Here is a 72,089-nt window from a genome sequence, read left to right as displayed (position 1 = left end):
CAGGCACTTTGACAGTTTAAATCAATTTTTTCTGATTTAGGTTAATTCTGGTCTGTTTCGACGCATCCACTTCTGTAAAGAGACCGCAATTAAGCTAAAAGAGAAAAAATCTCTCACACATTTCCACTTTCTTCTTTTCGTTACTACTTACCCCCCCCTACCCCCCCCCCCCCTACATCCACCCCCCACCCCACCACCTACACTGTCTCCTTCACTCGTTTTCTAGCACTGTTATGTCACTGTCAGCTAAGTATCATTGTCCCGTCTTTCCAATATATCCACTGCTGAAAAGAGATCAGCATTAACTTAAATCTGAAATAAGTGGCCAAAGATGGGCGCCCAGGGCTCGAAATGCTTCGTGCATTGAAGTAAAATCACGATTGTAACTGAAGGCGGTTGTTCTTCATTTTACGAAAGTAAGACAGCTATTGGAGATATACTGCCAAGAATGGATAAAATTAAAGAATACTTTTTCCGTGATAAATTTTAAATACAGGGTGGTACATTGATCGTGACCAGGCCAAATATCTCACGAAATAAGTGTCAAATGAAGAAACTACAAAGCACGAAACTTGTCTAGCTTGAAGCGGGAAACCAGATGGCGCTATGGTTGACCCGCTAGATTTCGTTGCCACAGGTTAAACGGATATCAAAAGCGTTTTTCTGAATAGGAACCCCCCTTTGTTATTACACGCTCGTGTCGTACGTAAAGAAATATGAATGTTTTAGTTGGATCACTTTTTTCGCTTTGTGATACATCGTGCTGTAATAGTCACAAACATATGGCTCACAATTTTAGACGGAGAGTTGGTAACAGGTCAGTTTTTTAAAAATATAATACAGAACGTATGTACGTTTGAACATTTTATTTCGGATGTTCCAATGTGCTACATGTACCTTTGTGAACTTACAATTTCTGAGAACGCATGCTGTTACAGCGTGATTACCTGTAAATACGACATTAGTGCAATAAATGCTCAAAATGATGTCCGTCAACCTCAGTGCATTTGGCAATACGTGTAACGACATTCCTCTCGGCAGCGAGTAGTTAGCCTCCCGTAATGTTCGCACATGCATTGACAATGCGCTGACGCATGTTGTTAGGCGTTCTCGGTGGATCACGATAGCAAATATCCTTCAACTTTCCCCACAGAAAGAAATTCGGGGACGTCAGATCCGGTGAACGTTCGGGCCATGGTATGGTGCTTCGACGACCAATCCACATGTCATGAAGTATGCTAATCAATACGACTTCAACCGCACGCGAGCTACGTGCCGGACATCCATCATGTTGGAAGTACACCGCCATTCTGTCCTGCAGTGAAACATCTTGTAATAGGCCTAACATCGGTAGAAGATTACGTAGGAAATCAGCATACACTGCACCATTTAGACTGCCATCGATAAAATGGGGGCCAATTATCCTTCCTCCCATAATGCCGCACCATACATTAACCCGTCAAGGTCGCTGATGTTCCACTTGTAGCAGGCATCGTGGATTTTCCGTTGCCCAATAGTGTATATTATGTCGGTTTACGTTAACGCTGTTGGTGAATGACGCTTCGTCGCTAAATAGAACGCGTGCAAAAATCTGTCATCGTCCCGTAATTTCTCTTGGGCCCAGTGGCAGAACTGTACACGACGTTCGAAGTCGTCGCCATGCAATTCCTGGTGCATAGAAATATGGTACGGGTGCAATCGATGTTGATGTAGGATTCTCAACACCGACGTTTTTGAGATTCCCGATTCTCGTGCAATTTGTCTGATGTCGTCCAGATACCGAGCGGCATACGTAGGACACGCCGGTTGGGCATTTTGATCACAATAGCCATACATCAACACGATATCGACCTTTTCCGCAATTGGTAAACGGTCCATTTTAACACGGGTAATGTATGACGAAGCAAATACCGTCCGCACTGGCATAATGTTACGTGATACCACGTACTTATACGTTTGTGACTATTACAGCGCCATCTATCACAAACCGAAAAAGTGGTCCAATTAAAAAATTCATATTTCTTTACGTACTACACGAATATGTAATAAAAAATGGGGGTTCCTATTTTTAAAAAAGCAGTTGATATCCGTTTGACCTATAGCAGCGCCATATAGCGGGCTAACCATAGCTCCAGCTGGTTTCCCCCTTCAAGCTACACCAGTTTCGTCGTTTGTAGTTTTTTCGTTTGATGCTTATTTCGTGAGATATTTGGCGCGGTCACTGTCAATGGACCACCCTATATATTGTGCGACCGTAACATGCAAACGGTGCACAACATTCGAAGTAAATATTACGCGCGTTACAAATTACTCCAGAGGCCCAGACGACGCCGCCTCCGCGCCTACCTGCGCGCGCTGACTGGCGGCGGGGGCGGCCTGCCTGCAGGCGCCGGGGTTGCCCGCGTCGGCGTCGGTGTCGCCGCAGGCGGGAAGCGCCGAGTAGCCGCGCGGCTGCGTCACCTCCACCACGAACACCGGCTCGTGCTCGGGCGACGCCGACGTCGTGAACGTGGTCGTCGTCGTCTTGGTGGCGCCGTCCTGCAGCCGCACCTGCACCCGCCACAGTTCGGCTCATTTACCTGCCGGTCTTGCTGAAGCTTCTCCAATGCGGGAGGTTTTTCTCAACTGTCGATTACAAACATATTCAAAGCAGGGGAAAAATGCGAATATGTCCCTTTTCATGTATGACTCTGACTGAAAAGTGGGGTACTAGCTGCCTTTTTCTACTGTCCCGAGCACCTTTAAAAATGTTCTCTTGCGAACATATTTCCGCGTTTCTTAACTTACAACTAACCTGTCACTTCCGCAAGCTCCCTTAAGTGTATCCTGCTCACAATAACCAGTCCATCACTGTAAGTCGCTCATCTGTTGTGGGGCGGCCGGTGGAAAATAAAGAATTATTTCTATTATTTATTGCCGTTCTCAGCACAGGCTCTCTAACTACAATGTTGGCAACCAGAAAGTGATTAGTAAAAACGTGATGCCTGTAATTAGAGTTAACTGTGACCACTCTGATGGAGAAATAAATCATTGATTACTGAAATTCAGTACTCTGAGGATTTAGGATGATGTCCGGGATTCGTAGAAAATGCATTTTACTACAACAATTTTCACTATATTCTGAAAACGATGAAGTGTAAAATTCCTGACAAATGATTACTCATATAAGCTATTGTACTATCAGGGCTGTTCAGAGTGTATTGCGCAGATCCTATTATCCCTATATAACGAAACTGTTCAATAATCGTTATCGATGTAAATGTTCAAAGTGAATGCTCGCCAAAATTTGATATTAATACTCATCAAACGCCACACTAGTAATGCTAGAAAGTCCGTCCATCGGCGACACGTGAAAATACCACATACACAAACTGAGACTAAATTACTGGAGTCGTTCCATAATGAATACTTTACCCCAATGCGAACTCATTGTTAAGTGCATATCGAGTTCCGTAATACGGCATGCAAGGCATTTCCTTACAACTGCCCAAATGCGACGCGGTTTCCGACACGGAGTGTGTGTCGATACGAATCTAGAAGAATGGTTCAAATGGCTCTGAGCACTATGGGACTTAACTTCTGATGTCATCAGTCCCCTAGAACTTCGAACTACTTAAACCTAACTAACCTAAGGACATCACAAACATCCATGCCCGAGGCAGGATTCGAACCTGCGACCGTAGCGGTCTCGCGGTTCCAGACTGAAGCGCCTAGAACCGCTCGGCCACAATGGCCGGCAATCTAGAAGAGAACTGGAACTTTACTCTAGCTCGCACGCTATTATTTATATAGCCGCGGTGCAGACTGCTGAAGGAGCAGCCGACAATATTTGCACTAATGACCAACCGCTCGGTCTAGTAAAACATCACTTCAAGTTACTAAGAAATTAATTGCTTCATTCACTGAAGGCCAATGAAGCTCATGATTTAACTGTGCAATCAGCATACATTAAGTATCTGTAATAAAATTCAAATGCGGCTATGTTAAATACACTCCTGGAAATGGAAAAAAGAACACATTGACACCGGTGTGTCAGACCCACCATACTTGCTCCGGACACTGCGAGAGGGCTGTACAAGCAATGATCACACGCACGGCACAGCGGACACACCAGGAACCGCGGTGTTGGCCGTCGAATGGCGCTAGCTGCGCAGCATTTGTGCACAGCCGCCGTCAGTGTCAGCCAGTTTGCCGTGGCATACGGAGCTCCATCGCAGTCTTTAACACTGGTAGCATGCCGCGACAGCGTGGACGTGAACCGTATGTGCAGTTGACGGACTTTGAGCGAGGGCGTATAGTGGGCATGCGGGAGGCCGGGTGGACGTACCGCCGAATTGCTCAACACGTGGGGCGTGAGGTCTCCACAGTACATCGATGTTGTCGCCAGTGGTCGGCGGAAGGTGCACGTGCCCGTCGACCTGGGACCGGACCGCAGCGACGCACGGATGCACGCCAAGACCGTAGGATCCTACGCAGTGCCGTAGGGGACCGCACCGCCACTTCCCAGCAAATTAGGGACACTGTTGCTCCTGGGGTATCGGCGAGGACCATTCGCAACCGTCTCCATGAAGCTGGGCTACGGTCCCGCACACCGTTAGGCCGTCTTCCGCTCACGCCCCAACATCGTGCAGCCCGCCTCCAGTGGTGTCGCGACAGGCGTGAATGGAGGGACGAATGGAGACGTGTCGTCTTCAGCGATGAGAGTCGCTTCTGCCTTGGTGCCAATGATGGTCATATGCGTGTTTGGCGCCGTGCAGGTGAGCGCCACAATCAGGACTGCATACGACCGAGGCACACAGGGCCAACACCCGGCATCATGGTGTGGGGAGCGATCTCCTACACTGGCCGTACACCACTGGTGATCGTCGAGGGGACACTGAATAGTGCACGGTACATCCAAACCGTCATCGAACCCATCGTTCTACCATTCCTAGACCGGCAAGGGAACTTGCTGTTCCAACAGGACAATGCACGTCCGCATGTATCCCGTGCCACCCAACGTGCTCTAGAAGGTGTAAGTCAACTACCCTGGCCAGCAAGATCTCCGGATCTGTCCCCCCATTGAGCATGTTTGGGACTGGATGAAGCGTCGTCTCATGCGGTCTGCACGTCCAGCACGAACGCTGGTCCAACTGAGGCGCCAGGTGGAAATGGCATGGCAAGCCGTTCCACAGGACTACATCCAGCATCTCTACGATCGTCTCCATGGGAGAATAGCAGCCTGCATTGCTGCGAAAGGTGGATATACACTGTACTAGTGCCGACATTGTGCATGCTCTGTTGCCAGTGTCTATGTGCCTGTGGTTCTGTCAGTGTGATCATGTGATGTATCTGACCCCAGGAATGTGTCAATAAAGTTTCCCCTTCCTGGGACAATGAATTCACGGTGTTCTTATTTCAATTTCCAGGAGTGTACATTTGGCGAGAGAATTATTTTAGTGGTACTCAAGAATGGTTCTGAGCACTATGGGACTCAACTGCTGAGGTCATTAGTCCCCTAGAACTTAGAACTAGCTAAACCTAACTAGCCTAAGGACATCACACACATCCATGCCCGAGGAAGGATTCGAACCCGGCTTAATGGTACTTCATGCAATAGATGAGTTCTGAACTTGCCCTTTGGAGAGGCGCTACAGCTATAGTTTTATAGCTACCTTTTTGAAACTTCTCATATCTTGTTACTATAGCGTATCTCCATTCTACCTAAATCTTAACATCCTAGCTTTATTTAATCTCTTACTTAACCTATCTTGCTTCCGAACTTTTAGGACACAAAAACAGAAAATCTGAATTTCAACCAAAATATTACTTTGTGAGATTCAGCATGCTCTTTCCATTAAATTAAAATGAAAAAGGAATCTGAATATAAATTTTGAAGTTTCTAGCTCCTTCCCGGAGTCCAAATTTCGAAAACTGTTGAAGTTACTAAACTGAAACTTAACACATTATCATTTTAATATCATTCCTGACATTCTATCAACTTTTCAGATTATTTACTTTATTTTTTAAGGTATTGCACAACATTCGTGACGTCATAGCTAGTTACAGTGGACTGGGCTGGCACGCAATGGAAAGCATATGAATTTTATATGGCATGAGTAGGCTGCTTCCCTACAATGTATCCACTCCCACTTGCCCGTTTTCACTCACTCACTCAGCCCAGATCATTGTCATTATTTCTTTGTGTTTCTCTGTCATTGTCTTCAGTGTCACAGCCACAGTCCGCTTCCTTCTGCCTTCTACAACTGCCTCCTCTCACTGTCGCTGTCTCCTTCTTGCTCTCCCTTACTGCTGCTACCTCATTCATTCCATCCCACTGCTGTTGTCTCTTCTCGCTGTCACTTTTTCTCTCTTCCTCTTTCTCATTATCACATACAGTGTCTCACGTAATCAATGGCTCTCATCTACTTCCACTTTCTCCTTCTGTTTATTCCTCCCTCCACCCCTCCTGACACTGTCTCCTTCACTTGTTTACTACAACTGTTCGACTGCCACCACGCCCCTCTCTTCCTCTCACACCGCCACTGTCTCCTTCGACCTTTCTATAAAGTAACCACTGCCTGGTATTCCGTAAAACAACCACTGCCTACAACCTTCCAGTATTTATTCCTTTTCCATCTCTTTGCCACTGCCGTTGTCTTCTTCTCTCTCACCATAAAAAATGTGAATATCTTCGCATGTCAAAATATTTGGAAACCGTTTTAAAGATTCCAAGGAGAGGCAGCTGGTACCCCGTTTTTCTGTCAGACTCTTCTAAAAAAACGGAAGCATCTTCGAGTCTTTGGGTACCGATACGATCATATTTGCTCTGGCTCCCTCCTTTTCCCTGTTGCAGCAGTCACTCATATGAAATGCGTTTTATGGTTCAGTAAAATTTAGATTATTTATGAGAAATTGAAACGACGCAAATCTAATATTATACCCCAGAGGCGGTTTTACGCTCAAAAAATTTCACATGTGCTTCTGTACTTCAGCATGGCGTTGCCAAATGATAAAGGAGATACTTTACAGCATGTTTATCCGTGGTACGTCGCTTTATAAACTACGTTTTCGTCTCACACCGCAATCAATGTGCGTATTTTACGTTTAACTTTGAACCTCTGTATCTCAGGATAAAGACATGAAGAAAATTTTCAGGGCTCTCCGAGATCGCGATCTTAGAAATACATGGTAAAAGTTACAGCCATCTGTTGTGCAAAACCGTCTCGGAATCCGTGGCTGCGATTTGGTACCCAAAAAACAACTTTTTGAGGTGTTTCCCGACAACGGATAAACACATTGAGAACGGGGAAATGGCTCTTATACATAAATTCCTATACAGCGTATTGCTAAAATTTGAGATATTTACGGCGGTTATTTATTACATTTCGCCTCGTACCGGATTTTACTTTCAGAAGTAGGGTAACGTGGAACCTCCGTAACTTAGAAACGGATGAAGATATAAAGGAACTTTTCAATGTTTTTCCAGATGAGGATCTTAGGAATATATGTTAAAAATTTGAGCCATTTGCTTTGCATATCCATTTTGAAATCCATGGCTGGGTTTTGATATACTGGTGACAACGAAAATGTAGTGAGGCACCCTTTTTGTGGGGTTTCCCGAGGAACCGCCCACAAAGTAATGGCGCTACTGTAAGCTCCATCAGACCCACCGTAGACCACATCAAATGCAGAAAGAACGAAGCGATCTGCTGCATTTGTCTGAGCGGGCTAATCAAAACACTTGACCCTACGTTTTTAACGCCAAAAGAACCCGAGGAACGAGCACCCATGCTGTCGCATTCATACCGATTAAATGCCCCATTGCGTAAATATGTTGTTATTTCACTTGCGGTCCCGGCGGAGGTTCGAGTCCTCCCTCGGGCATGGGCATGTGTGTTTGTCCTTAGGATAATTTAGGTTCAGCAGTGTGTAAGCTTAGCAGTTAAGTCCCATAAGATTTCACACACATTTGAACATTTTCATTTACTGAATGTTCACACTTAACTTAGAGGCCACGGTTCTTTAATGCCTGAATAAATATCAAGTTATTTGTTTTTCTCAGCACCTTTTCGACTATAACAGAAGTCGCCTTTTGTTGGTGCACGACCTCGCTTGTTCAGTTAGCGCGTCCTTTGGAGGCCTGTCCGGGAAACATAGTGGTAGCGAACGCCACCAGTGTTGCCTAGGACCTACAGCTCACTACTCACCATACTATAACTGCGTATGTTTTACATTGAAGAACCGAAACATGTGAACTGGTGGTGTTTCGGGCGTGTGACGCCATTAGCAAACTACGAGGGTTGGAACTTTAATAGTGGCAACTATTTATTTACGACTCGTACAAAATAGATTCGCCTTTCAAATATTTACTGACCTTCTAAGTACTCACCAGCATTATGTATAACCTGTTGCCAGTGATGTGGAAGTCGTAGAATACTCCTAGCAGTGCCAGTTGTATTGACAGTTCGAGCGGTTCGGTCTATTGCCCGACGAATTTGTAGCAGTTCTGAAGCGAATGCCGTGAGGTGTTTCCTTCAGTTTGTATATCGAGTTAAACTCACGAGGGATTAAGTCAGGGGAGTGCAGTAGGTGGTATAGCACTTAGAAGCCCCATCTGTCAAACAAATCAGTAACAGCTTGCACTGTACGTGCTTGAGAATTGTCCTGAAAAATGATGGTCAGGTCCTGCAGGAAGTGTCATCACTGATCGTAGGCTGTGTTCCAAAAATGAACAGCATAGCCCTATTTTTCAACATTATTTGCGTTAATTGCGATGCCCTTTGCCACCTTGCTGGAGGGTCCTGTATGGCCGCATGGTACCACTCTACTGGTCGACGCCGAAGTCTACGTCTTACTGCAGAATAACCTCCCCATCATTCACGAACTGCTTCATGCGGTGTGCATCCTTCATTGGGCCAAACAGATGGAAGGTGTGAGATCCGGGCTGCAGGGTGGATGAGGAAGAAAAGGCCAATGAAGTTTTGTGAGCTCCTCTTTTTTGAGGCCAGTGGAGTGAGATATTTAATTGTAATCCTACGATCACCTCGAAAGAGTGTCCGCAGGAGTCACAGCTGCGTGCGGCATGCGGTACATCGGGCAGGTTTGTTCAAATGTCTCTAATCACTATGGGACAACATCTGAGGTCATCAGTCCCCTAGAACTTAGAACTACTTAAACCTAAGGACATCACACACTTCCATGCCAGAAGGCAGGATTCGAACCTGCTACCGTAGCACCTACAAGTGACGGTACTTACGGTGGCAAAGGTCGTGTAGCTGCCTGAGACTCTGTCTATCTGAACCGCGGTTTGTGATTCTCCGCTGCCGCTCTGGACGCCTCGCAGGACAGGAAGGGACGTGGACAGCCAAAGCTTAAAAGCTACCGTATGCTCAGGAGGACGGAGGCGATATGCAGCTGGTAAGGAGTATGTTGGACCCGAGGGACCTGGAATTTGCTGCGTCCTTTGTCAGTGCGGAACCAACTACATCTCTCTCTCTCTCTCTCTACTGGTTCAGTTTCGCAACGTTGGGCACAACACCAGGGACCATTAAGAAATCATATTATTTCTTCTCTGCGTTAGCGTTAATCTCGTCTAGCAGAGGCTTCGCTGTGCTCAGACATTTGGTATTGAAAAAAAAAAAAAAAAAAGCTAATTTTGCTGCCAGATGCCTTTCCTGTCGTCGCAGTCGTGCGCCCCTTGTCTTTGAATTGTGTGAATATAGTTCTGTATGTGACCGAATTTTAACTCTTGGAATACTGTATCGTAGTTTTTCAGGCGGAAATTGGAGATCGTTCATCAAACAGGCCGTAGAAAGGACACAGTGAGTCGACAGCTTTAACCCTGACTGCGGCTACATTCTCAGCGGAGAATGGGGACTTGCTTTGGACACCGAGCTATTTACGCTTCATTGGGCGTCACTACCGCCGCAGACCTCGACATGACCTCTCCTAACATGATGAGTGTCTGCTGTTACTGTAGATGATTAAAGATATCATCAGTAGCATGACGTTTATCCTAATTTGACTCTGTGGAAATCCGAGAGTGTTTTGGAGAAGAACACGGTTGTGAGAGACTCCGTCCCCACGATTCATCACGTGGGCAGATGCAGCCCCAAGGACTAGCGGAGCGCTACAGAGGCGTGCGAGGCGTGGAAGCGCACGGGGAGGGGGCTGCGTTCTGCCGAGACCGGCCTCCAGCGCTCAGACCTGCGGTGGACACCGTCTCCGTGTCATTCTGGCCACGAGAGTGGAGTCTGGAGTCAGAAAGAACATAGCTGTACCGCTGACGGACTGTGATGATCTGCTTGTGCGACATCACGCCACATCACATCAAGTCGCATCACATCAGTGGATGGTGGGAATATAAGTAGAGTCATTCTAACATCCACCCACACCCGCCCACACCCACACACACACACACACACACACACACACACACACGGGCGAATCCTGGCGAACGGCAGGGCTATTACTACAAATGCTGAGCGAATTATGTTACGAAACGAGGCACTACAAGAAGTAGACAAATTTTGTTATTTACTGACAAGGGCTGGAGTACAGAAAAGTTTCAGGGCGAGTTGAGGTCCCAGTCAGATTCTATAAAGAATCTACAGTTGACTAACTTATTGATCAAGAAACAGTGCCCAGTAACAGAAGGATTGGTGTCATGTGTGTGTGTGTGTGTGTGTGTGTGTGTGTGTGTGGGCATGTGTATGAGACACACACACACACACACACACACACACACACACAGAGAGAGAGAGAGAGGGAGAGAGAGAGAGAGAGGGGGAGGGAGGAAGGGAGGGAGGGAGGAATGAAGGGAGGGAGGAATGAAGGGAGGGAGGGAGAGGGAGAGGTGGGAGGAGGAGACGGGGAGAGAGAGAGAGATGGAGGGGGGGGGGGCGAAAAGGAAGCAGCTGAGAGAGCACACATGTCGGCCGCAGTACGGTACTTGCTATGATGGTGAAAAAACTGAAGACCTCCCAGGCTGTGCGCCACTAGTTGCGGAGGAGTATGAACTTCGTTGGAAGGAGGGCTATACTGACTCTACCCAAGATCAGAGCTCAGCTTTCAACACGATAACGTAAGACCTTACATTGCCCATACCGTTCTGGCCTACCACGATATGGGGACCTGAGCAACACGTTTTCCAGTTGTTGACAAGTCTGTGTACCGTTGTCATACATTAACGATGTAATGATTTGTACGTCGTTAAGCTTAAGGCTGTCGGAAGCCAGCAAGGGCACTGCAAGGTAGGAAATCAGAGACACAATTCAATGAGCTGCCAACAGTGGTTTAGTTTAGGTTGCTGGATGTCAGCAGTAACGCTAGAGCCCTGTGAATTGCAGACGGTCTGGGCAGATGTCCCAGAGGAGAAGTTCCACTTCAGGGAATTAACTGGTAACTCCTTCCACCGTCTAGTTGTGTTCTAAGGCGTCACAGCAGAAGATGGTTACAAAACAGCACTTCTTATCGGACACAGCAAGCTCAGTACTTGTCCCTAAGAACTGCAATGTCAGTGGGTTTAGGCTGGTTAGAGAGCTAAAATAGTGATACTCCCTCACGAAAGACCTCTGGGCGGGTTCAAGACGTAAAACACTGTCGTTTCTGGCCCTAAGAGGAAGGAGAGTGCGTTCAGCTGAACGCCCTTGCTACCAAGCTAGGAGTCTGTTGATGTAAAGTGCAGATAGATCCCTACATACTAAGTAGGAGAATTGCTGGAATCCGAATGTGGTTGGCCAGAGGCGCGCTGGAGGTGCAGAGCGACTCGTCAGATGGGCTGAAGGCTATAAAGTACCAGTGGATTGGTGGGCCGACTATAGGAAGGGAGAAATACTGCGCCGCCACAGTCCTTTACAAACCCAGTATTTAGTACTCAGACGGTGATGTCAGTCAGATCACTGGAACAGCAACAGGGTGTTTCTCATGCCTTAGCAAGCTGTGACATGTCTCCAGAATGAGATTTTCACTCTGTAGCGGAGTGTGCGCTGGAATTAAACTTTCTGTCAGATTAAAACTTTGTGCCCGACCGAGACTCGAACTCAGGACCTTTGCCTTTCACGGGCGAGTGATCTACAAACTGAGCTACACAAGCACGACTCACTCCCCGTCCTCACAGCTTTACTTATACCAGTACCTCGTCTCCTACCTTCCAAACTTCGCAGAAGCTCTCCTGCGAACCTTGCAGAACTAGCACTTCTGGAAGAAAGGATACTGCAGAGAGATGGCTTCGCCACAGCCTGGGGGATATTTCCAGAATGAGATTTCCACTCTGCAGGGGAGTGCGCGCTGATATGAAACTTGCCCGCGAAAGGCACAGGTGCCAAGTTCGGATCTCGGTCCGGTACACACTTTTAATCTGCCAGGTAGTTTCATATCAGCGCACACTCCGCTGCATAATGAAAATCTCATTCTGGATGCATCCCCCAGGCTGTAGTAAAGCCATATCTCCCCGATATCCTTTCTTCCAGAAGTGCTACACTACTGGCCATTAAAACTGCTACACTAAGAAGAAATGCAGATCATAAACGGGTATTCTTTGGACATGTGATCACATTTTCACGCAATTTGGGTGCATAGATCCTGAGAAATCAGTACCCAGAACAACCACCTCTGGCTGTAATAACGGCCTTGATACGCATGGGCATTGAGTCAAACAGAGCTTGGATGGCGTGTACACGTACAGCTGCCCATGCAGCTTCAACACGATACCACAGTTCTTAAAGAGTAGTGACTGGCGTATTGTGACGAGCCAGTTGCTCGGCCACCATTGACCAGACGTTTTCAATTGGTGACAGATCTGGAGAACGTGCTGACCAGGGCACCAGTCGAACATTTTCTGTATCGAGGAAGGACCATACAGGACCTGCAACATACGGTCGTGCATTATCCTGCTGAAATGTAGGGTTTCGCAGGGATCGAATGAAGCGGAGAGCCACGGGTCGTAACACGTCTGAAATGTAACGCCCACTGTTCAAAGTGCCATCAATGCGAACAAGAGGTGACCGAGACGTGTAACAAAAGGCACCCCATACCATCACTCCGGGTGATACGCCAGTATGGCGATGACGAATACGCGCTTCCAATGTGCGTTCACTGCGATGTCGCCAAACACGGATGCGACCATCACGATGCTGTAAACAGAAGCTGGATTCATCCGAAAAAATGACGTTTTGCCATTCGTGCACCCAGGTTCGTCGTTGAGTACACCATTGCAGGCGCTCCTGTCTGTGATGTAGCGTCAAGGGTAACCGCACCCATGCTCTCCGAGCTGATAGTCCATGCTGCAGCAAACGTCGTCGAACTGTTATTTCAGATCGTTGTTGTCTTGCAAACATCTCTATCTGTTGACTCAGAGATCGAGACGTGGTTGCACGATCGGTTACAGCCATCCGGATAAGATGCCTATCATCTCGACTGCTAGTGATACGAGGCCGTTGGGATTCAGCACGGCGTTCCGTATTACCCTGCTGAACCCACCGATTCCATATTCTGCTAACAGTAATTGGATCTCGACCAAGGCGAGCAGCAATGTCACGATACGACAAACCGCAATCGCGATAGGCTACAATCCGACCTTTATCAAAGTCGTAAACGTGATGGTACGCATTTCTCCTCCTTACACGAGGCATCACAACAACGTTTCACCAGGCAACGCCGGTCAACTGCAGTTTGTGTATGAGAAATCGGTTGGAAAGTTTCCTCATGTCAGTACGTTGTAGGTGTCGCCACCGGCGCCAACCTTGTGTGAATGCTCTGAAAGATAATCATTTGCATATCACAGCGTCTTCTTCCTGTCGGTTAAATTTCGCGTCTGTAGCACGTCATCTTCGTGGTGTAGCAATTTTAATGGCCAGTGGTGTAGTTCTGCAAGGTTCGCAGGAGAGCTTCTGTGAAGCTTGGAAGGTAAGTGACGAGGTGTTGGTAGAAGTAAAGCTGTGAGGAGGAAGCGTGGTTCGTGCTTGGGTAGCTCAGACGGTGGAACACTTGACCGTGAAAGGCAAAGGTTCCGAGTTCGAGTCTCGGTCCGGCATACAGCCTTAATCTGCCAGGAAGTTCCGACACGTCTGTTTTTCCCGCTTAGAGTAATGCTCTAAAAGGTTGTACTTATAATGCTGGAGGTGTTCGCTGCTTCTGTCGATGGTCAGTCCACTGACGTAGATACTGACTTTTTGTGCGCGAACAATTGCACCCTTTGCTTTTTGTGATGTTTGGGATTAGCCTTCGGTGTGTAGTAGCCAGTTGGACTCCTATCGGATCTTAATTCCACGCCTTTCGTAGGTGCCCTGCGACAGTGCTGGGCGCTACTGCCGATCTGGCTTCACTGGGAAATTGGTCTGCTGCGTTTGCTCGGAAATTGCTGACTGACCTGCAGCCCCCTGTGTCGCCTTTATCCCGTGTTAGGACACGACACAGTGCCTGCGGAGTGCAGAGTGGGACCGGCGCCCACAGACCGTGCCGCTGTTTACACGGCAGGTCGTGGTGGGCTCTGGACGCAGCTCCGGCGGGCTGGCAGTGCGCGGCTGCTGCGCGGGCCGGGCGCTCAGAGAGCGCAGAGGCGGCGGCCGGACGGCCTGACTTATTCACAGCCACTTAATTACGGCGCTCATTGGCTGGTTAGGCGGCGCGGCGCGCGCTGCATAATGCAGGCGGCCAGACGGCGACGCGTGTCGTGCGCATAATTCAGGCGCCCGCTACGCGACACCAGTTGGCTGCGGGCCACGGTCAGCCGTCGCCGGCTCTCTCACAGGCGAACGTCAGTATTCAGTTCGATGCAGGATTTAAGAGTTGGCTTACTCTACCCCGTCCAGCTGTTCAGGTTTATTTGCCTTGCAGCGTAAACAGCTGGACCACATAGCCGTACGGCAGGTGGAAGATACCGCAGGGCTCTGTTCTTGGTCCGCTATTTCCCTCGACTGCAATCAGTTCTCCGCCACTGAACAGGTCGCTTATTGCCATCGAATATATCGCATGATCTGAAGGGTGGAAGAAAACTGTGTACTGTAGTGGTTCCAAAGTGAAATCACTACCTCAGAACAATTAACCCTAGCAATACCAAAAGTGGTGGAGGGAGACGTCATGCCCATCTTTTCAAAATACTGTCATCTAGCCATGCATCTTTCACTTTAAAATTTTGAAAAAAGAAAATTGTTTTTATGGTCTCTTCTACAGTGTTATGTAACTGTTTTAAATTTTTCAGTAAAACGTATCCCAACAATCTAAGTCTCATTACTTGATGTCACTTTTCACAAGTAATGTTATATACATATTTTCAGGTCCAGGACTCTTCTTACATGTTAATGCATCTCTAACAAGTAGGTTGTGAATAAAAGTTAGCGGCAGTAAACGCAATTTATATTTTCAATTTTTTTTATAGTGAGCATAAAGTACCCGCCCTCTCTCCCCCCCCCCCCCCTCCCTCCCCGACAATACACGTTATCGAAAATGCGTTGGTATAAAAAACAAACAACATCTTTTTAGGACTTTGAGTCCCAACAATACGAAAGCGCATATAATTTTGAAATATTTCACAAAAGTAAACTTCATTATCATAGCAAGAAACGAATACAAGAAGACACTGGCAAAAAGTAAACCCTAAATTGTTTCAAGGATGAGCTTTCACTTTGGAATATAATTTTAAATTTCTTTACGAAATTAACCTTTATAACAGTAGGCAACGAATACAGGAAGAAATCGGCAAACAATAAACCATCAATTGTTCTGAGGTAGTGATTTCACTTTGGAACCACTACAGTACACAGTTTTCTTCCACCCTTCAGATGACGCGATATATTCGATGGCAAATTCGCATTGTTTGTAGACAAAATTCCATATCTCGAAACGTCAATGGACTCGTCTGTCTAAAACAAATTATAATCTTAAGTAAGAAGCTAAAATCTAAAATTTAATAATTTTTGTATCGTAACTACATACTTCCACAGTGTTTTCATTTCGAAACCACTAATAAACACAGTATTACAAACTCAAATTTACGTTATAACTTCAGATATACTTACATTAAGTATCAATTATCTCAGTACGGCCGCAGTAAATCTCCTACAATCACGTAGCACAATTTCTGCTCTGACTGTTGCCTTCAACGCTATAACTGACTGTTACAATGCACTACATTCGTAGAAGTACTACAGTATACATCTAGATGTCTCTGTATTGCAACAGCATCGGTGGTTTCATGTTAAAGACGCTGGTACTTAAGGTAAATTAATAGAATGGTAGTTTAAGGCAGAAAAAACTTATACTCAAAGGGTCATTTCCCGAAATGCTACCAAAGCCAGTCTTATGTAAAGTACACAAGTGGAAAGACACAATCAATACCTTCACTGCCCGACAGCGATGGTAATGTTCCTGATGACAGTACCAACAAAGTGGAGTTACTATGGTTTCCGAAATTCCTTCACCAAATATGACAAAGTAAATCTTCCCGAAATCGAATCAAGAATTGCAGAAAACATTACGAATATAACAATAGACACGCTCGGTGGAGCGAATCAGGTTAATTCACTTAATATAGGCAAGTCTGCTGATCCAGGTTGTATACTAATTAGGTTTCTTTCAGAGGATGCTGCTATAACTGCAACATACTTAGCAGTCAAACAACGGAGGGGTGTCTGTTGAGAGGCCAGACAAACGTGTGGTTGTTGAAGAGGGGCAGCGGCCTTTTCAGAAGTTGCAGGGGCAACAGTCTGGATGATTGACTGATCTGGCTTTGTAACACTAACCAAAACGGCCTTGCTGTGCTGGTACTGCGAACTGTTGAAAGCAAGGGGAAATTACAGCCATAATTTATCCCGTGGGCGTGCAGCTTTACTGTATGGTTAAATGACGATGGCGTCCTCTTGTCTAAAATATTACGGAGGCAAAACAGTCCCCCATTCGGATCTCCGGGCGGGGACTACCCAGGAGGACGTCGTTACCAGGAGAAACAAAACTCGAATTCTGCGGGTTTGGAGCATGGAATGTCAGATCCCTTAATCAACCGGTGGGATAGAAAATTTAAAAAGGGAAATGTATAGATTAAAGTTAGATTTAGTGGGAATTAATGAATATCGGTGGTAGGAGGAACAAGACTTCTGGTCAGGTGAATACAGAATTATAGATACAAAATCAAATAGAGGTAATGCAGGAGAAAGTTTAATAATGAATAAAAGGATAGGCGCATGGGTAAGCTAATACGTACAACATAGTGAACGCATTATTGTAGCCAGGATAGACTCGAAACCCACGACTACCACAGTAGTATAAGTAGGTATGCCAACTCGCTCCGCAGATGACGAAGAGATTCAACAAATTATGACGAGATAAAAGAAATTTTTCAGATTGTGAATGGAGACGGAAATTTAATAGTCATGGAGGACTGGAATTCTATAGTTGGAAAAGAAAGACAAGGAAAAGTAGTAGGTGAATATGGAATGTGGGTGAGGAATGAAAGAGGAAGCCGCCTGGTAGAATTTTGCACAGAGCATAATTTAATCATAGGTAACTCTTGGTGTAAGAATCATGAAAGAAGGTTGTATACGTCGAAGAGGCCTGGAGACACTAGGTTTCAGATAGATTATATAATGGTAAGACAGAGATTCAGGAACAAGGTTTTAAATTGTAGGACATTTCCAGGGGCAGATGTGGACTCTGACCACAATTTATTGGTTATGAACTGTAGATTAAAACTGAAGAAATTGTAAAAATGCAGGAATTTAAGGAGACGGGACCAGGATAAACTGAAAGAACCAGAGGTTGTAGAGAGTTTCAGAGAGAGCATTAGGGAACGATTGACAAGAAAGGGGGAAAGAAATACTGTAGAAGAAGGTAGCTTTGAGAGATGAAATAGTGAAGGTAGCAGAGGATCAAGTAGGTAAGAAGACGAGGGCTAGTAGAAATCCTTGGGTAACAGAAGAAGTGTTGAATTTAATTGATGAAAGGAGAAAATATAAAAATACAGTAAGTGAAGCACTCAAAAAGGAATATAAGGGTCTCAAAAATGAGATCGACAGGAAGTGCAAAATGGCTAATCAGGGATGACTAGAGGTCAAATGTAAGGATGTAGAGGCATATATCACTAGGGGTAAGACAGATACTTCCTACTGGAAAATTAAAGAGCTCGTTGGAGAAAAGACAACTGCTTGTATGACTATCAAGAACTCAAATGGAAAATCAGTTCTAAGCAAAGAAGAGAAGGCAGAAAGGTGGAAGGAGTATGTAGAGGGTCTATATAAGGGCGAAGTACTTGAGGACAGTATTATGGAGATGAAAGAGGGCGTAGATGAAGATGAAATGGGAGATACGATATTGCGTGAAGAGTCTGACACAGAACAAAAAGACCTAAGTCGAAACAAGGCCCCGGGAGTGGACAACATACCACCAGAACTACTGGTAGCCTTGGGAGAGACAGCTCTGACAAAACTACACCATTAGGTGAGCAAAATGTATGAGACAGGCGAAATACCCTCAGACTTCAAGAAGAATATAATAATTCCAATCCCAAAGAAAGCAGGTGCTAACAGGTTTGAAAATTACAGAACTATCACTTCAATAAGTCACCGCTGCAAAATACTAAAACGAATTCTTTACAGATGAATGAAAAAACTGGTTGAAGCCGACCTCGAGGAAGATCAGTGTGGGTTCCGTAGAAATGTTGGAAGACGTGAGGCAATACTGACCATACTACTTACCTTAGAAGATAGATTAAGGAAAGGCAAACCTACGTTTCTAGCATTTGTAGACTTAGAGAAAGCTTTTGACAATGTTGCCTGGAATACACTCTTTCAAATTCTGAAAGTGACAGGGGTAAAATACAGGGAGCGAAAGGCTATTTACAATTTGTACAGAAACCAGATGGCAGTTATAAGAGTCGAGGGGCATGAAAGGGAAGTAGTGGTTGCGAAGGGAGTGAGACAGGGTAGTAGCCTATACCGGATTTTATTCAATCTATATATTGAGCAAGTAGTAAAGGAAACAGAAGAAAAATTTTGAGTAGGAATTAAAATCCATGGAGAAGAAATAAAAACTTAAAGGTTTGCCGATGACAATGTGATTCTGTCAGAGACAGCAAAGGACGTGGAAGGGCAGTTGAACGGAATGGGCAGTGTCTTGAAAGGAGGATATAAGATGAACATCAACAAAAGCAAAATTAGGACGACGGAATGTAGTCGAATTAAATAAGATGATGCTGAGGGAATTAGGTTAGGAAATGAGACACTTAAAGTAGTAGATGAGTTTTGCTGTTTGGGGAGCAAAATAACTGATGATGGTCGAAGTAGAGAGGATATAAAACGTAGACCGGATATGGCAAGAAAAGCGTTTCTGAAGAAGAGAAGTTTGTTAGCATCGAGTATATATTTAAGTGTCAGGAACTCTTTTCTTAAAGTATTTGTATGGAGTCTAGCCGTGTATGAAAGTGAAACATGGACGATAAATAGTTTGGTCAAGAAGAGAATAGAAGCTTTCAAAATGTGGTGCTACAGAAGAATGCTGTGGATTGGATGGGTAGATGACGTAAGTAATGAGGAGGTACTGAATAGCACTGGGGAGAAGAGCAATTTGTGGCAAAACTTGACTAGAAAAAGTGATCGGTTGGTAGGACAGGTTCTGAGGCATCAAGGGACAACCAAGTTAGTGCTAGAGGGCAGCGTGGAGTGTAAAAATCATAGAGGGAGACCAAGAGATGAATACACTAAGCAGGTTCAGAAGGATGTAGGTTGCAGTAGGTACTTGGAGATGAAGAAGCTTGCACAGGATAGAGTAGCATGGAGAGCTGCATCAAACCAATCTCTGGACTGAAGACCACAACAACACCAACATCGCGAATTACAACCCATGTCAATGGCGTCGATTTCTTACAGGATTTTGAAGAATATACCGTGGCCGAACTTAAAGAATTATTTAGAAGAAAACGGTCTGCTTACAAATAGCACAGACTCAAAAATATTATTCTTGTGAAACACAACTAACTCTTTATTTACACGAAGTAATGAATGCCATGGGCAGGGGATCTCAAACTAACCCCGAATTTCTAGACTTGCAGATGACTTTTAACAAGGTGCTTCACAAACGACTTCCAATAAAATGGGGTGCATATGATGTTTCCTCTCAGTTGTGCGACTGGATTCAGGATTTCATGTGAGAAACGTCACAGATCGTAGTAACCAGCGGAAAGTCATCGAGTAAAACAAAACTGATATTTAGCATTCCCCATGGAAGTGTTTAGGCCCTGTTACCGTCATAGTTAAATGATTATGAAGACAGTCTGAGCACCCCTCGTACACTATTTGGAGATGATGCTGACATTTATCATTTATTATAGTCATCAGATGATCAGAACCAATTTCAAAATGATTTGGGTAAGATATCCGTATGGCGCGTAAAATGATAATTGACATAAACCATGAAAAACGTGAAGTTATCGATATGAGAACTAAAATGAATTCGCTAAACTTCCGTTACACAATAAATCACATAAATCTAAAGGCTATCAGTTCAAATAAATATCTGGTGGTTACAATTACGAACAACATAAATCGCAGTGATCACAAAGAAAACGTTGTTTGGAAAGCAAACCAAAGTCTGCGTATTATTGCGCAATATTTAGGAGATGGAACAAATACGCAGATGAGACTGCCTACACTAGGCTCGTCCATCTTCTTCTGCAGTACTGCTGCGCAGAATGGGATCCTTACGAAATAGGTTGACGGAGGACGTCGACAACATTCAAGAACATGTGCTCGTTTTCTGTTACCGGGAAACAAATGAGGGAGTATCACAGATGTGATACGTGAGTTGGAGAGGCGGTCATTAAAACAAAGGCATATTACTTTGCGGCGAGACCTCTTTTTTTTCACGAAATTTCCGTTATCAACTTCCTCTCCACAACACGAAAATATTTCGTGGGCGTCAGGCTACTATAGGGAGAGATGATCATCGCAAAGACAGAGAAATTAGATCTCGCATGAAAAAAATTAAGTGTTCGTTTTCTTCTCGCGTTATTCGGGTTGGAACGGTAGTGAAATAGTCTGAAGTGGTTCCATGAACCCTCTGCCAGGCACTTAAGTGTGAACTGCAGAGCAGACATGTGGATGTAGATGGACAAGTCTGTCACTTGCGTTATCGACTAATCAGCCCTTACGAAATTACATCTCATATCTCCATAAATTCTTACAACTTTGCCAGCCGATGTGGCCGAGCGGTTCTAGGCGCTTCAGTCCGGAACTACACTGCTGCTACGGTCGCAGGTTCGAATCCTGCCTCGGGCACGGATGTGTGTGATGTCCTTAGGTTAGTTAGGTTTAAGTAGTTCTAAGTCTAGGGGACTGATGACCTCAGGTGTTAAGTCCCATAGTGCTTAGAGCCATTTCAACCATTTGAACTTACAACTTTGTGTTTGTGTGAGTTGCCTGACTCCAAATGTAACATTGTAGTGTTAAGACATTTCGTGTTGGCGTTTTCTGAAGTACACAGTTTTACATTTCTTATCCGTGAAATCAACTGTTAAATCATTGCACAACGTTGAAATCTAATCAGTATCTTAGTGGAACTTTGTGCTTCGTTTTCAGACACTACTAGTACTTCATTATATATAACAGCTTTATCGGCATAAAGGCTGAGGTTCCTATTAATACTGTCTGCCATGTCATTAACATACAACATACATGAACGGAAATGGTTCCAACACAATTCCCTGGGGCACGCATGAGGTTACTTGTACCTCTGTCAGTCATTCTCCATCCAAGATAACGTGATGCGCCCACCCTACCAACAGATCCTCCGTCTATTTGCAAAGTTTGTTTGGAAATGAAGTCCCACGCTTCTTGACAGAGCGTAGGAGAACGGTGCGGGAGATCCGCACCGCCGTACTAGGCAAGTTACTAATAGTGGTGGTTTGCCGTTGCCTTCGTCCTACCGTAATGGTGATGAATGATGATGATGAAGACGACACAACAACATCCAGTCATCTCGGGGCAGGTGAAAATCCCTGACCCCGCCAGGAATCTAACCCGAGACTCCGTGCTCGGGAAGCAAGAACGCTACCGCGAGACCACGAGCGGCGGACCAAAATTCGTTTGATAGCTGAAATGGCCAAATATGGTTAATAAGTGTTGACTTGGTAGTGAGTGAGAAATTTTTCTGAAAATACAGAAATACTGCATTCACCTAATTGCATTACGATGTAATAAGGGAAATTAAGTAGTCTGGTATCACAAGACTCGTGCTTTCGGAATCCATTCTGTATGACATGTATTGTCTCATACTGTCAGAGATAGCTAATTAGACTCGAGTTCGGAATACGTTATTAGATTCTACAACGCAACAGATGTGTGGTAATGATGTGATGGTTCTGTGGTTGACTTGTGCTACTCTGTTGGTAAACGAGTGTGACCTGCCCTTTCTTCCTGCCACTAGGTTCAGTTTCTGGTTCCCCATTGGAGCGGTAGCTTAGTCGGTGCGGTACCTTTGTATCTTCTACTGTAAAGAAACTTTTCAAACAGGAGCTCATCATAATTATTTCTGCTTTGATATCGGCAGTTTCAGTTCCTTTGTCATTAAAAACTGTCCGTATTCTGACGTTGGTGCCACTAATACCATTTACATACGACTATAATTTCTATGGGTATTTTAAAAAGTTATCAGATAAGATTCTGGTACGGCAGCCTAGGTTTTGAAGGTTTTTCGCAAAGTCCTTTTGACATGCAAACACGTCTCATTCAGCATCGTTATACAGATAGTTCTATCATTTGTAAGTAAACTCCTAAAGAAATAGCGACTACTGCAGAATAAATGTAAGACAGAGGCTGTAAACCATCGAAGTTCTGTCCCATCACGATTTCTTCTGCTCGGTCCGGACACAGGTGGGCCAGAACGTTGTCCATCCCTCGAGCGAACGCCGCCACCTAGAACTGTGAGCCTGTGACGTCATAAGGAAAGTGTACATACGAGCTGTTTACAGACGAATCGGGAATTTATATAAACACAGAAAGCTGCAACCAGTGACTTTTTTAAAATTTCACCCCCTTTCAACAGTGGTAAGTTGATTTTTGATCCACCTCCGTCTCTCTTGATTTATGACCCCTCTCTCTTCTTCCCCTCCGACACTCCTCTAGAGCAGCTGCTTTACATACAAATGATGTGCTGTTATCTAATTGGTTAGGAAGGTTGTTTGTCTATGGTTTGTTACCCAATTAGAATGTCATATGGCTCAATATGGTGTCCAAGATGGCGGTTAATCAAAAGATGGTCAACCTCTAACATCACAGTCAAACATGGGGACCCAAGATGATGGAACTAACCCACTTACCTTTGATTGAATTTCTTGTTAAACTAGTAACGACTCCATTTTTAAAGAAACAGGGTGACACTGATTTATTTTAAAAAATCATGGCCTTACATTTCTATGTAATTTCTGTGCAAGATACAGAAATGCATTTGTAATTTTCAAAGATTTTAATCGTCTATTAAAAAACGCTAAAGTTTTGGAACCAAGATTTTACTGTCAAAATCTATGAGATTTACAGAATTGTCGGACAGGTAGTGGCAACTGTCATTGTGGCTGTTGAATCGTAGTAAGTGTTAGAGTTTCCAAATAGGTTACATGAAAATAAATAAAGCTGTAGGCAAAGAGAACACACATTTATTGGGTCATGTTAACAACTCCTCCCCATCATATTCTTGAGTACACAACTAAAGCTTCTACCACTGTAGCAAAAAAAAAAAAAAAAAAAAAAAAAGAAATGGCTCTGAGCACTATGGGACTCAACTGCTGAGGTCATTAGTCCCCTAGAACTTAGAACTAGTTAAACCTAACTAACCTAAGGACATCACAAACATCGATGCCCGAGGCAGGATTCGAACCTGCGACCGTAGCGGTCTTGCGGTTCCAGACTGCATCGCCTTTAACCGCACGGCCACTTCGGCCGGCCCTGTAGCAAACGAGTAGTTGTTATATGTACTACACTGCAGAAAACTGTTCAGCACTTTGCACCGCAACAGAGGCACTGGTACGGTGTACACTGTCAGAATGCCGTTTGTTAGTGTGAAAAATGCCTAACGCCACCACAGAGGTATAAAAAGCATCTTGGTACCATTATTTAATCAGGAAGATGTATGTCAGGGCATTTTATAAGATCAGTAGGACAGGCAACGTGCGTATGTTCCTTTTATACCAATGTTACCCTTCACACCTAGAGAAGAAATTTAGCTGTGTGAGACTCAGTGTCCTTTTTTATGTGAGATATCACGACCAAGTGAACATTATGTCCCACCCAGGCAACTCTATGGAAAAACGGGAGTAAAAAGAAAGTAGTGCCAACTTATTGTTAGCTTCAGAATTTGCCCTAGCATGGGTGATCACTGTACTATTTGGGCACCTTTAATATCAGTTTTAACAGATTTAAAGCGATTTTGACAAAATGTTTAGTTGTGGAAGGTGCGTTTTTTACTTTGGTACAAATATCAAATGAATTTTCCATTACGATCAATGGTCGGGGGGGGGGGGGGGGGAGGAATGAGGGTATCACAGAATTACATTTGCTAAAAGAACGCAGAAATAATTTGGTGACCCTTTCCTAGATAGGGAAAAATGATCAACGTAATAGGATAAGATAAATCAAAGCTCACATGGAGAGAGTTAGGTTAAAAAAAAAATGGTTCAAATGGCTCTGAGCACTATGGGACTCAACTGCTGAGGTCATTAGTCCCCTAGAACTTAGAACTAGTTAAACCTAACTAACCTAAGGACATCACAAATATCCACGCCCGAGGCAGGATTCGAACCTGCGACCGTAGCGGTCTTGCGGTTCCAGACTGCAGCGCCTTTAACCGCACGGCCACTTCGGCCGGCAGAGAGTTAGGTGTTCTTTTTTCCGCTGGAGGAGGAAGCTTTAATGTCAAATATTTGTTCAAGTAGGCATATGTGGTGTCATACCTTGATCTGTTGTAGCAAAATGGTATTTGGTAGCTGGTGTTCACATTATATATCCAGTGAATGCAGTCTGTAACTTGATTTTAATTTATTGTTTGGTCATTCCACTATTAAAGTATAGTTATGTTGTGTTATATCCCTCTTACATCGTAGCATTGTCTTATCTGACAGTTAATGCTTATATCTTCCTTCAACCCAAAAATTATGTAATTACATGTACTACTTCGAATGCTTTGCCTTTCCTCTATTGAAGTATACATATATGTTGTCGTTTCCACCTTATATCTAGTGTTTACATTAAAGTTCTATAGTATCCGTTGCAATTTCAGATCACTTTCTCTGAACTCCTCTTTCTAAGTGTATCTGTAAATCATAGAGGTTTTACTAAAGTAGTGATCATAAAGAATTGTGACATATGGGTGTAAGCAACGAATTATATTTGTTACGTTACAGAGAATTTCTGTGGTAACGGCATCGAATAATTTCTGTGGTATACATCCTGCTGATGCCTTGAGTTGTATCTAAAGACTGACTACATCAATAAACAAAGTTACTGTGCAAACGTTTGTTTAACAATACTACACTTTGGCACTAAAATCGTCGTAGCTTAACGTTGGTCAGTTTTTTTGAAGAAAGTGTTAAGATCTCAATGTAATCACAGTATCATGTTAAGAGCAGACCTATCTAGGAATTATCTGCCTCAATATGAAATGTTAATGTGTGTTGTCTCGCTTTAAGGAAACAACTACATCCTTTGGACATACGTGATTGTACAGCACGTTGTTAGTTAAACAGTAGGATTATGCCTGTGTAGCTCTACTGTAATGTAAATTATGCAGAATATTCAGAGCATCTATCCATCTTCAGTGTCTCTCTTGTCTGAAGTATCACGTAAGCTAATGTGTATTTCTATGTGTCACAGTAGCACAACATTTTTTTTACCAGAACATTTAGATGATGTAGCAAATAAACCAACGAGAATACATACACTACAGGTGTCAGTAACTGGGAACATTTGAGGATTTTAATATGACCTTTTACTTCCTGAATTTTTCAGCCAAATTTAAATGAGAATGGGGGATTTTACACAGATTTTTTTGCATATCCTCTCTAGTAGTAAACGCCATTGGATCCATAATTTTCGGCAAGCATGTGACCACTGACCATTAGTAGTTACAGTAAATGCAGATAGCTTGTATTCCCATTTGCATCTACATTTTTCCCATATACTGTGTTTAACGTAATTTGTAAGATTTGCTTGTACATAGACAATGGCCTGTTATTTACCGAGTAGCAGTTACTAGTTTCCCTTCATGGCAATTGTTTTCACCAAACACACCAGTTTTCATTTTTTTGACATAATCTATTCTATTTCCAGTGTTCAACATTAATTACACTTAAAGCAGTAATTTCTTTAATAGGGGCTGATTTAAGTTCATGCGATACATTGATTCTTCTTATTAAGACCAGTGCAGCAATATTGTTTATAGGAATGGTAGCAGTTTATGATAGTTTCTTCTTAATACCTGTGGAGTAACAAGATGCACAATATCCAGTCCACCACATGCTGATACAATAAAATCACCCTTTTTTAAGCAGATTCAAATGGGAATGGATGTTTATAAAAATATCTTTCCTGTCACTCCCAACCTAGTAATGACCCTTGAATCCGTCATTTGCTGTAAGGGAGCCAATGTATGCCAACTTCCCAATAGTGTTTACAGCCACCCCCATTCATACATAGATTTTTTCCATATTCTTTATGTAAATGTATATGCAATAATTAATAAAGAGTTTGTAGTATAATATTTATTTTCTGGAACCGCGCGACCGCTACGGTCGCAGGTTCTAATTCTGCCTCGGGCATGGATGTGTGTGATGTCCTTAGGTTGGTTAGGTTTAAGTAGTTCTAAGTTCTAGGTGACAGATGACCACAGCCGGCCGCGGTGGTCTAGCGGTTGAGGCGCTCAGTCCGGAACCGCGCGACCGCTACGGTCGCAGGTTCTAATCCTGTCTCGGGCATGGATGTGTGTGAAGTCCTTCGGTTGGTTAGGTTTAAGTAGTTCTAAGTTCTAGGTGACTGATGACCACAGCCGGCCGCGGTGGTCTAGCGGTTCAGGCGCTCAGTCCGGAACCGCGCGACCGCTACGGTCGCAGGTTCTAATCCTGTCTCGGGCATGGATGTGTGTGAAGTCCTTCGGTTGGTTAGGTTTAAGTAGTTCTAAGTTCTAGGTGACTGATGACCACAGCCGGCCGCGGTGGTCTAGCGGTTGAGGCGCTCAGTCCGGAACCGCGCGACCGCTACGGTCGCAGGTTCTAATCCTGTCTCGGGCATGGATGTGTGTGAAGTCCTTCGGTTGGTTAGGTTTAAGTAGTTCTAAGTTCTAGGTGACTGATGACCACAGCCGGCCGCGGTGGTCTAGCGGTTGAGGCGCTCAGTCCGGAACCGCGCGACCGCTACGGTCGCAGGTTCTAATCCTGTCTCGGGCATGGATGTGTGTGAAGTCCTTCGGTTGGTTAGGTTTAAGTAGTTCTAAGTTCTAGGTGACTGATGACCACAGCCGGCCGCGGTGGTCTAGCGGTTGAGGCGCTCAGTCCGGAACCGCGCGACCGCTACGGTCGCAGGTTCTAATCCTGTCTCGGGCATGGATGTGTGTGAAGTCCTTCGGTTGGTTAGGTTTAAGTAGTTCTAAGTTCTAGGTGACAGATGACCACAGCCGGCCGCGGTGGTCTAGCGGTTGAGGCGCTCAGTCCGGAACCGCGCGACCGCTACGGTCGCAGGTTCTAATCCTGTCTCGGGCATGGATGTGTGTGAAGTCCTTCGGTTGGTTAGGTTTAAGTAGTTCTAAGTTCTAGGTGACTGATGACCACAGCCGGCCGCGGTGGTCTAGCGGTTCAGGCGCTCAGTCCGGAACCGCGCGACCGCTACGGTCGCAGGTTCTAATCCTGTCTCGGGCATGGATGTGTGTGAAGTCCTTCGGTTGGTTAGGTTTAAGTAGTTCTAAGTTCTAGGTGACAGATGACCACAGCCGGCCGCGGTGGTCTAGCGGTTGAGGCGCTCAGTCCGGAACCGCGCGACCGCTACGGTCGCAGGTTCTAATCCTGTCTCGGGCATGGATGTGTGTGAAGTCCTTCGGTTGGTTAGGTTTAAGTAGTTCTAAGTTCTAGGTGACTGATGACCACAGCCGGCCGCGGTGGTCTAGCGGTTGAGGCGCTCAGTCCGGAACCGCGCGACCGCTACGGTCGCAGGTTCTAATCCTGTCTCGGGCATGGATGTGTGTGAAGTCCTTCGGTTGGTTAGGTTTAAGTAGTTCTAAGTTCTAGGTGACTGATGACCACAGCCGGCCGCGGTGGTCTAGCGGTTGAGGCGCTCAGTCCGGAACCGCGCGACCGCTACGGTCGCAGGTTCTAATCCTGTCTCGGGCATGGATGTGTGTGAAGTCCTTCGGTTGGTTAGGTTTAAGTAGTTCTAAGTTCTAGGTGACTGATGACCACAGCCGGCCGCGGTGGTCTAGCGGTTCAGGCGCTCAGTCCGGAACCGCGCGACCGCTACGGTCGCAGGTTCTAATCCTGTCTCGGGCATGGATGTGTGTGAAGTCCTTCGGTTGGTTAGGTTTAAGTAGTTCTAAGTTCTAGGTGACTGATGACCACAGCCGGCCGCGGTGGTCTAGCGGTTCAGGCGCTCAGTCCGGAACCGCGCGACCGCTACGGTCGCAGGTTCTAATCCTGTCTCGGGCATGGATGTGTGTGAAGTCCTTCGGTTGGTTAGGTTTAAGTAGTTCTAAGTTCTAGGTGACTGATGACCACAGCCGGCCGCGGTGGTCTAGCGGTTGAGGCGCTCAGTCCGGAACCGCGCGACCGCTACGGTCGCAGGTTCTAATCCTGTCTCGGGCATGGATGTGTGTGATGTCCTTAGGTTGGTTAGGTTTAAGTAGTTCTAAGTTCTAGGTGACAGATGACCACAGCCGGCCGCGGTGGTCTAGCGGTTGAGGCGCTCAGTCCGGAACCGCGCGACCGCTACGGTCGCAGGTTCTAATCCTGTCTCGGGCATGGATGTGTGTGAAGTCCTTCGGTTGGTTAGGTTTAAGTAGTTCTAAGTTCTAGGTGACTGATGACCACAGCCGGCCGCGGTGGTCTAGCGGTTCAGGCGCTCAGTCCGGAACCGCGCGACCTCTACGGTCGCAGGTTCTAATCCTGTCTCGGGCATGGATGTGTGTGAAGTCCTTCGGTTGGTTAGGTTTAAGTAGTTCTAAGTTCTAGGTGACAGATGACCACAGCCGGCCGCGGTGGTCTAGCGGTTGAGGCGCTCAGTCCGGAACCGCGCGACCGCTACGGTCGCAGGTTCTAATCCTGTCTCGGGCATGGATGTGTGTGAAGTCCTTCGGTTGGTTAGGTTTAAGTAGTTCTAAGTTCTAGGTGACTGATGACCACAGCCGGCCGCGGTGGTCTAGCGGTTGAGGCGCTCAGTCCGGAACCGCGCGACCGCTACGGTCGCAGGTTCTAATCCTGTCTCAGGCATGGATGTGTGTGAAGTCCTTCGGTTGGTTAGGTTTAAGTAGTTCTAAGTTCTAGGTGACTGATGACCACAGCCGGCCGCGGTGGTCTAGCGGTTCAGGCGCTCAGTCCGGAACCGCGCGACTGCTACGGTCGCAGGTTAGAATCCTGCCTCGGGCATGGATGTGTGTGATGTCCTTAGGTTAGTTAGGTTTAAGTAGTTCTAAGTTCTAGGGGCTGATGACTACAGATGTTAAGTCCCATAGTGCTCAGAGCCATTTGAACCATTTTTGAACTGATGACCACAGATGTTAAGTCCCATAGTGCTCAGTGATGCAAGATGTATTTAGCAGATAGAAAAATAATATAGACACTGTCTTCCCAATTTCACCACTATTTTGTGGGCCTATGTGTGTGTTTGTGCACACATGTGTGCATGTGACCGCGCTCGCGCGCGCGCGCGTGCGTGTGTGTGTGTGTATCATGGACACCCCAGAATCCTGTCTCAAATCTCAAACATAATACAAATGTATACATCTCTGAAACCTACTGCAGAAGTAATGAATGTGGATGCATCCTTAGACCCCACCCTAGACTTGAGACAGAGTGTCCATCACTGGACCCTAGCAAGTTAGTTAAATCAACAGATTCACCTATGGAGCACACTGTAATGCACTCCACCTCCAGCAAAACCTGTGTGTTTTAGCATTTTTACAGTAACTGCAGATAGCTTGTATTCCCGTTTGCATTAGCATTTTCCCCATATACTGTGTTTAACGTAATTTGTAAGACAAACAATACTGTTGCCCTGGTCTTAATAAGAAGAACCAATGTATCACATAAACTTAAATCAGCCCCTATTAAAGAAATTACTTTGACACCTGGCATTATGCTGAAGCAAGTTTTTCTGCATAGACAATTAGAAGAAGTAGAAGTTTTCTTGCAGATACTTTCCAGATACTTTGGATAGTTGGGGGAATTGAAATCACTCTCGTATACTAAAGAAACCAAGCCATACCTGGTAGGGTAGCGCATAGGAAAAAAATTGTTGTTCAAACACTTCACGAATTACTGCATTTATATTTACACACAAAGTACAGAAAATATTCAGTTATGAATAGGAGACACCTGATATCTGTTATTAGTACAAATAGTGATCAAAAGTGACTACGTATTGGTGTACTTGCAGAAAATGGTGCATTTGAGGATGTCCACTATATTAGGGGGTATATGAAAGATCTGCTTACAAACCTCCAGTCCCATTTGGATATACTTAAAAGATGGATGGTTATGATCTATCAGCATGTGGTGTACTGGACATTGCGCATCTTGTTATTCTACAGTTCTCAAGAAAAAATATTGTAAACTTTTATCGTCCCCACAAACGTTGTTATTTTGCAGGTCTTAAGAAAAAGAACCAATTTTTCAAACTATCTGACAATTACATTTCTCATAGATCAACGCAAAAACTTTTGTTCACACACATTAGGGTTTTGTAATAGACTATTGAAGTCTTTGAAAATTACAAATGCATCGTTGCACAGAAACTACATGACAGTGGTAAAACCATGACTTTATAAAATAATTCAGTGTTCCACTCTTTCTTCAAAAATGGAGTCACTACTTATTTAATAAGCAAAGGAATAAAAGGCAGAGTGACAGTGCTCTATGCTGTTTAAGTAATAAAGTGGTTATGCTTTACTTCGATCCTTGTAATTACTATGGAACAAACATTCTACAGTAGACATTTTAAATGCACTACATTGTCCAGAACACAAATCTTTGATCCAGAAATCCACACTCCATTCATTTTGTAATGGGACCATCGATGTGCCACTCAGACAAAGGTTCCTGTATAGGAGTGACACACCTTGTAAGCCACTGTGATTAGACTTTGCTTTTGTTAAGCCTTGTCCTTCGTTCTCGAAGCATTGATATTTGTTTTCTGGTAGCTTTTCCTCCTTTGTTTATCGGTTCCCTGTTGACTTGTGCATGTGCATTGTGATAGGAAATCTCGTGTGGTAGCGGCTTTTTTTACACAGTGATAGTAGCTTCATAGTGACCTACATAAGCGGAGACAGCTTTCTATCTAACTGAATGGTATTGTTGCATCGTGATAGGAACTGAGTGGCATACATCCTATCTGTTTGTCGTAGCTATTTAAAAAATTTTCACTTGCGATCATATATGAAGAGAGATTGTATAGCATAATTCTTTACTTTTGAGAACCATGTGGTGTGTCTGTGTACAATCCATTATTGAAAACTTGTTGTGCCGCTAAATATGTGGGATCGATATTATTGCAACCGTAATTTATACAGATCTCCCACTATTGTCTATCGTAAACAGTAGAAGGATCAGCCGTGTCCTCTTCTCTAAGGAACCATCAAGCCTATCTGGTAAGGATTCAATGCCATGCTGCAGTGCTACAGAAGTGGACTGACAAGCATAGTGTGGCAGTCTCTTTAGTAGATTTGCCTAATCTTCTAAGTGCTCTTTCTATAATACGCGATCTCTGGCTCACCTCTCGGTAGGACCTAATCACATTATTTCGTTTCATTTCTGTGTAAGTAGAGATGTTATTCAAAACATGATAGACATAAAGCAATGCACAATTATTAGTCTACTATCTTAAACTAGGGGAAGTGGAAGAAATATGTGTTACATATCCGATCAAATTTGCTATCTTGCCGCTTGAGATGGTCAGTAAATACAATAAAAATTATAATATTTCTATAGCTGAAAGACCAGCTGCATCTGTGCATGAAAAATGAGGCGAGATGAATACCATACGTCCAGTAGTTTTAATACATAAGCTTGTGTGGCGACTGCTATAGATCGTTCAGTGTTTAAATAAAGTGTAAACATAACACCATCCTCTTTAAGCCCGTATGAACTATAACAAGGCAAGACAGCAAGCAGAACAGTACAGTTCAAGATTCTGGGTGGTCAGTCCACTTTCAGACTGATAGTGCAATGACTCGCAATCACTATCTGATCCTGCGTGTCATTCCGGAACCGCGCTGCTTTTATGGTCGCAGGTTCGAATCCTGCCTCGGGTATGGATGTGTGTGATGTCCATAGGTTAGTTAGCTTTAAGTAGTTCTAAGTCTAGGGGACTGATGACCTCAGATGTTAAGTCCCATAGTGTTTACAGCCATTTGAACCATTTTGATTCTGCGTGTTTGCCACATTACACATGGACCATTGTATGAGAAAAAAACGCATCAAATGAGTAATTAGATCGCTCCCAGATTTAATGACGAATCAGAATATTAAAATTTTAGAAACTTTTCTTCACATTTAGAAGCAAAAGACGCTGCCCTGGTATGGGGGTGTGTGATGAGATGGGGTCGGGGGCTGATGGCAAGGTGATGTGGTGGGAGCTGAGACATGCTCGTACCGCAGAATTGTATGGAAACTCGTAGCGTCCACACCGCGGAGGAGGATGGCGCAGCCTGCTTTTGGACTCGCTGGTCACTGCGAGCGTTTATAACAGAGACGTAACTATTTTGTTGCTCCCTGTTGCACTGGGTGGTACAGTGTAACTGAAAAGAGAAATTCCTTTCATAATTGTGAAACACGGACCAAGCCGCGTAAGTGTAATTTGTTTTGCATCTCCACAGTGTATCACTTCCATGGAAGAGTGCACTTTACTTAAAAAAGTCTCTCACACTCTCGAGTGGACTTGATGTATCATATTCATAATCCTTGTTCAAATAAATCGTCATTGATTCCCCCTACTGTATCATGTAATACTTATAAATCACAGAGTCAAGTTAAGTGTACATGAGGACCTGTAGCTCCTTAACCTTGGCCTTGGGCAGGAAATCTTCTAGAACTGTGAAGTAGGCTAGTCACGTTTTATTGCGACATCGTAGTTGCGCAATCTTTTGAGTGGCCGGCATTAAGAACACCTTTTCGGTTCATAAATTACATTATTGGGTAACTAATAGGATCCTACATGAAAATCGTTCCCAACCAATAGGATAACAACCCACTATAATTCGCAAATAAATAGTGGTGATAAGGAAAATAAATTGGGTAATGAATTATAGCAATAAGAAAAGGGTTATGATGCAAGGGTAATAAACTGTAGCAACAAGGAAAAGTGTGACCTAAATGAGAAATTAATTTTAGGGATGAAGATAATATTCACAAATAAACCCCCTCCATGCAGGTTGCTGAACGAACAGGATAACAGTCTACCATTTATATGTAAGTCAATTAGCTTAGAGAGATGTGGGAGGGAGAGGGGGGAGGCAGTCATAAATCTAGAGGGAGGGGGTTCATAAGTCGACGTTAATATATTAGCTTCGACAGGTTGTCATAAATAATGTAGTGTGGGCTGCCTATCCTTACATCACCTGCACTTGTAAATGCTTAGGCCCCATACTATGGCATTTTCTTGCCTTTCTCATAGTATCAATCCATATTCATAGGACCTTAGAATAATCACTGGGATTTAGTTTTAGACAAAGTGTGCTATACTCTACTCAGATTCACTGAAAAGGTGACCCAACGACAGTGCCAGGATGTGAATTTTTTTCCGACTCCGCGATTATTACCGAGTATTGTTGTGTTAGACAGAGAAGCTAGAACAATTTCTGATGGCAAAAATGGAAAGTATTTGGAATTATTCAACCTAACATTTTGCAAAATTTCCTCTTATATGAGCATTTTTTCCACTGGTTTCCTTTTTTACTCTGCTACAGGAGGGCATGTCACTCATATGGAAAAAACCATATGGGTAAGTAAAATTACTTATACGTAATTGAAATAACGCAAAATTTATTGTGCTTAAGTACTAAAAAATAGGATTCTCAAAACCATTCTGATGATAATGAAGACACATTACAGCTTATTTCTCCATGATACTTCCCTTTATAAACTACATTTTCGCCTCACAACGGATTTTACATATGCGTTTTACGTTTACAAGTACAATAACTCTGAAACTCTGTATCTCGAAAACAGATAAAGATATCAACAAAATTTGGAAGGTTGTTTGAGATCGGAACCTTAGAAATACATAGTCAAAATTATACCCACTTTCTTTGCATAGCCGTCTAGGACTCTGCGGCTCTGTTTTGGTACCGAAAAACGTGTTTTTGCGTTGTTTTTCTATAACGGATAAAGATTTTTGAAAACTGAAGATCGAACTTCTAGATAAATTCCTACGGAATATGGAGTTAAAATTTAAGCAATTCGCAGCAATTATTTATTATTTAAATTTTGCCACACCGGATTTTACGTGTACGAGTAAGGTAATTTTGAACTCTGTATTTCGGAAGCGTATAAAGATATCAACAAAATTTTGTAGGTTGTTTGTGATCGGAATCTGAGGAATATACCGCAAAAATTTCAGTCAATTGCCGTGTACAGCCATCTTCGAATCCGCATCTCGGTTTTGGTACGAAAAAAAGGGTAGACACATGTTTCCTAGATCAAGGACTATCCAGGATAGTTGACCCTAACATTTTATCACCAACAGAACTCGTGGTATGAGCCACTGAAGAATCGAATTTTTTTTTTCGGAGAGTTCTGGAACATATTAGGTAGGGCGTGCCGTTGTATGCGTACCGATTTATAGTGTAGATTTTAGTGCTGTGAATCTCCGAAGATATATTATGTTCGCCTTTGATGCACCTCTTTTGATTTAAGCAGGGAGGTTATATCTTTAAGAGTATTTGAATCTGTCAGGAAAGAATGGAATTCATAAGGTATTAGCTGCGGCGTACAGTAAGGGACCATCGCCGGCATTCGCCTAAATTGAAAACGGGAAACCGCAGAAACCGATTTTCAAGATTGCCGGCGGATGGATTCGAATCACCCAGCCTCCAGAATCCAGGGACTGCTAGCTCAGTGCCTCAAGGTGCAGAGGTACCCCAGTCGGTGGAGAATTTGGAAAAACTAGTTGTTATATATTGTTTTCAAATAAAAAAATGCATCGCCACAAAAGATGTTTCCTTTAGTTGTGCATGTTTAGGCATTTGGCATGAATGCAAGTATATTTTAAGATTTATTATAATGGAATTCCTAGCTTCAATTATCATAGCATTACAAGAGCTTAAATATATTTTGAACGGAAGAGGTGGGGGAAGATGCAGTGCGCAGTCGGCTCGGACGAATTCAAGCAGTCCGCTGAAAAAATGTTTTGGAAACAAACGAACTGGAGAACGCGGTATCATCATATACTCGTTCCGCTCCACAGACGCCTCCATATAGTTCCGTATCGGAACTAGTTGGAACAGAATAGCCGAATTTTGCCATTTTGGCTACTAATGATAGAATTGTGAGTAAATTTTTTAAAGAAGTGCAACCATCGACGTTCGGTCCATATCTTTGTTGATTAACGCGATATTTGGACGACTGAGGCAAATTCAAGTTTATTTTTATACACTGATTTTATTATAATGTTATTTGAAATGATATTCACCTTACCGCTGCCGTGCAAAATACTGAAATATTCCAACACCAAATTTCTACCAGTCTCCAAATAACGACTTCAGTGTTGATATTAAACGTCTGCAGGTAGGTAATTAGGTTGTGCATATATGTTTTTAACTTATCATAAAGCTCGTGGACGATTAAAAAAAAATCGGTTTTCTTCTTCTTTCTTGTTACAAACCTACCCAATATTAGAAACTATCATAACAGAACACAGTACAAAAACAATAAACTGCAGCACTTACATTAAATTCAACTGCAGATAAGAACTGAACTGACTAACAAAACAACAAGTGAGCTCATCTACGAACAGCAGTGTGCAGTAGTTGGTCTTCGCTAAAGCAGGGATGGCCGATAACCGACAGCGCTGAATTTATATATAAAATTTAAACCTTGTTAACTATCGGTAGTGCGTGTCCCTTTTTCGTGCTATGACTTGAAATATCTTAGAATTACACTACACGGCAACTAAATCGTGACGAACCTTCATTTAGGTCTTTTTCTTGGGGAGGGGGTGGGAGGGGAGGGTGACGACTCACCGGACCTCCCCTTTCGCTACGTGCTTGGGCAACACCCTTCTCAAAAAGAATTACCACATGAAAATGAATGTCCTACATGGGTAAGATATCTCACGCTTATTACAAGCTGGGTCTCCTCCTGCTATTAATTAGAGTCCTGTTGAAAGGGTAAAAGCACAACTAATGCAGTAACTGTTAGGAACATTAAAATTCACTGCCATTGAAATGATCAAAACCATTTTTCAAAACATTATTCTTTACTCCTGAACAAAAAAATTCGAGAAACGTCCGTAGCTGAGTAAAATATATTTCCAATAAACAGTTATTAGAATACGAATAACATGCATATACACTTGAAAAATATTTAGATGACAGACATAGAAAGAAGGAAACGAATAATAAATGTTATAACAACACATTAACAACAACAATAGCTTATAAGAAATTCAAGGCACTAAAGAGTACAGTATTGTCGTCCGTACGACAAAGTGCGCACTCCTTAGGAGAGGTCCTGTGGACACTGAGAAAGGAAAGTGGAAGACATCTGCGCAGAGTTCTGGAAGTCCTTCCGCTGCCCGCAAGCATGCACCACGCACTGCCAAAAACAAAACAAGCGGTATCGAAAACATCCACAACAGCAAACATTCTCAGACAGAACAAGGCCAGTTGCAGACACGCAAGCACAGCCACAGCCCAAAAGCAGTTTGCTTCCCGTCTCCGGTCCGATCAGTTGTACCGTCTTCTCTGTTGACTTGCCCAGACTACATATCTCTGCTCTTTGCAGTTGGCATGCCAACTCAACTCGTTAAAATGTGTGTTATGTAAAGCATCGGTCTGTTTTTCTATCCAGTTTTCCACAAGTGTATCATTCACGGAAATTTACTGATACGAATATCAAATAGAGTAGTGATCGTGACGTTCTCTCGGTGGCTAAGCCAGAACACGGATCGGTTCCAGACAAGCGACTTCAGCGGGTCGAGCTCCTGTCACCTGAGTTGAACCGTGACATCCTCCCCTGGCCTCTTCCAGTAGCTTCGTCGCTCCTGGCCTCGGTGTTTTCCGCTGCGGCATTCGAGCGTACACTATTTTCGGTGTTCATGCTTCTGAAGGTGCTCTCACCCTCTTCATCATCAGAAGGTTACTAACTGCCGCTATCGATGGGTGTCTTTTACACAATACTGTTGTGGTTTACCATTGGAAGAGCGACGGCACCTGGGACGCAGTTAGGGTGCGTAAATGCGGGAAATTGTCACCAAAATTAGTGAACAACCACAATCCCAATTCACTCCCATGTCCCCGGTCGAACAAAATGGGATGCATGCTAGCCATATACGCTGTTAGGTTCTAGTTTCGTATAGCTGGATGTCTGTGGTAGAAGAAGTTGTACGAGGGTAATCCCAAAGTAAGGTCTCCTATTTTTTTATAAGTACATAGACCTGTTTATTTCTACAAAGGCTTGCATCAGTTTCCAGCTTGAACATTTAGTTATTTTTCGTCATAATCACCATTTCTGTCGATGCATTTTTGTATATGATGTGGCAGTTTTGTATGCCCATGCCATACCAGCTCGCCGCCATGCTGTTCAGAAAGTTATGAACCTCTTCTCTCACCTCGTCGTCGGAGCTGAATCGCTTTCAGGCCAAATGTTCCATTAACCTAGGGAACAGGTGATAGTCATTGGGCGCCAAGTCAGGACTATAGAGTGGGTGGGTGATTGTGTTCCACTGAATCTGTTGCGGGAGAGCAGCGGTTTGCCGAGCGATGTGAGGGCGAGCGTTGTCATGGATAATGTGTACGCCCTTGCTCAACATTCCGCTTCTCCGGTTCTGAATTGCCCATTTGAGTTTTTTCAGAGTCTCACAGTACCTGACAGCGTTAATTGTGGTCCCAGTGTTTCAGCTCCGACGACGAGTTGAAAAAAGAGGTTCATAACTTTCTGAACAGCACGGCAGCGAGCTGGTATGACATGGGAACACAAAAACTGTCACAGCGTCTGCAAGAAATGAATCCACAGAAATGGTGATTATGTCGAAAAATAACTAAACGTTCAAGCTGTAAACTGATGTGTACCATTGTAGAACTAAAGAGCTCTATGTACATATAAAAAAATAGGAGACCTTACTTTCGGGATTACTCTCGTAGAAATTTCAATGGTTAGCAGCAAAATTCAACAAAGACATTAGCTAAACTCTTAGCGGAGACTGGGACCACATTCCGGCCGATGGGACCGTGATTGGGAGGGGGGTGAGGGTCTTCAATGTCCTCACTTTCATTTACCACATTCACGCAGCAAATATATCGTAACCCAGGTGACGTCACTCCGTAATTCATAACTAGGCCACAGCAGTACGAGACGCCAGTGAGTGCCTCAGAATGAAGATGGTGGAAAGCTCTGAAAGTTCGAATTTTGATTCAAAATTCGTACTTAGTTCTCTCCTTTACTTCCAAACGCTCACTTGACTGTCACCCCCGAGGGGACGGATACAGTGGCTCGTGGCTCACACACATGCTGTGGGTTGTTTCCTCAGGCTTGCTGCAAAGTGGAAGGTGATGACAGACTACGACTGTGAGACTCGGAACTCGAAGGCAAAGCTTTGCTGTCGCGGGTAATGCTTTATCCTGATGCGTTATCTTATGTCTTTCACGCCACGACTGAGAGCTTCTAACATAACTTCGACACGCAGCTGGAGTCTTTATAGGATTAGGAGTCTTCACAGGGTGCACCCCACTAAGTAATAAAAGATTCACTTTGAAAATGGGAAAGCAGCAACATTTCTTTCGCGTTGTTGGTAGCATCTCTTCCCGTTGCACGGCTAAAATGATTTTATCTTTATTTGAGCGCTCTCGAATTGCAATGAATGAATCTTAGTGTTACTAGGTAAAGATATGTTGCCAGTGAGTGGCAAGCTGGAGTCATCACCGCTGTCAGTACTGTGGCCTGTCCAGCGGAGGTAAGTGACGTCAGTGACGTATAAGTAAAACATCCTCACTTAGGGACAGCGCTTTACTCAAACGGGGTACGCTTTGCATTCATCTATTTCCTACTACACTGTACAGTATTTTGAAAGAGGTCATTTACTTGCACCAGACCTTTTGTTTTTTGCAAACAAAGCACTTCATATCATTGGCGGTAACGAACTTCGACTCTTTGGCTTTGTCTAGCAACCTGCTGGTAAAACTGACGACATAAGTTCTGGGCGTCGCCTAACAAATTTGGGAAATGTGCTGCTACTTCATAGTCTTCACTGTGACAGAGTTGCTACCACTACCAGAATCCTCGTAACCGCAGCCAGAGTGCTCATTCTTACAGATTGCTCCGTCCTGTAGTAATGCTAGTATTTCACGACTTGCAAATATACCATTTTCCTATAAACAATTCTACAGCCAACTTGTACCTTTCCTCGATTAAAATCAGATCGTTTCCAGATGATTTTCAATGAATTTGTTGACTTTCTTTCACACTATGGGGTGTAGACTGAAAGGTCAATAACTTCGTGTCTGCTGTCTGTCTCATTTATTGTGTAGGAAATAAATGCAGCATTAGTCCCATTTTAGGGACTGCAGGCATTCTGTAAACATCTTGCACTTGGCTTTTGTTAACTTTCCCTCCAGTTTTAATCATTTCTGTTGAAACGCCATCCTCTCCCGACATCTACTCCTTGTTAATATCTCCAGCGCCTTTACAAATCTTGTATGGCATTGCTATAGAAATGTTTTTATTACTATCTAACTGTCTTTCTTATTCATGTTCTGTAATATACAAACAATGAACCTATTAACGAATTTTTGCATATTTTCATGTTTGTTGTTAGATGCTGTGCCATCTTAACTGATTAAATGTGAACTGTACCCATCGTACTTTCCTTTTATGTTTACTTCATACTCTTATTATTTTTATTACTTCTTTTACCAAAATTTCATTCTTTCATTACACATCATCTTGAAGAAATTGTATATTTTCTTTTATTCAACAGGTAGTATTGTGTCCCTGTTGCCGAAACTCTCCCATCCCTTGTAGAGGCTGCCTCATTCCAAGTTATTTTGTTTTAACTTCTTCATACCTATAACGCCTTTTACTGTTTTCCTGAGAAACTTGTTCGTCTATTCCAGCCTCTATTAGTTTTATCGTCCTTATTACTCATAAATCTTTGTCTGCCTCTACACCTTTTGTCCCACACTTCCCTCCGTTACCAAACTAACTATTCATTGTGTCTTAGAATGTGTCTCATGAACTTAACTTTTCTTCTACTCGAGATGCACATAAGGCTTTCTACTCCATAAATACATATTCAGTGGTCATCTGACCATCCAATCCAAACCATTCTTCTCGGACACCACATTTATGGGCTTCTTTTCTCCACTCCGTACTGCCTGTCATACACATTTCACTTTTTTATGCTTCACAGAAATAATTTCAGAAAACTACGTAGGCTTCCACCATCGGCGTCAAGATGATTCAAATTCTTCCGGGTGTTGTACTTGGTCATTCTACAAAATACGTTAAGATACAAACACGGTACAACATCCATAAGAATTTTAATAAACTTTCGGAAAAGATTTCCTAACACTTAATCTGATATTTCGTGTTAAAATGTCTTCTCTTCGAAAAGGCATTTCTTGCTATTGGCAGTTTACATCCGCCGTCATCAGTTATTTTTCCGTCCAAATAGCGACACACGCCAACTCGATTTAAGCCTCTCATTTCCTAACACAATTCCTCTAGAACAACCTGATTTAATTCGACTGCATTCCACTTTGTTTTACTGTTAATGATGTTCTAAAGAAACAGTTACTTTCGTATGTATGTAAATGTTGACCTCTCAATACCATATTGTGCAATAAAAGATGGTCATTTAGATTTACTTAGGAAGAGTGTATTTTAAGACATCCTTATATTTAAGCACAGTATATGTATTGCTAGGCTAGAGTACTACGTGCCTATATCGTTACTCTGCAATTCAGACTTAAGACTTTGGCAGAGGATGAACAACCATTCGCAAACTGTTACTCTACCGTTCATCTCTTGAATACCCCATGGAAAATATTAACACCTAAATCTTGCCAAGCGAACTTCGACATTTCTTATTTTGTCAAGATAGCCATTCCGCAATAATGCGCAGGTGGGAGTCTACAAAATATTTTGGATTCAGAGTAGGAAGTTTGCTGCTTCGCAAAAACATCTAGACGCCACGAAAAATGTCGTTGTTTTAATGATTGCCAATCGAGCTCGCTTATCATGTCCGTCACACGCGCTCCCCTGTTTTGCAATAATACCGGAAGAGTTACCATTCTTTGAATATTTTCGATGTCCTCTGTCGCTATTATCCCGTAAAGATCTGATACTGCGCCGCAGCACGCCATCTTTTGGTACAAGCTCCATGTTGTACACAGGACGCTACAGATGTATGTTGGTCGTGGAGGCGTCGTGTTTCTGCTGAAAGCCAATACGCTAGCAATTTGGCTGCTTTCGAGTTGGAGCCATTATGTTTTAACACCAAAGCCTTGAGTGGTGTCACCACGGGCCACGATTTTGTCAATGTGTGTTGCTATATGTGTATTCTGGTGGAACAGAAAAACAAAGCAGCGAAGAACAAAACAACATGCACCCATAAAGTAACATCCAGATACGTAAACTACATACAGAAGGCTGAAAGAAACAGAAACTGAATGACGTTACGTAATGAAAGAGAGATTCGAGGAGGAAGATCTCTAGGGAATATTCTATGTGGGTCATGCAGCACTAATGCACAGTCACACAGAAAAACAAGTAGGTGGACGATTGATAAGTCAGTCGCTACTTTGAATCATCAAACGTCGGGTGTCATGGCAACTATTCCTGGGATATTCGTACTCTCGTGCCGCTTGGGGTACACTGTGCTATACAACTAAAGGCTCACTTTTTTGAAGACTCGTAACTGTCTGCCACTGCGACGCAGGAATTTGAAATTTGCCTGAAAGATGTCTACAACATTGCTGTGTAATGGTGCAGAAGCGTAGCACCCTACTACGTAACCCTGGGCCCCACCGACGCTTGAAACAGCAACGTGTCGACGCAAGTAAATAAAAGGCCAGAGCTCAGAGCTTCATGTGGGCTGTAAGGCGGGTTAATAATGTTACACTGGCAAGAAATTTCCCCAAACTTTTGCCACCGCCGCCTCTTCTCAGACGATTCAACTCTTGTGTAATGACACTTCGGGGCTGTAGCTCCACTGAACTTGATCTCACCCTTGTGGGGTGTAGCGTGGCAGCAGTTTTGCTTTGCTGTACAGTGCAGAAGCACTAGGGGGCGTCCAAACCCATTCGACGAAATTCTAACATCGTCCGAAGCATCTCTCTTTTTTTTATCGCCGTCGTGGGGCATGATCACAAAGGGTTGCGAAATCGACAGACTCACGAATGAGACGGCAAAGGATCCCTTTTGTGTGGCAATACCCTTGTTGCAACTCGAGCATCTTTGCTGTGCACTTTAGAGATGTCTCTGTAGAGAGGTATTCATTCAGCGGTCATTACTCGCACGCGGGACAAGCAGCTCGCTCCATGGTAGCGCCTGCTGGTCGCGTACGAAATCAGAGGGGTGTCGAAAGGGTAGTCCATCTGGCCTCTGGACAGAGGTCAACACATGGATGTCTCTGTACACAGAAATGTGTGAAAATGCACGCCTCTATGGAAGAGCTGGTTTCGTGAACGCGCTTTTCGCCACCTTGCCACGATTTTGATCGTCGGTGTGTTCGAAATGTTTTCCTCGGACGTCCACAAAAAAACCCGCTTGAAATCAACGCAGGGCGCAAAGGTGTCAGCCGAAACAGTGAAATGTTGGTAAGAGGGGCTGTGACAACCTACTCATCGTGTGACACGTCCGCGGTGGCGTTGGGCAGAATTTTGGTGAAATCTAGTGCCAATGCGACCTCATTAAACCGCTCTACACTCCACATGAACTTCTGAGCTCTGACCTTTATCGTGCATGTGTCGATACCCTTCTGTTTGAAACGTCGGCGAGCCCGAGAGTAACATCGCAGGGTGCCAAGCTTTTGCGTAATTACAGAGGAATGGTTGAGCCACCTCTGAGCCAAATTTCAAACGTCTGCGTTGACATGGAAAATAATTTGCGGGTTTAATTGTGTTGCGCAGGGTAACCAGTCACCAGCTTGCAGAGAAATAACTTTATTATCTTCAAAAAAAATGGTTCAAATGGCTCTGAGCACTATGGGACTTAACAGCTATGGTCATCAGTCCCCTAGAACTTAGAACTACTTAAACCTAACTAACCCAAGGACGTCACGCAACACCCAGTCATCACGAGGCAGAGAAAATCCCTGACACCGCCGGGAATCGAACCCGGGAACCCGGGCGTGGGAAGCGAGAACGCTACCGCACGACGACTAGCTGCGGACCTTTATTATCTCACCAGTTTAATTAATTTGCCGGTAAAGTGGCGCTGTAATGACTCGGGCGCCTTGCATTTTGAAGGACGACAGTTCAAATTCCCGACCCCCTTCCACATTTAGGTGCCCTGTGTTTACCTTCAATCGCCTAAGGTGAATGCCAGTACGCCCGCTCTGAAGTGGCATGGCTGACCTTCTTCCTTTTTCCATTCTAGTTTTTAGTCAATTTCCAATGTCCTTGACGTTTAGCAGCACGTAAACATTAAACTTCCTTCAGTTCTCCAACGCTATTTGTAGCATTTTTATATAAATTCACATATTGGCACGTATTAAACGCTTATGTTCTCTTCTTTTCAAGTTTACAGATTTTCCTCATTAAATGGCAAAGTACAAGTAGTTCTGCCTTGAATTTCTGTTTACCTCACATTATCTTCCTGTCTTATTTAAGACTTTCAGGCACATATTTTCCAGGACTTACGCCTATCAATGTAAATTTTCTTGCAGGGACACATTTTCTTAATTTGTAAAGAAAATGTAGTCACAAGTGTTAAAAGCCCGACGATATCATGGTTTCAGAAGCATTCCTAAACACAGTCTGACTGCTTAGATTGTACTAATGGGTACGTGAGAATCTAGAGGAAGAGAATTGTTTCCCATGTGAAATTGGATGACTCGTTCATCAGTACCCTGTGAAATTAATTTTACACAACACATAAACCGAACATGGTTATGTGATCGATGCTGGCTGTGTGAAAATGACATTCGAAGTTGACGTAACGGCTTTAACAATCTCTGGAATGCGTCTGTAAAGTGTCTTGGTCCCAGGATGGAAGGAGTGAGCTCCAGTATTGGCTGCGCCTCAGAACTCATTTGTTCTGTGGTTGACCACAAAACAATCCCGCTAGTGAAATGATCGCCCATGTCTTTCTGTACTATTCTAATTGCGATAGTGAGCGAGGGAAAGATGACTCTGTATGCGTCTGTACTCACGTGGTGTCTACGCATACAGTGGTGGTAGTAGAAATGTCCCACATTTCTCCAAACTGTTTTATAAATTTAAACGCCTTTACCATGCTGCAGTCTCTATTTTAGACCTATTTCGCGTTTTTCAATAAGGTATATTCAGCAGTTTTAGGCTGGAGTAATACCGTTTCCTTTTTTGTATACTATACTTACAGATTAGAAGACAGTACACGTCTTAATTTTTACAGTAATTAATTTTCCTGCCGAAATCTGTATTTTCTCCCGTCAGGTAATAGGTTAGAGGGCGCACTGTCAACTCATTTGCGAAAAATGAAGAACTTTCCACTTCACGATTTTTTTGTTTTTTATTTTTCATATTTTGTCATCTAACTGCTGTGGAATAACACGGCTGGTCTGGCACTAATAGCACTTTTTTTTTATTTTGCTACAAATCTGCGTAATATCTGCCGTCAGTGAGTATTCACTTGGCGTCTCTCTTCTTATTTGTTGTTTTTTTTTTTCGCGCGGGGTAGCCGTGTGGTCAAAGGCGCCTTGCTACGATTCACGCGGCTATCCCCGTCGGAGGTTCGAGTCCTCCCTCGAGCACGGGTGTGCGTGTTGTCCTTAGCGTTAGTTAGTTTAAGTAAGATTAAGTAGTGTGTAAGCCTAGGGACCGATGAGCTTAGCAGTTTGATCCCATAGGAACTTACCACAAATTTCCAAATTTTCTTATTTGTTTATGTTAAAGGTTGCCAACGTAAGGAAGTATATGATCCAAATATAACGACTCGCGCGACTGGTACGGTCGCAGGTTCGAATCCTGCCTCGGGCATGGATGTGTGTGATGTCCTTAGGTTAGTTAGGTTGGGTAGTTCTAAGTTCTAGGGGACTGATGACCACAGATGTTAAGTCCCATAGTGCTCAGAGCCATTTTTTTTTTTTTTTTAACGACGGTTCATTTCTGTTCTCTCTCTCTCTCTCTCTATCTGTACATGTGTGTGTGTGTGTGTGTGTGTGTGTGTGTGTGTGTGTGTGGGTTTGCGTGTTTTTTGTCTTACATCAGAGATGTTGTCATTTTGTTAAGATATTTTGGGGAGTGGGATTGTGGCTAGTCGGGGAGGAAATCAGAAATTTGAATGCGGATCTAATAGCTGTCTCGGAGTGGACAGAGATCTCTAGATGTTACGATGGTTAGATTTTTCATTTAGAGTTTATTCGTGGGGATTCACTCAAGAGTGAGCCGAAAGCAGTGCGTCGCTATCCTGGTTATCTCCTGTTGGGGTGGTAAACCAATATTTTATCCGTTAATGTGAATGTCGAATGCGAATAACGAATAACTGTAAGCAGGAATTTATTAATGTAAGACTTATGACTTGAACTGTTCGTAATATATTAGTATCATATATTTAAAAAACAGTATTATCCCAAAGGAACTCCAATGAAGGTGCATTAATGTAAAAGGCGAAAAGCATCTGGAACGTACATTTGTACAGATTGCATTAAAAAAGGGCGTTTCAGTTTATGAAAGGAATATTCGCCTTCTTGCTGCGTATAGTGACCATACTAACAAACTTACCCAACAATTTTTTGCAGGAAAAGTTACCTCTTCCTTTCAGAGACCCCCCTTATCGTCTTTGAACATCTCTGTCCCCTTTTTCAGTGGGCTGTACCGACCTGTTGCGGTCATAGGAGTACATGCAAATTCCTTTTTTGTCTGTTGTCTTGCCTCCTTCATAAGGACTTTATAATTGGTCACACCATAGTCTTTATGCAGTATTCGCAGTCCTCATAAGTAGGGCTGAGAATTCTGATACCAACCACATACACTGACAAAAAGTCTGATTGTACGTGGAACTGTTGACAGCTTAAGAATCCGAAAGAGACGCTCAAGGCTATATGTCACAAAGTCGAAAGTCTCAATCTTAACACAACTTACATAAAACTCATTTCTCCTTCAACTACTCCAAAACTTGTATTGACAATTTCTGATGTCTGGCAATCGCATTTTATGTCCATTTTAAACCTTCAGTGAAGCTGGTTCTACATTTACGGAAATGGAAATCGCAACACCAAGAAGGAGCTTTGCGACGTAATAAAATATGATAGGCGTGTTTCTGTCTATGAAAGATGATGTCTATTCAGATTTCGCGCCAGTCGCATAACTCTAGGAGCGCCACTATAAGAATGCAAAACAGGTTTGCTTTCATTACACGCTGCAACGGTCGTGAGCATTATTTGCTTTGAAATTGGACATTGTGAGTCGATGTCAGTCAAGAATGTCTTTAAAGCGTCAAAGACGCCATTTTCAACACCTCACTGAGTTTGAACGAGAAGCTGGGCGTTCCTTCCGTGGTACTGCTGGAAGACACGACGGGAGCATAGCCACTGTACACGAGTCCTGGCAACTGTGGTCACGAGAGAGTACAGTCGCAAGAAGACTGGGCTCCAGACGGCCACGTGACGCTACTGACAGGTAAGACCATCGTGTTCGGCCTATGGCTCTGTCGCATTTTACCGCATCTGCAGTAACAATATGACCAGTAATTGGAACCACTGTTAATACGAACTGTTAATAAGCGGTTACTTGAAAGAGAGATCTGAGACAGATGCCCTGTAGCATGCATTCCACAGACCCCAAACCACCGCCAGTTGCGGCTTCAGTGCTGTCAAGCGAGAGCTCATTGGAGGGCAGGGTGGAGATCTGCTATGTTTTCCATCTTGGTGGTACTGATGGCCGTGTGTTGGTTAGAAGAGGGCGTGCAACCAACCTGTCTGTGTGCTAGACACACTGGACTTATGCCTGGAGTTATAGTATGGGGTGCGATTTCGAATGACTATACGAGAACTCTTGTGGTTATCCCAAGCACCCTGACTGCAAATTTGTAAGTCAGTCAGGTGATTCGGGGTGTGTTTGCCAACAGGATAACGCTCGTCCACATACTGCTGTTGTAACCCAACATGCTTTACAGAGTATCGACATGCTGCCTTGGCCTGCTCGATCACAAGATCCGTTTCCCATTGAGCACGTATGGGACATCATCGGACAATAACTCCAGTGTCGTCCACAAACAGCATTAACCGTTGCTGTGTGCACCGTCCAAACGCAGCAGGCATGGAATGCAGTTCCAGAAACTGACATCCAGCACCTGTACAACCACAATGCGTACACATTTGATGCTTTCTAACAACATTCTGGTGGTTACACCGGTTGTTCATGTGCCAGCATTTCACATTTGCGGTGGATGATCTTTCGCTTACATTAACCTGTGATCTCACAGTATTAATCACTAACTATGTTATCTAGGCAAATGTGATAACGAAATTCATTGCTCTACATCAATTACACTACTGGTCATTAAAATTGCTACACCAAGAATAAATGCAGATGATAAACTGGTATTTATTGGACAAATATATTATACTAGAACTGACATGTGATTACATTTTCACGCAGTTTGGGTGCAGAGATCCTGAGAAATCAGTACCCAGAACAACCACCTCTGGCCGTAATAACGGCCTTCATACGCCTGGCCATTGAGTCAAACAGAGCTTGGTTGGCGTTTACAGGTGCAGCTGCCCATGCAGCTTCAACACGATACCACAGTTCATCAAGAGCAGTGACTGGCGTATTGTGACGAGCCAGTTGCTCGGCCACCATTGACCAGACGTTTTCAATTGGTGAGAGATCTGGAGAATGTGCTGGCCAGGGCACCAGTCGAACATTTTCTGTATCCAGAAAGGCCGTACAGGACCTGCAACATGCGGTCGTACATTATCCTGCTAAAATGTAGAGTTTCGCAGGAATCGAATGAAGGGTAGAGCCACGGATAGTAACACATCTGAAATGTAACGTCCACAGTTCAAAGTGCTGTCAATGTGAACAAGAGGTGACCGAGACGTGTAACCAATGGCACCCCATACCATCACGCTGGGTGATACGCCAGTATGGCGATGACGAATACACGCTTCCAATGTGCGTTCACCGCGATGTCGCCAAACAGGGATGCGACCATCATGATGCTGTAAACAGAACCTGGATTCATTCGAAAAAATGATGTTTTGCCATTCGTGCACCCAGGTTCGTCGTTGAGTACACCATCGCAGGCGCTCCTGTTGTGATGCAGCGTCAAGGGTAACCGCAGCCATAGTCTCCGGGCTGATAGTCCATGCTGCTGCAAACGTTGTCGAACTGTCCGTGTAGATGGTTGTTGTCTTGCAAACGGCCGCATTTGTTGACTCCGGGATCGAGACGTGGCTGCACGATCCGTTACACCCATGGGGATAAGATGCGTGTCATCTCGACTGCTAGTGATACGAGTCCGTTGGGATCCAGCACAGCGTTGCGTATTGCCCTCCTGAACCCACCGACTCCATATTCTGCTAACATTCATTGGATCTCGGCCTACGCGAGCAGCATTGTCGCGATACGATAAACCGCAATCGCGATAGGCTACAATCCGACCATTATCAAAGTCGTAAACGTGATGGTACGCATTTCTCCTCCTTACACGAGGCATCACAACAACGTTTCACCAGGCAATGCCGGTCAACTGCTGTTTGTGTATGAGAAGTCAGTTGGAAACGTTCCTCATGTCAACACCTTGTAGGTGTCGCCACCGGCGTCAACCTTGTGTGAATGCTCTGAAAAGCTAATCATTTGCATATCACAGCATCTTCTTCCTGTCGGTTAAATTTCGCGTCTGTAGCATGTCATTTTCATGGTGTAGCAATTTTAATGGCCAGTAGTGTATTTTTTAATGTTGCGAATTTTTTCCGTCGGTATATAATCACACCTGCCAATAGTGACTGTTCTTCCTGATCTTACACTTAGGTCTACCTGATTTCATGCAATGCGAAAATATGTAAATCTTGAATCTGACACTCTTAGCGTTCGATTAGTATCGGATTTCAGCTGGTTGTCACTCAGTACTGGGCATAACATTTCGTTTGCCCAGCCACGTGGAGTTGACTGGCAGGTGCCCAGTTGACATAAATGACTGCCTGCTGTAATGAAGGAACTTCATCGAGTTGTGAGAGCCAGTTAAAAAAGTGTCTGACGTTGTGGCTAGAAATCAAACATGCAGTATCATGCTACAGTCAGTGACTTATCAATCGCCTGTCCTACAATGTAGAAAATCGATATGGTGATTGTAGCAGCAGGCGACAACGAAAGGATGCCAAAAAAAAACAAAAGAAAATGACAGAAATGAGTAAGGAAGGAAGGTGCAAAAATTAGCAAATATTTAGCGACACATATAGAAACACACATAGATCAAGGAAGTCTGCCCTCCCAGAGGGTAGCTGGTACCCACCGCTCGGTCCTGCGTCTCGACAATGAGGTGATTGTTTTTCAGAGTCATGGTGATAACGCTACCGTTGGCGTGGCTGCGCACGCTGCCGGCAGAGGCGCTGCCGGCGAGCAGCGGCGACTGCGAGCTGACGTCATCGATGGTGGCGCAGTCCATGACGTTGTGTGCGGAGCAGTGGGCGGCGGCCGCCTTCAGCTGCGGACACACACAGCACACCGGGGCTCCGCCCTCACCTCACTGGAACTCGCCTCTCTGCGCTCCCGTCTCTCTCTGCGACGGGGGCAAGCAGGTGGCGGCGTGCGCACAGTACTCGTACGGCGAGGGAGCTACTGCTGTCTAAATCTGCTGAACAGGGACGCAGTTCCGTCCACGCTGGGGACTGTGCTATCACAGGGCAAGAAATTTTCGGCAGTTAAGCAAAAGTTGTTGTCCCTCTGCATTTGCTATATATGGAATCAACTTGTACCACCCCCACTCAACACACAAACATATCCAAAATGAGATTTTCACTCTGCAGCGGAATGTGCGCTGGTATGAATCTTCCTGGCAGATTAAAACTGTGTGCCACACCGAGACTCGAAATCAGGACCTTTGCCTTTCGCGAGCAAGTGCTCTACCTACTGAATTGCCCAAACACGACTGGCCACCCCATTTGTTCCAGGAGTGCTACTTCTGCAAGGTTCACAGAAGAGCTTCTGTGGAGTTTGGAAGGTAGGAGACGAGGTACTGGCAGAACTGAAGGTTTCAGGAGAGGTCGCGAGTCGTGCGAGGGTAGCTCAGTCGGTAGAGCACTTGCTCACGATAGGCAGAGGTCCCGAGTTCGGGGGTCGGTCTGGCACACAGAAGGTTTCACACAAACGTATGTTTTCCCTCTAAGTGATATGGAGACAGCAAGAGAGCTAAACCCTACGAGCTACTTTGGTTATATTTCCTATTCCAACCAATATAGTATGAACATTAATACAGAGTGACGTCCATAAATGGTGTTGAACGGAAATAGATGAGAACAACCAGAAACTGTGAGAACTTGTGCACACGCTTTGTGTCACTCTATAGCTGAGTGCACGAGACCCGCGAACTGGAGATTGCTCCGTACGAGAGCAGCTGATGGGTCTAACAGTGAGACGTACTGCATCATTGCAGGCTGCCTGTAGCAGACGCTGGACTCTCTAACTAATTGACAAGCCTGATATTTGATAAACAGTAGTTGAAACAACAGGTAGTTCAAGCTAATTCTTTGATTAGTTTACAGAAAACTCGTTCATGACTGATGTCAAGACAAAGTTTCTTTAAGACAAGTGAGGCACTTACAGAAGGTCCATTGTAAACGAGACTACAAGTCTATGTTTTTCAACCTAGTGTTTTGAAATGTGGATGACAGGAGTCATGCACTGTAATGGAGTACCTGGAAGCCACTCAGTGAGTATATAATACGTAGACATTGAGTACCAGTGTAGGAGTCGCTGTTTCGTGACTGTGCAGCTGGGCTGACCTCAGATGACTTATTGCAGTGTCAGCTATGCCCACCATGGAGGACTCTGCCAAACCTTTCATCGCTGTACTAGAATTGGCCAAGCCCTGGTCTGCAGTTGTCTAAGTTTCACGAAGATTATATTTCGTCTCTATTTGAGTTATTTGTGCTGCACTACGTTTGCTTCTGTAATAAGTAAGCGGACTATGTCTGACATTCCCCAAAAGGCTGCCTACGATTACTCGAAACCGTGGTAGGTGACATTGCAAGTTACTCACTGTGACTGCTGATGAGATATTTTGATCGCCACTGGCCCACTTATAAGCATCAGCAGATGTTTATGTGGGCCAATGATTTTAGACATAGCATGCGAGTAACAGCAGCGTCTTGCGTTAATAAAGTACTGCACCTAACACGCCAACGCACTACTTGGCGGCTGGTTTCAGTTATACGAGGGTATTCGGAAAGTAAGGTCCGACTGGGCGTGATTTGGTAACAGCAGTGAAAATTCGACGAAGCTTTGCTCAGTTGTTGAGCAGTGCTTCCAGTATGCTCGTTGATTGCGCCGCGTCACTCTTCTCAGTTCTGAGCGCACCTGCTATGGGTGCCTGCAATGAGATTTTTGCCCGATTTCATGCAAGCCCCTCATAACTTACCTGTCATGCAGTTCCTTCTTCGTGACGGTTCTCGGCAGCACACTGCATTGGCAACGGAGACGCTCCTGGAGCGTTTTCAATGGGCAGTGTATGATAACCTCCGGACAGCCTCAACTTGGCTCCCCCTGAGCTTCATCTCTGCTCATATGAAACGGTGGCTATGAAGACAACATTCTGGCATAGACAACTAGCTGCAGACCAGAGTAGAAAAGTGGCGGAAACACAGATGACTGCCTTATATGACGAGGGTATTGGATAGTTGGTGCAACGCTACGACGTATGTCTAAATGAGAGCGGCGACGTTGTCGAGAAGTAGCTGCCAGGTGTAGGTAACTGTTGCAAATAAACGCTTTTAATTTCGCAGTGGTCTCCATTTCGCGACCGTTCGAACCTTACTCTTTCCAATAGCCTTCCTATAACAATCCACGTAAAAAAAAAAAAAAAAAAAATAAAAAAAAACACTGTGGATAAGTGTCAGGATACCAATGTGTGGATTTGCATACTCATCGAAACCTAGTTTCACTTCCTCTCTTTCATGTGCAACCTGTAACTCCTGCACTATCAGTTCACTGTTCAATTTTTTTTCTTTCTAGCCGCGAGGTCTTAGGCGCCTTGCCACGGCTCGCGAGGCTCCTCCTTAGCATAAGATAGTTTAAATTAGATTAAGTAGTGTGTAAGCCTAGGGACCTATGTCCTCAGCAGTTTTGTCCCGTAAGAACTTACCACAAATTTCCAAATTTTCTTTTTTTCTACCTCAAAGTTCAAACAAAGTGCCCCACGTCAAATTCTCACACCCAGTGAAAATTACACCTCGACAGGTTCAGTTTACTGTCCCTCCGTGGCCAAGTTGTTGGGTTGGTTCAATCCTAGGTTTTCTTTTCTTCAGGCAGTAGCTTCTTTGATTTCTGACATTGTGACTGAATACACTGCATTCGTAGCGCTCCGGGGTAACAGGTTCGGTAAGTCGGCTCAAATGTCAATAAGCAGAGGTAAACCGTGCCTAGAAAAGCTCTGCGGTTGACGACAACTTTAATTTACTTACGTGCCGAGCCATTCTACCAAGGAGGAACTCAGTTCCATGAATGAAATCGCACTCAGCAAATAGTTACTCGTGTAAGTCAACTCTCTAGAAGCGTACGGGCAGCGCGTGAGAGCAGATGAAGCGCAGCGTGGGGTGGTGGTGGTGGTGGTGGTGGTGGGGTGTTCTGTCAAGATACGTCTGCGGCAAGCGAGGCGGTGCGCAAACAACAGTTACGATTCGACCGGCTCTTGCGGGCGGAGGGGCGGGAGAGGGGGATATAGGAGAGGTGAGGAGAGGGAAGCTCCCGATGAAGCTGCGGTAGGCGGTGCTCAGAGTTGCCACTGACCTCGGAGGAAACCGGCGGAAGAGTTAGAAGGAGGTTTCGGAAGCACTGTGCGCCGAGAGGAGGTCTACCTCGTTCTGAAACAAGGACAACAAAACACTGTGACAGCGCAGGGCAGGAGAACGTGCACTCTGCGACAGTAGCAACAAGTGGCTGTCTGACGTAGCGCGTAGAATTGTCACCAACAATGGGGCGTCCAGGGAGGGTCGCGAGTTCCACTCACAGATTCAGCAGATCTCGTTCTAGTCGTACAGGAAATGTTGCAAACGTTCTGTCTCATTAGATTCCAGGAAACTGTTACACGCTGAACCAAATACAACGCACAATCGTGTGAAGTTTCGCCACATGTGTAATAGTGATTGAATGAATATTTTACTAAGAGAGCTCACTACTTTATAATATACTGTGAATGTGCCACAAAAACGGAAGCAACACCCGGTGTGCCCCAAGGAAACTCAATGTTTTCAATATGCATAAACAGTCAGAAAGAATCAGCGCCGGCCGTAGTGGCCGTGCGGTTCTGGGCGCTACAGTCTGGAGCCGAGCGACCGCTACGGTCGCACGTTCGAATCCTGCCTCGGGCATGGATGTGTGTGATGTCCTTAGGTTAGTTAGGTTTAAATAGTTCTAAGTTCTAGGGGACTGATGACCTCAGAAGTTAAGTCCCATAGTGCTCAGAGCATTTAGAAAGAATCAGCAGCAACATCAAAGTGTTCGCTGACGGTACTGTTGTCTGCATAGCGGCAGTGTTCCCGGACAGTCGTATGGAAATCCAGAAAAACTTGGACAATATTTTCATTTCATTCACGAATGGCAGTTGTACTTGAGCGTCGACAAATCCAAATCGATGCCTATAACAAAGAGGAAGAACGAGACTGCACCAAATTTCAAGGTTACTGGCGAACGTGGGCGATATTACAACGGCTTCCTCGGGATGTATGAGAAAATTTTTCTCGTATTACAAATGGAACACCTGGCGAGGAAAATTGGACTGATTATTACGAAATCGTAACAAACATATCGATAGTCTTAAGTGAAACTTGATATGGCCGAGTGATTTATATGAACTTCGTAGACGCCGCTGGAAGAGGGCGGAAGGAGGTTCTGTTCCAAGAAACACACCATTCTGCCGTTGTGACAGACGACACCCATTCTCGTGGGACGGACAGTAACTCTAATACAAGAGGTGACAGAAAGCACTATAAGCTACGAGCTAAACGACAGGAGCAAATTTCTTGACTCTAAACAGAATAGATTCTAAGCGAATTATTGCCTAGAAAAAGAACACTGATAGAGAGTGGCAGAAATAGAGAGAGACAGAAAGAGAGAGAGAGAGAGGGATAGGACACACACACACACACACACACACACACACACACAAGCGCGCGCGCGAGCGCTGAAAGAGAGAGAGAGAAAGAGACAAAGAGAAGGTGGTGTGGTGAAATCTTTGTAAGAACTTTTCGGAGGCGTCCTTAGTAAAGTAATCACCTTTGAAAAACCTTAAAGAGTGACATGGGTTAATACGGTATCCATAAACGCACAGTCACCAAAAACAAGCATTCTCAAAAATGGCTCTGAGCACTATGGGACTCAACTGCTGAGGTCATTAGTCCCCTAGAACTAGTTAAACCTAAATAACCTAACGACATCACAAACATCCATGCCCGAGGCAGGATTCGAACCTGCGACCGTAGCGGTCTTGCGGTTCCAGACTGCAGCGCCTTTAACCGCACGGCCACTTCGGCCGGCCAAGCATTCTCACCCTACACTCAGTGGATGAGGTCTCACTCAGTCCCGAAAGAAAGAGAGCCACACCATGTTTTAAATAGAAACGTCCCCCTGTCGGTAATGAACAGAAAGACAGTCCACAGCAAATCCATGGCTCCCGGTGTGAAGCACATCAAATAAGTAGTTCCACAACACTTGCGGGGGAAACAAAGAATCAATTTTTTGAACATCCGAAATAAATTTTGGTCTAATCAACCTTACATCCCACAGTTACAGACAGCTTGTGTTGCGCCTAAACAGAAACTTGGAAAACTGGTACATTGAGCTCTATCGTACAGACCTATTTGGCTGGCTCTGAGCACTATGAGACTTAACATCTATGGTCATCAGTCCCCTAGAACTTAGGACTACTTAAACCTAACTAACTTAAGTACATCACACAACACCCAGTCATCACGAGGCGTACAGACCTATTTATCACACTTCTGTCATGTACGTACAAAGCACTGGAGCACTTAGTCAAACACAAACTACAGTCACAATCTCAGTGAATTACAGCATCATTACGGCTGCGAAAACTGGGTTCAGAGAGAGTAAACGAATAAACGAATCACGAAACTACAAAATCAAGACATTCTAAGTATGGTTATCAAAAAGTTTGTGGCGTAGCAATATGTGATTCAGTCTTGGAGTCAGCTTTGCGCCTCTGCAGATGCTGTACGGACAGCGACCCAGGTTTCTGGTAGTTGGTGTCGACACTACGCAGAGCCTGAATCAAACGTGCAGGCCAGTCACAGGCTGTTTAACACCAACAACTACAAAGACATTGTATTCACCTGCAGGCGCAGGGGCGAAATCTGTGTAGCGCCTCGGCCCACACCCTTCTGCTGCAGCAGCAGCGGCTATCTGCTCGTGTGAAGTTCAGGGAAAGTTTCTTGTAGCATCTTGTTCCACTTCAGTCACATCCAAGAAAAGCCACAAACTATGGAAACAGAAATACCTGACCATCAGCTTCTTACAGGAATTAAAGAAGAACTGCCACCATCCATGACGAGAGACGGCGCACGTGGAAGTAACTAAACAGAGTGGGTACAGGCGGTTTAAGGTCGACGAGAAACCTTACGAAACGGGACATCGTGAAGACGGAGACTACTGTGAAGAGAAAAACTTGTGGTCAACTCTTAAGTACCGCCTTTGTCCGGATTCGTGCGCTGACATAGGATAAAATCAATATCATTAACGTAGCCCAATACAGGTTAAAACTTTGTAAATACTGTATACAGTGTAATTATTTATGTCCATTTATGTCTTGTGTGGTGCTATAATCATGCTATGAATTCTCAGTTAATTAATGTGTCCATGCATGTTTCATATTCTTCACACACAGAACCTGTATCGTTTGGTATTTCTGACACGAAGAGATACAGAGAGTTCCTTAAAACATAAAATTTTCGGTTGTTAAATAAATAACAGCCTATATATTATGTCCTACAGGAATCTGTGAGAAGTGACTGAGAAGCTTACAGGGAGAACAAATCGTGAAATAACGAGCAATTAAGACTGTCGGAGGTGTGAAATAAAGATGCGTAATTGTGGAGTGAGCCACAGGGAAAATATGACAATAGCTGGTATTTATGTCGAAAAAACTATATCTTTATGTCGGTCTGTAATGACAGCAAAGATACGGAATTTTAAAATGACTTCACATTTGGGAACTCATAATTTGGGAAGTAACGTAAATTCCGTTTAGGTTTTACGGTTTGTCAGATAGGAAACTTTCATAGTTTTTTGATAACAATAAAAGAATCTTAGTTGACAATCAGAGAAGCGCGTTCACGCGTTTTGGATCTGAGTGATGTACTGCATTAGAGAGCCAACTGTATCGCCCCCAGCACATAAGGCTGTTTATGCAATGATTTTTATTTGCGAAAGTGTATTTGGATGAGAAAAATAAATTGTTCTAGATTTGTGGTCTTCAGGCCAGAGACTGGTTTGACGCAGCTCTCCATGCTACTATATCCTGTGTAACCCTCTTCACTCCCAACCTACTGCATCCTACATCCCCCTGAATCTGCTTACTGTGTTCATCCCCTGGTCTCCCTCTACGATCCCCCCCCCCCCCCCCCCCCCACGCTTCCCACCAGTACTAAACTGTTGATCCCTTGATCCTAGTCAAGTTGTGCCACAAATCTGTCTGCTCTTCAATTACATTCAATACCTCCTCATTAGTTATGTGATCTACCCATCTAATCTTCAGCATTCCTCTGCAGCACCACATTTCAAAGTCTTCTATTCTCTTCTTGTCTAAACTATTTACCGTCCATGTTTCACTTTCATACATGGCTCCACTCCATACAAATACTTTCAGAAAAGACTTTCTGACTTTCAAATCTGTACTCGGTGTTAACAAATTTCTCTTTTTCAGAAACGTTTTTCTTGGCATTGCCAATTTACATTTTATTTCCTCCCTACTTCGACTACCATAATTTATTAGCAGAACTCATTTACTACTTTACGTGTCTCATTTCCTAATCTAATTCCCTCGGCATCACCTGATTTAATTCGACAATATTCCATTATCCACGTTTTGCTATATACCCTCCTTTCGAGAGACTGTCCATTCCTTTCAACTGCTCTTCCACTCTTCCAATATGGATAGTCAAATATGGACATCGATATAAAAGTTTTCTGGGTATGGTACCGCGCCACAATGTAAAAGAAAAACTGCTGCTGCTGGAGAAAAACCAACGTTTAGGCCACGGTTGCAGCGGTCTTCTTCTGGGTCTAATGGGTCGGCAACCGTGGCCGAAACGTTGGCTTTTCTCCAGCAGCAGCAGTTCTTCTTCCTTTTTTTTTTCGTTAGGACGCGGTACCATACCCAGAAAACTTTTATGTCTACTGACTCTGGCCGCGGAAGTCCACGCAATTATAAATATGGACATGTTTGTGGTATGCTACTGTAGCGGAACTTTTGTCATATTGTTTCGATGAAGTGAAACAGGCCTTTCTTGTTACATGTAGAAACCCTGCGAGGTATGTTACGCAGAAGTTGCTTAGAAACTGAGTAACAGATTGTGTGTTACTTGTGACAAGCTTAACAGCCTAGTGAACACTGAATGAAATGTGGACTATCAGCTGACTATACTGCGATGTAATAAAAGAATGCCGCGAGTCTGATGTAACTGTTCCTTGTTAGTGTGAATCTAGCATGTGAAATTACAGTTCAGCTTTAAATAGATGTTCTTGAGCGTTGGAATTATAATTGGGACTCAGAAGCAGTTCTGTGATCTTTCTAACCTAATGATATACATAATTTATTCATTAAAGCATTTAATGTACTTCAAATATCCGACAAAATATTCCCGTAAAATACTGAAGCATGTGCCACTTTCAGGAACTTGCTCATTTACTTGTCTGATGTATTCCAGCTCAGTGCTCCCTTTCAGTTTTCAGCCTCTACGGCTCCCTCAAGTGCCATGAAAGTTATTTATTGATATATAACACACTTACTGTCATCGTCTCCATGTTGTCCACAGGTTCTTCCCCTCGCTGATTCTGGGGAAAATCTTCTCATATTGTACCTTATATGCTGACAAGCGTTGAGGGCCCATAAGCTCCTCCTTCCTTATCTTATAAGTCAAACCTCATTTCCTTCTACAGCGCCTTGTCTCAATGACCTTCTCTCCCGGTTCTTGCACTGTCCGTGATCCACTGCTATACAATGTTGTGCACCAAAAGCATATTCTCAGGATTTCTTCGTCAAATTAGGGTCAATGTTTAATATAGCAGACTTTTTTGGCCATAAATACACTTTTTGTTTTTGCTAGTCTGCTTTGTATGCCCCACTTGCTTTGTACATCAGGCTTTATTTTGCTTCCAACGTACCAGAACTGCTCAACTTCATCTATTTCGCGATCAACAATTTTGATTTTTAGCTTCTTGCTTATCTCATTCCTGCTACTTCTCATTACGTTCGTCTGTCTTCGGTTTATGCTCAGTTCATGTTCTGTACTCAACAGATCCCGTAATTCTTCTTTACCTTCACTGAGAGTAGAAACTTCATCAGCGAATCTTGTTCGCATTGGTATCATTTTACCCTGTATTTTGATAAGACACTTGAACCTCACTTTTATTTTCTTCATTACTTCTTCGATGCGTAGATCGAACAGTGGAGGCGAGAGGCTGGGTGTCTGTATTACAGCCTTCTTAATCTGAGAACTTTTAAAATGTTAGCGATAGTGACAATTTAAGAATCGACTAAGAGAGCATAGACACGCGAGTCATGTCGGGACTGTGTACGGCGAGAAATCTTCACACGTCAGGAGTTCCCTCCATAAACACTGATAAACCTGCTACAAATTCGCACGTGAGTCTAAAATCGTCCTCTTAAGCTAGTTACAAATACATGTTACCATTACAATAAGAATCGCAGCAACACAACAAACTTCAGTGGGTCGAATATTCAGTGTTCCCGCTATTCTGACTGTCATCATTAACTGCTAGTAGGTTGGTTAGTTGGTTTGGGGTATAAAGGGACCAAGCTACAGGGTCATGAGTCCCTTTTTCCTGACGCAAACAAGGCGCAAGTAAGGCAACACCCAAATTTCGTTTGAGAAAATAAAAGGGGTTAAAAGGAATGGGGAACCACACCGAAAGAGAAAACAAAAGAAACGAACAAGAAAAGGGGAAAACGTACACCACAAGGAAAAGTGGAAGAAGGTATTAAAACCAGTGAGCAAATGGTCTGGGCTGGCTGATCGCAAGAATAAAAGAGGATGAGCCAGCCACTCTGCAACACACGAAAATGTCCAGCCCAAAAAGACAAGGCGAGTTGAACACACATAGGGAAAAGTCGAACACCAAGCCAAACAATGCAAAGAAAGGGTGACAGAGAGAATGGAGGGAGGTTGGAGGCCTCGCAAAGAAGGCCAAAGCTCACCCTTAGATGGTACGATAAAAAAACCCCGTCACGAATAAAACATAAATCTAAACCTGCTATTGAGGCATTGTCACCAAACCCCGTAGGTAGGGTGCTGGGAAGGCTAAAAGTGGGCAGTTCAACAAAATGTGGTCGACAGTTGACGTGTTTAGCGTCAGTATACGGTCTGCTTCAAGACTGCTTGTGTCGCAGCTATAGTCCTATGCTATTGGACACTTTCTTCGAGTTGTCAAGGCTGTACGCCTGGTTGGTTAGGAAGCAATTGAAATTTGTGGTATGTAACTCATATGACCCGATCTCATTTTCTGTAACGTTGAGACGTGTTGAGTGTTCTGTTCACTTATGTTTTGTACTTTTTTGTAACAGATGTCTGAAGTGGGTGTAATCCCGAAACACGTAACATGTTCTAATAAAAGTCAAGTGAACATCTCATGAGTTTATTGCGATTGTACAGCATTGGTTGCCAATTATTTACACTCATAGGGGAGCCACAGCGACACTGAGGTGGGTCCAAAGCCTTGCAGACAAACAAAAATTACGCGAAGCGAAATGTAGTGTGAGGAGGGCTATGCGAGAGGCGTTCAATGAATTCGAAAGTAAAGTTCTATGTACTGACTTGGAAGAAAATCCTAAGAAATTTTGGTCTTATGTCAAAGTGGTAGGTGGATCAAAACAAAATGTCCATTCACTCTGTGACCAAAATGGTACTGAAACAGAGGATGACAGACTAAAAGCCGAAATACTAAATGTCTTTTCCCAAAGCTTTTTCACAGAGGAAGACTGCACTGTAGTTCCTTCTGTAGATTGTCGCACAGATGACAAAATGGTAGATATCGAAATAGATGACAGAGGGATAGAGAAACAATTAAAATCGCTCAAAAGAGGAAAGGTCGCTGGACCTGATGGGATACCAGTTCGATTTTACACAGAGTACCCGAAGGAACTTGCCCCCCTTCTTGCAGCGGTGTACCGTAGGTCTCTAGAAGAGCGTAGCGTTCCAAAGGATTGGAAGAGGGCATAGGTCATCCCCGTTTTCAAGAAGGGACGTCGAACAGATGTGCAGAACTATAGACCTATATCCCTAACGTCGATTAGTTGTAGAATTTTGGAACACGTATTATGTTCGAATTTAATGACTTTTCTGGAGACTAGAAATCTACTCTGTAGGAATCAGCATGGGTTTAGAAAAAGACGGCCGTGTGAAACCCAGCTCGCGCTATTGGTCCACGAGACTCAGAGGGCCATAGACACGGGTTCACAGGTAGAAGCCGTGTTTCTTGACTTCCGCAAGGCGTTCGATACGGTTCCCCACAGTCGTTTAATGAACAAAGTAAGAGCATATGGACTATCAGACCAATTGTGTGATTGGATTGAAGAGTTCCTAGATAACAGAACGCAGCATGTCATTCTCAATGGAGAGAAGTCTTCGGAAGTAGGAGTGATTTCAAGTGTGTTGCAGGGGAGTGTCATAGGACCGTTGCTATTCACAGTATACATAAATGACCTTGTGGATGACATCGGAAGTTCACTGAGGATTTTTGCAGATGATCCATGGTGTATCGAGAGGTTGTAACAATGGAAAATTGTACTGAAATGCAGGAGGATCTGCAGCGAATTGACGCATGGTGCTGGGAATGGCAATTGAATCTCAATGTAGACAAGTGTAATGTGCTGCGAATACAGAGAAAGATAGATCCCTTATCATTTAGCTACAAAATAGCAGGTCAGCAACTGGAAGCAGTCAATTCCATAAATTATCTGGGAGTACGCATTAGGAGTGATTTAAAATGTAATGATCATATGAAGTTGATCGTCGGTAAAGCAGATGCCAAACTGAGATTCATTGGAAGAATCCTAAGGAAATGCAATCCAAAAACAAAGGAAGTAGGTTACAGTACGCTTGTTCTCCCACTGCTTGAATACTGCTCAGCAGTGTGGGATGCGTACAAGATAGGGTTGATAGAAGAGATAGAGAAGATCCAACGGAGAGCAGCGCGCTTCGTTACAGGATCATTTAGTAATCACGAAAGCGTTACGGAGATGACAGATAAACTCCAGTGGAAGACTCTGCAAGAGAGACGCTCAGTAGCTCGGTACGGGCTTTTGTTAAAGTTTCGAGAACATACCTTCACCGAAGAGTCAAGCAGTATATTGCTCCCTCCTACGTATATCTCGCGAAGAGACCATGAGGATAAAATCAGAGAGATTAGAGCCCACACGGAAGTATAACGACAATCCTTCTTTCCACGAACAATACGAGACTGGAATAGAAGGGAGAACCGATGGAGGTACTCAAAGTACCTCCCGCCACACACCGTCAGGTGGCTTGCGGAGTGTGGATGTAGATGTAGATGTAGATTCTCTGCGAGTGGTTCACATGGATGACTGCCACACATATGTTGTCTCCTTGATAACACTGAGTTTATTTGGTGTACTCAGGGTGCGCCATTCGGTATCCCAGATCGCAAAAACTTTGCGGCGGAGGACGAATCGCAAATCGGTCTCTGGCAGGCCAATCTCCAGGAATGGTTTACTGGTAGCCTATTTTGCTATGTGGTCAGCAAGTTCATTGCCCAGTATCGCGACATGTCCTGGGGTCCAAATGAAGGTCACGGAATGTACACTGTTGCAGAGGGCATAAAGAGACTCCTGGACAGTCATTACCAAAGGATGTCTAAGGAAGCACTAGTCGAGAGCTTGTAGGCTGCTTAGGGAGTCACTACAGATAACAAAGGACTAGTCGAGAGCTTGTAGGCTGCTTAGGGAGTCACTACAGATAACAAAGGACTCACTCGAGCAGTAGCAGATATGCTCAAGAGCCCCATATATGCCAACCAACTCTGCAGTGAAAACGCTGCAGCCATCCGGCAAGGAGCACTGTTCAGTATGGCCAACATGAGCATAAGCGAAGACTGTCGACCATTGAGTCATCTGTGTCGATTATTTCTGAGCCTTCAAACACACTGACAACAGAGAGAAGCCGGAGGAGGGCCTCAGGAAGAACTGAGCCATGGCCAAGGTATGGATCATTGGGGGTGCACGGAAGTGGACCTGCAGGAAAGGCGGTAAGGGGAAAGTGTCGAGTTCAGTAAGAAGGGACTGGACATGGACAGTGAAGGGGCCGCCATTGCGGGAGAGGATCACCGTGTTAGGGAAAAGGTAATTTGGATGGCGAGGTGAACTACGAATGTGGGCGGTATAATTTGCAAACAATAGTTGCCACTGGAGCCAGAATGGTGGAACGCCAGCTTCCACAAGGAGGCTGTTCGTGGGGATCTTTTGGAAGGCACGTGACGTGAGGCAAACTCTAGACTGGTGGATAGGATCCAGCAGACACAGTGCAGAGGGCGATGCAGAACCACACACGACGCCCTCACAATCGATACGGGACTGTACAAGGGCTTTGTCCAGCTGCAGCAGTGTATGACGAGTGGCACCCCAGTTGGTGTGGCTCAGGCATCGAATAATATTAAGGTGCAGCAGCATTTGTCCTTAAGCTGAAGAAGATGAGGAAGCCAAGTTAAGCAGATGTCGAAGACCAGTCCCAAAAATCGGTAAGTCTCCAATATAGCTAGTAGTTGGTCATTGAGGTAAAGTTCTGGATGGGGATGGACGGTACGACGAAGGGTATGTATAAAACACGTTTTGACAGCTGAAAACTGAAATCTGTGAATGAGGGCCCAAGACTGCGCCTTCCATATAGTTCCCTGCAGCTGGCATTCAGCCGCAGCAATAGAGGAGGAGCAGAAAGAAATACAAAAATCATCAGTATATAGGAGCGGAGATACCGACGGTCCTATTTCTAATGCGAGACGATTGACGGCAATTAAAAAGAGTGAGACAGTCAGGACAGAGCCCTGTGGGACCCCAGTCTCTTGTATACGGGATGAACTGTGGGAAGCACCAGCACGAACTCTGAAACTGTGGAGTGATAAAAAGTTCCGTAAAAAAATCAGGAGTGGACCCTGGAGACCCCACTCACGCAGATTAGCGAGGATGTGGTGTCGCCAAGTGGTGTCATACACCTTCGTCAGGTCGAAAAAGATGGCAATAGGCCGATCGAATGGCAGACTCCATGTGCACCAAGTTGTCGATGCGAGAGCGTCCTTGGCGAAAGCCGCCCTAGGACAGAGCCGGAAGGCCCCGAGACTCAAGGAGCCAACACAACCATTGGCTCACCATATGTTCGAGCAGCTTGCACAAAAAGTTGGTGACGCTGATAGGACGATAGGGGGTTCTTCCCAGATTTTAGCACTGGAACGATGATACTTTACCGCCACTGCGACGGGAATTCGCTATCGTTCCAGATGCAGTTGAAGACAGCAAGGAGGCTACGTTGGGAATCCGCTGACAGGTGTTTCAGCATTTGCGAATGGATGCGGTCAGCACAGTCGACAAGGGCACAGAGAAATTCCCACTCACTGAAGGGAACATTATAAGACTCAGGGTGGCATGGAGCAAAAGATGGGTGTTGTCGTTCCACGCTCTGTATGAGGAGGCGAAAGGTGGAGTGGTAATACTCAGATGCAGAGATGCGAGCATAATGCTCAACAAGACACACTGCAATTACGTCTGGATCGTCAGATAAAGTTCCATTTGCGGAAATTCGAGGTACACCTGCAGGGTTCTGATAGTTTTAAAGTCGGTGGAGCTTGGACCAAACCTAGGAGGGGAGGTTTGTGTTCCAATGGTGGAGACATAGCATTCCCAACACTCCTGCTTCCCTCGTTTGATGAGGAGGCGAACCTGGGTACCGAGCCATTTGATTGCAATAAGGTTCTCCAGGGAGGGGTGGCGCTTCTGACATTGGAGTGCCCCCCCCCCCCTCCTATGGTCTCTAATGGCCGCTGCGACTTCCAGCGACCACCAAGGCACTGACTTCTGCCAGAGACAACCGCAGGTACAAGGGATTGCCGATTCAGCTGTGGCAACAATGAAATTAGTGACAGCATGGATCACTTCATCGATGGTCGCATGCAATGGATACTCAACGTTGGTAGTGGATGTGAAAGTGTCCCTGTCAACTTTGGGAACAGCCTACCTGGGCAAGCAGCGAGATGAGGGATGCTGGGTTAGGGAGAGGAAGAGTGGAAAATGGTCACTCCACACAAGTCGTCATGTGCTTTCCAGTGGATATTTGGGAGAAGGCCAAGACTGCAAACCGCTAGATCAATTGACAAACAGGTGCCATGTGCTAGACTGAAATGCATGGGGGCACCTATATTTAGGAGCCAAAGGTCAAGTTGAGTTAGTAGGTCCTCAACATCTTTGCATGGCCTGTAACCTTGGTCCCACTGCACAAAGGGAGGAAAAAAAGTGGGGGGGGGGGGGGAGCTGAGAAATGAGTGCAACCAATACATGGGATGGTGCATCACCATCTGGAGGGAGGTAGATGTTACAAACGTTATGTTCCTGTGTTGTTCTCAGCCTGACAGACATAGATTTTAAAGTTATCGGAAGGGACACAGATTCACTACAGACATAGGTAAGTACGATGATGCAAACTGCATCTGATAATCTGTCACTGGTAGGACGTTCTTTTGTAGTACCCCCAACAGCCACAAAGGACAGGGATCCACAACGCAGGAAGCCTGGTTTCCTGAAGCACAATGTAAAAAGCCGTTGTGACGCTCAAAAATTGATGTGACACAGCCCGGTGGGAGAAGAAACTGCTGCAGTTCCATGGGATGATAACACTTTCTGAAATTGGGGAGGGCAGGTTATGTCTCAGCATCAGCTGCTGCCACCAGTTGAGTATCTGTATCCATTGCCATTGCAGATGAGACATCAGTGAGATCCAGATCCTCAGGGGACACTAAGATCTCCAGCTCATTCTCAGATACAGAACCGGTAGGGAGTGGTGGTGCTGGGGCCACTGGAGGGTCATGTTTCATAGCAGTCTTCTTCTTGGTTTGCTTGCCCTGTTGCTTCTTCTTAGGGAATTTGTGGGAGGACTTCTCCAAAGTAGCTTCTGGCATGGAGGAAGACTGTGAAGCTCTTCAACCCGTAGATTTTGGCTCCTTTAGCCACTGGCGAGGTTCCACTATGGCATTAGTGGAGACCTTGGAAGAGAGAGTCCCAAGGGACCCCTTCTGCATGAGAGGAGCCAAAGGAGGTTATTGTTTCTGCAGTTGGGGAGAAGGGACCAATGTCCTCTGCATTTGGGGGGTATTACTCCCCAGGTAGGTGCTTTGGGAGCAACGTAAAAAGATGTGTCCCCTATCACCAGGGGGGCAGATGTACTCTGGTGGCCCAGAGGGCCTGCTCATAGTGGCACAGGGAGTGGAACTACCGTCACTTGTGATGGCAATGTTAAAGTAGCTGTAGCATATGTGGATGTCAACCGAATGCAGTATAATCTTTAAAATTTACGTTTAGCCTCTTGGTAAGTCAGCTGGTCCAGGGCCTTGTACTCCATGAGTTTCCACTCCTTTTGGAGTACTGTGCAGTCTGGTGAGCAGAGGAAGTGGTGCACTCCACAGTTGATACAAGTGGGAGCGGGTGCACATGGAGTATTTGGATGCAGTGGACATCCAAAGTCTTGACATGTGGCGCTGGAATTGCAGTGGGAAGACATGTGCCCAAATTACCAGCACCTAAAGCACTGCATAGGGAGGTTCTTGATGATGTTTGGTTTATGGGGTGTTCAACAGCACAGCATATTCATCAGCACCCGCACACATTCCCAAACTGTACACAGTTCAATCTAGCCACTTTCATGAATGATGATGGAATGATGAGGACAACACAAACACCCAATCCCCAGGCAGAGCAGAGAAAATCCCCAAACCAGCCAAGAATCGAACTCGGTACCGCGAGACTCAGAGGTAGCAACGCTAGCCACTAGACCTTGAGCTGTGGACTGCATAGGGGGCGAGGCATATTATTTAACGTCACAGTGGTAAACCATCACCTTGAGCTTTTCAGGCAATGAATCACTCTCAAGGGCCAAGAAGAAGGCACCGGTAGCAATCCTATTGTCTTTGGGTCCCCTGTAAAAGCGCTGGATGAAGTGAACACACCACCATTCTAAACTGGCCCGGAGCTCTTCATCAGAGTACAAGAGGAGCTCGTGGTGGAAAATAATCCCCTGGACAATGGTCAGGCTTTTATGGGGAGTGACCGAAACAGGAATATCACTCAGCAGGTCACAGGCGAGTAATGCCCAGACTGGGCTGGGGATGCTGTCTGAATAAAGGCTGAACCGTTTCTCATCTTTGACAGCGCTGTCACTTCCCCAAACTTATCCTCGAAATGTTCAACAAAAAACTCAAACTTCGAAGGTAAAAAGGAGTCCCCATCCATTCTGCTACAGACTAAATACTGAGGTGCATATGGCTCTCTTCTTTCTGTAGCCCTACGTTTATTTGTTTATTTATTGTTCCGTGGGACCAAATTAAGGAGAAGTCTCCATGATCATGGAACGAGTCAATACATGAAATTATAACACGATATTATAAACAGAAAAAATGAAATATAAAAAAAAACATATTCAGGTGACAAGTCGTAAGTTTAAATAAAGAAAATCAACAATGTAACACTGGAATTTGCTTAATTTTTTAGCTCTTCCAGTAGCTCCTCGACAGAATAAAAGGAGTGAGCCATGAGGAAACTCTTCAGTTTAGACTTAAAAGAGTTTGGGCTACTGCTAAGATTTTTGAGTTCTTGTGGTAGCTTATTGAAAATGGATGCAGCAGAATACTGTACTCCTTTCTGCACAAGAGTCAAGGAAGTGCATTCCACATGCAGATTTGATTTCTGCCTAGTATTAACTGAGTGAAAGCTGCTAACTCTTGGGAATAGGCTAATATTGCTACCAACAAACGACATTAAAGAAAATATATACTGTGAGGGCAAAGTCAGAATTCCCAGACTATTGAATAGGGGTCGACAAGAGGTTCTCGAACTTACACCACATATAGCTCGAACAGCCCGTTTTTGAGCCAAAAATACCCTTTTTCAATCAGAAGAATTACCCCAAAAAATAATACCGTACGACATAAGCATACGAAAATATGCGAAGTAGACTACTTTTCGTGTTGAAGTGTCACTTATTTCAGATACTGTTCTAATGGTAAATAAAGCAGCATTTAGTTTCTGAACAAGATCCTGGACATGGGCTTTCCACAACAGCTTACTATCTATCTGAACGCCTAGGAACTTGAACTGTTCCGTCTCGCTTATAATATGCTCATTCTGTCTGATCAAAATATCGGTTCTTGTTGAACTGTGAGTTAGAAACTGTAAAAACTGAGTCTTACTGTGATTTAGCATCAAATTATTTTCCACAAGCCATGTACTTATTTCATGAACTACATTATTTGATACTGTTTCAATATTACACACAAGATCCTTCACTACCGAGCTGGCGTCAGAAATATTTTTGAATCACCTGTAATACTAGAAGGCATATCATTTATATAAATAAGAAACAGCAGTGGCCCCAGCACCGACCCTTGGGGAACGCCCCACTTAACAGTGCCCCATTGGGACTGAACATCACTACCACTCTCAAAATTGCGGAGAATTTCCTTCTGCTTTCTGTTCTTAAAGTTAGAGGCGAACCAATTGTAAGCTACTCCCTTTACTCCATAATGGTCGAACTTCTGCAGTAATATTTAGTGGTCAACACAGTCAAAAGCCTTCGTTAAATCAAAGAAAACACCTAGAGTTCGCAACCTTTTATTTAATCCGTCCGAAACCTCACAGAGAAAAGAGAATATAGCATTTTCAGTTGTTAAACCATTTCTAAAACCAAACTGAACATTTGACTGCAAATTATGTGAATTTAAATGCTCCAGTAACCTTGTACGTACAACCTTCTCGATAACTTTAGCAAACACCGATGGCATAGAAATAGGTCTAAAATTGTCAACATTATCAATGTCTCCCTTTTTATAAAGTGGCTTCACTACTGGGTACTTTAATCGGTCAGGAAACCGACCACTCCTAAAGGAAAAGTTACAGAGTTACAGATATGGCTAAGCACTGGGCTAACATACATAGAACAATACTTCAGTATTCTGCTAGATACCCTGTCATATCCATGAGAGTTCTTGGTCTTTAGTGATTTAATTATTAACTCAATCTCCCTCTTGTCAGTATCATGGAGGAGCATTTCAGGTAACAGTCTCGGAACACTTTTTTCTAAGCGCGCTATATGATTCCCTGTTGGGACTGGGTTTCTATTTAGTTCACCTGCTATATAGAAAGTGATTATTAAATACTGTACATATATGCGACTTATCAGTAACACGGACATTCCCACTACACATTGATTCTATATCCTCAACCTGTCTCTGCAGACCAGCCACTTCCTTTACGACTGACCATATGGTTCTAATTTTATCCTGAGACTTAGCTATTCTATCTGCATACCACATACTTTTTGCCTTGCTAATAACATTTTTAAGCACCTTACAATACTATTTGTAATGGGCTGCTGCATTTAGATTTTGACTGTTTCTAACGTTTTGATATAATTGCCACTTTGTTCTACAAGATATTCTTGTATTCTGTTTTGAACGTTCTTACGGAAAGCAACTTTCAAAGAGCACGAGAAAAGTCTTGAGAGAAGCATTATATTTGTCGTCTACTGTATCAGCGCTATAAACATCTTGCCACTCTTGTTCCTTGATAAGGTTTACAAAGGCCTCTACAGCAACTGGATCAGCTTTCCTAAACAGCTGATGACTATATTTAACACGTGTTGCAGCACAAAAATCTTTTAGAGTTAAAATTTGTGCATCATGATCTGAAAGGCCATTCACCTTTTTGCTAACATAATGCCCTTCTAGTAATGAGGAATGAACAAAAATGTTGTCTATGGTTGTTCTACTGTTCCCTTGCACTCTCGTTGGAAAGAATACGGTTTGCATAAGATTATATGAATTAAGGAGGTCTACCAGCATCCTCTTACTTGCACAATCACTTATACAATTAATATTGAAGTCACCACATATAACTAACTTTTTGTATTTCCTATAAAGTGAACCAAGAACCTCCTCTAGCTTTAGCAAAAATGTTGTGAAATCGGAGTCTGGGGATATATAGATAACAACAGTTAGAAGTTTAGCTCCATTAAATTTAACCACACCTGCACAACATTCAAACACCTTTTCAGTGCAGCACTTTGAAACATCAATTGACTCAAATGAGATGCCGTTTTTCACATACATGGCTACTCCCCCACACCGCAAAGAGCTCCTCGAAAAGCTGCCAGCCAACGTGTATCGTGGTAAAGGAAGCCTCTGAATTATCTACTTATTTAAGAAGTGTTCAGATATACCAATAATTTCAGAGTCAACATCTATAAGCAGTTCACTAACTTTATCTCTAATACCTTGTATATTTTGATGAAATATACTAATTCCCTCATTACTCGGATACCTAAGCTTTGTCAACAGTGATTGCTTTGTTAGAGAGACTTCCCTTAAGCAGGAATACGTATCAGCTGACTTCAATCTAAAAAAGGTGCAGCTCTAACACCCACTACTGCAGGAATTTTCCCATGAGTGATCCCACCAACCCCACCTATGCTGTCAACTATAAGCTTTGCCAACCTCCCTTCCCATACCTGTTGAGGTGCAGGCCATGTCTAGTGAAACCCGTCCTGCTGATAGACTCCACCGACACCACTGAAATGTGACCCATGCTTTCTGTCATCAGCGCACCCCCAAGTCCCATGTTATTACACCTGACGGCTGTATTAAGATGAGGCCGATCGTGACGCTAAAACAGTTCCACGAAATGCACATTCGTGTTGCCAGTCTGAGTGGCTATCTTTTCCAGGTCACCATCTATGTCATACTCCCAATCCCTATCAATACTATTACCAACCCCACCCACAATGACTACCTGATCTTCATTAGTAAAATCCTACATAACCCCCCTATGTTAACAGTCACCTGAGCCAATCCTGCATTAGGCTTCACAATGCTGGTGACCTGGTACTCACTCCCCAGCACTTCCTTCAACTGCTGGCCTACACCTCTGCCATGAGAACTACCTAACAGCAGAGCCTTCTTCTTCCTCTTCGACTTTGCAACTGTTCTAGTCATCGTAACTACTGAGGTCTGCTGCATACTTCCTACATCTACAGCTACTAGAGATTCCTCTCCACTAGACTCTGACAGTTGGTCATATCTACTGTAAACACCAATAGTAAAACTATCTGAAAATCTTCTTCTCCTAGCAGATCTCTTGCCAACAGCCAGCTCCCATTCCCCAACCCCCTTCTCCCTCCTCATCCTATCTAGCTCCTCCTGTGCGTTTTTCAACTGCAGCTGAAGGGCACAGATCTTACGCTCCTGCTCCTCTATCAACTTACTATTGCTACATAACCTGCAGTTCCAGGAGAGGATCTCACCAGAATGCCCACTGGCTTCCCCACTGCATTCCTCCCAGTGAAAATACTTCGAACAAGTCTCACACCGCAATCCACTACTCACGAACCTACTACAATTAGAAGATGTTAAAAACCTGACTACAGTAATCACAAATTTACTCTGTAACGGTAGTAACTACTATTATTAACAGTATTAATAAACAACAAATGTGATTATAACAAAAAACTAATACAGAAAGAGAATCAAACGTCTAATGACACAGTAACGAAGCTTAAAACAGTTCCCAAAAGGTTCTTCTGAAATTATTTCACCAGAAAACCGGTTGAAGACTACTAAAGTTCCTAAATAAACCACTATACACAAACAATTAATAAGTACTTAGCTTTCGATGCGCCGCTACAGCCTTCTGTGGTGTAGCGAGGGAAGGAAAGGATTTAGGGTCATACCTGTCAGCATTGTATTCGATCTCTCCCTTCTTAGAGACTGCTAACACCGTTCAGTCACCAGCAAGAGATGACTTAGTTCGCTTAATTGTGGGCCATCCGCCCTGATACCACCCA

This window comes from Schistocerca piceifrons, chromosome 3, assembly GCF_021461385.2.
Source record: "Schistocerca piceifrons isolate TAMUIC-IGC-003096 chromosome 3, iqSchPice1.1, whole genome shotgun sequence".
Lineage (NCBI taxonomy): Eukaryota > Metazoa > Arthropoda > Insecta > Orthoptera > Acrididae > Schistocerca > Schistocerca piceifrons.
The sequence above is the reverse complement of the archived record's forward strand: the minus strand, read 5'-3'. Positions refer to the sequence as shown.